This window comes from Melanaphis sacchari, unplaced genomic scaffold (assembly GCF_002803265.2).
Source record: "Melanaphis sacchari strain LSU unplaced genomic scaffold, SCAv2.0 Contig51_pilon_pilon, whole genome shotgun sequence".
Classification (NCBI taxonomy): Eukaryota; Metazoa; Arthropoda; class Insecta; order Hemiptera; family Aphididae; genus Melanaphis; species Melanaphis sacchari.
This window is the reverse complement of record NW_020271353.1, coordinates 387,746-446,151: the sequence shown is the minus strand read 5'-3', so window position 1 is coordinate 446,151 and position 58,406 is coordinate 387,746. Positions and strand designations below refer to the sequence as shown.

Below are 58,406 nucleotides of genomic sequence, written 5' to 3'. Positions count from 1 at the left end.
GTTCGATGTCATTTTTTAGATACTTATGAAATGAAAATTTAAAGCCAACAATAACGTTTATACGCTTGCCTTTTTCACTAAACATAATATTTTGAGTTTTATCCATTATGTAGGTATGAAATGTGAACACGTACTGACTAGTGTGGTATAATCAGTGATTAGTTCATCGATTATTATTTCAACGGCAGAAAATACCTAATCTAAAATATTATTTTCGTACTGTATATTACTACGATAAGATATCATTTTATTGCCAGAAAATACGTCCTTAATCTATATTCGTACTTTATAATAATTATATAATATAATTATTTTATATAATTGTATAAATACGTGAACCGTGGACCCAATTCAAACGCATAATTTACGCCCGGACCCAATTCAGACAAAACATTTTATTCACACGGACTCAATTCGTACATAATTTAAAACTAGTATTATTTTCGGACCCAACTCGGATACAGCCATTCTGATATCAGATAATCGAGACGAAATTAATTTACTTATGTATAAAAACCGGGATGTAATTTGTATGTAGCTGTAGTCTATGTGGTCCACCGGGAAAACTCCGGTTGTCCTGGTGGGCCAATATGGATCTAGTGAGCTGTCAAATACTCGTAATACAAAAATTAACGAAATATTCACCGAGTATAGAACTAATCGCGGAATAGATTGATTTATTATATTAAAAATATAACAGTAATAAAAATAAAAAATATATAAGTATATAAGCAAAATACACTACTATAAATGTCTAAAAAAAAAAAAAAAAATGTTTATTATTTTAAATGAAAATGAATGTTTCAAAATATATTTTTAGGACATTATTCTTTATGATGGACTAAAAATGTATCGTAAAAATAATCGATACACACAACTACTACGAGTATATCAAGGTATATAAATAATTGTACGTAATATTCGTATTTATGATGGGTACTTAATAATATAAAAATAGGTACTATCCAATAGTTCAACCCAATAAAATAACTAATTTTTATGATTACGGTTATTTGAAATATATGTGATATTATTATACTATAATATATTTAAGATAAGATTTTTCTTTATTCTTTTTCTTATTCTCATAAAAAATATATAAAATTCATCATTTACTTTTTAAATTATACCTGAATCCTCCTCTAACTTCTAACAACATTTACGGATATACATTTATATTATAGTAAATATTTTAAAAATTTCATAGTTTATTTAAACAAAATGATTATTTACATAATAGTGGAATATTCTTGCAGGTTACTACGATTTATATTAATTGAAAAAAAGAAATTGTACATGAAGAAATTGCTAATTAATAAGTTAATAACAATATTATATCATATTATTATGCTTTGTGTATATCCGAAGATGATTTTATGAAAAGTGAGTTCAAGATTAATCTATATAGTATTAATGTTACAAAAATAACTTTTAAAATATCCTTAAAAATAAAGGTTGACACACTATTTTTGTTCACTGAAAAGATGCGTTTTTGTTTGCAATAATTGCTTGCCGTTGAATTAAATTTTAATTTTGAAATCGTTTGTTATTGTAACTTACTGAAAAAAGAGGTAGTTGAGCTGCAACAAATACCTAATATAACAGAAAAACTTTCTTTTGGCTTATAAAAAAAAAAAAAATTGACGGGCTAGGTTAGGTTAGGTTAGGCTTAACTAAAAATTGGAGTCTGATGCATAATCTATAAACCGTTCCTTCTTTCAAATAAAACTAAAAATTATTAAAATACAAATTTTCTACAAGACTTTATCATTTTTTTTTTTTTTGTTGTAAAATTAGTTTTTAAATATTTTCATCAAAATGTCTGTATTGTTTGTGTATAAAAAAGGCTGACTATAATGATTTAATTCCAAAGAACCTACTCGGAAAATATGTCAGAGAGCAATTTATTATTGGCGCCTGACTTATTGTACATAGGCAACTCAATGTACTGTGCCTTAAATGTAATATGGGGATCGTTATGCGCACGACAACGATGACATTTGGAAGGACGGGAATTGATGCCACAGTGTCCAACGGGATTAATTATGGTGTAGTTTAGTTATGAGGTAAGGAAAGGGAGTCTTAGTAACCTGTTCGATTTGATGCAATGATTACAGAACGCACATAAAATCGGAACGAATTCTTAAGACTAAAGTTTAAAAAATTTAAACTATTGAAGTTTGGCGATGTGAACAGCAAGCACTACGGGTGGAATAAAACGATAAATATCTATACGAACCGTGTGTGACCTCTCGCACAACTTGCAAGTTGCTGGCGGACTTTTGGCCATCTCTGGACACCGAATTTGACTGCGGAAAAAGAGGTGTGACGACAATGACTAAAATAAATTACAAGAATAATAATGATAAAAAACATACAAAATTGTTAATTACATTATATTGAGCTCACAACAATAAGTAATATATTAAATTCAAATCAATATCACAATAACCTAGTGATAGAGTTTCGTGGAAAAACTAGTATTTTCAATTGTTATATTATATGCATTACCTAAGTATTATATAATTAAAAATCTAACCAGTTAAAAAAAAAAAAAAACTTTAAATTTAACAAATAAAAATTATTTTTATAATTAAATATAGTAATTTTTCATTTTGTTTTAAATGATAATAAAATAAGCAAAACAATTTAAACGATTTAAAATTTAAACAGTATATTCACAATTTAACCATATTATATTTAGTTATTTTAACAGATTACCTACTTACCTAATACTATAGTGTATATAATTTATGTATAATGATGTATAAACTATTAAATATATAATAATATTATGATGTTAAAATTGTATTCAATTTTCAAAATTAAGATGTAAAAATTGAAATTGAAATGCATTTTTAATAACAAATTAGTTGGCGATTTTGGTAGATTATAAAAAAAATTTGAATTTCATACTTTAAATTTAAAAAAATTTGTTATTTGTACTTTCAATATTTTTAATTTCTGTAAAAATACTTGGGTAGATCGTAGTATTTTCAAGATTATAAAATCAATCAAATTTTGTCACATCTACGTTTATGAAAATTATTTGAGTCCATCAAATACATGCCCTTTATGCTTTTTCCTTCAAAATAATCTAATTTTTTTTCTTTTTAATTTTACAAACAATAATATCCATTTTTAACCAAATACACTATTTAAAATTTTTATTAGATAAAAAAATCAATAAACGATGGTATGGATACATACTGGACATCTGCAGTTGTATACTAATTGTAAATACAGATATCATTTAGTATTTTACAATAATCGCTACCTATGTATATCTATCGTCACAACTAGACGTCAAATTGTTATATGGGCTGTCTTATTTTGAAGCTTTTAATGCGTTAGGTTTGGCGTTTAAATGGTTTGAGAGGCAAGACAAATCAAACACCACTCAATTGCCACAATCAAGAAGATTGAGGGAATTAACTGCTCTAAAGTGAAAGTCAACAATGAAGCTGACAAGAATATCGTCATTTTTCAAACTTAGTAATAAATAATGTACATACCAATTCAGTTTTTCTTATTTCATTTTAATGACATTAATAATTTGTTTATTGTGACAAATGTCAAATTAAAGTATAGGTAATAAATAAAATGTATAAGTTTTAATGCACCATATTTAAATTATCTGAATATTTATATATCCGGACCATCATAATTAATTCGGATAAATGGCGTTCTACTGTATTTGATAACAATATGTATAGTTTTATTGTTTTTGAAATTGTTGTATTATGGGTAAGCGTATATGTAAGAGATTCCCAAAACAACGTTTACATAACACTATACTTATACATATTATTATTACATAACAATAAAAAAATAATAGTTTAGTTGCTAATCAGTGACCGTTTTTAATCACAGTTAGATATTTTGATATTTTTTACGTGGTTATTATATAAAATAAAAAAAACATAGTTAATATTAAACTGCCAGAACAGCAAAACACGTGCGGCGCAATACAATAATATTATAAAAATAAAAACAACTTCAAGCGTAGGTACATTGGTCTATGATAAAAAAACATATTATTATTTTACTGATGGCGTGTTAAGGAGTCCGCGTTTTCAGCATGGAAGACAGCGTGGCGTATTCCTTGGGTTGCAGACTTGGTGACTTTTTTAATGACAAATGCGAATAAGACATATTATTACTTGACGGCATCACAGTGTTCGCGCTTCTAGACCTCTTCGATTTCAATAAATGGAACGGCGAATTATCTCGGGATAATATGTGCTGTTTAGCATACAGAGCTATCCCGATTTCCTTGTGTCCTGCCTCCATTGCAATACTGAGTGCCGTACTTCCATCCTGTCAGATATAAATAAATCAAAAATATACATATAAAATAGCCAATCCTATAACTTCGTTCTGTTCACTGTAGAATTGTTGTTCTACAATTATTATTTTTAAAAGAAAAACTACGTATTTCATGATCTGATCAATACTTACGTTATCTGCGATGGACACATCACATTCTGGACAGGCTAATAATATATTGACGATTTCCTGAAGACCGTGTTCGGCCGCACACATTAAGGCAGTACTTCCATCTTCATCCTGTACGTTGAGGTTAGCTCCGCATTCCAGAAGCAATTTTACCACTTCTGATTTTCCGTGTGAAACTGCCAACATTAATGTCGTCTGACCATGCTGTAAATGAAAAAAAAAAATTGGTTAATAGCGCAACAAAAATAACGATATTGTGCGATAATGGTAGTTAAAAAATGAATTTTAATATGTTAGCTTCAATGCACCATATATGTAATATACATATTTTTCAAGTATAGTAAATAGTTATTTCATAAAATTTGAATTACCTACTTAAATAATCACGTTAGATATAATAAGCCTTAGAGGACCATATGCCCGCACCTGTTGCCTCTTTTTTTACAAATGCATAATATGACATAAAATCACGTTTAATTTCGTTAGTTTCGTAATCATTTATAGAGTGTTTTATTCTATTATTATCAAACTCAAAAGTCATGAATAATTATGACTATTTATGAGTCTTATTGATTTTTAACATTTTACATACTTATAACTAGTTTTAAAATAAAAATATAAATATGTAAATATTTTCAACAGAACACAGATAATATAAAAAAAACCTTGGTTTTCTAATTTTTTTTTGTTGAGTTTGTTAATATTTTGAAAATGAACGAAACTAGACTCGAACTGTTTAATTTAAATTTGCTTTGTAACGTGTTTGAAGATAAAGACAACAAATACTAGTGTATTATCCTTTTAATTATGAGTTACAGAATGTCATTTTTGAGAACCTCGATTTATGAGATTTATAACTGGACAGAGATAGTTACTCGAATAGTTGTATAACTGGTTACAAGTTACACTAAAATTGTGCACAAAATATTTTTATTACAAGATAAAAAATACCTATTTTAAACATTTATAACTGGTTACATTTAAAGTTTAAATAAATTTAATTATTTATGGTTTTTCAAGAAAATAATCCCTATGACATTTTATTCTATTCCCATCACTATTCATCATCAAACTTAACCCAACTGAATGAATCATACAATGTATAGAAACACAGTACGCAATTATGTCTCATTATTTATTAAGACTTCAAATGGGTCAAGGAAAAAGTGATTGGTTTTAACGTAATCTAAATAATCCAATTAATTATGTCAGTTATTGGAAATATTTTTATTTTATATAATACATATCTTGTTGTCAGGTTAGAGACCAATATGGCAGTATACATACTATTTTATATTAAAATACGATATAATTACTACTAAAATACAACTATAATATTAGATCGTCCACCAGTTTTAATTTGCATAGGTATAAGAGTATCTTGTACATGTGTTTTGAAATACTAACTTTTTTAGCTTGCAAGTTTACATCGCCACATTTGAACAATCTCGTGATGATTTTCATTTCGTCGTCATTTTTTATGTCAGCCAACGAGACGAGCATGACACTTGAATATCCCGCGTCATTAGTCAAGTTGACATTGCAAACGCCCGTATCCAGTATGGTGGAAACGACGTCAAAATTTCCGTGGGAAATCGAATAATGCAATACGGTGTTGCCCTGATAAAACAAAAACAGACCAATAAACGTTACGGATAGTATTAAGACGTAACATAACATAAATATTGTATGTAACGTATGGTAATTTATTATTATTTGTCTATATGAATTCAGAACGCTGGAAATAACGAAACGCTTAGTGGTTTGTGGTTATATACATATATAAATAATCAAAATATTATGTTAAAATATGCAAACAACATTTTTTTCTACGTACATTTTCCCAAACGCGAAAAAAATTAATTGGTAAAGCAGTTCACGTCACCGCGTCGTGACTCGTGATCGACTGCGATAACAGTTATATACATATGTTTGTGTCTTTATTGTTCGTATATAAAGTAGAAATAATATCTATGTTTATTAGATACATGTAAACATTTTACACACTTTATTGAACTGGAAATAATTATCTCTACATCTGTTACATTTACATATTGCTGCCGGACATTACAGTTTATTTTTATACACCGTATTACTGTAACAATAAGCGAAAAATTCAAAAATCTATATTTCCTTTGTGAAAAAAAAAGTAGAAATCCGTTATAACATGATTTCTGCGTGCTTTGGACATTTAGGTAAATCTATAAAAATATCTTATTTTTAAAATCTTTTTATACAAACTGTATACTTAACTTGTATTATGAAATAATTTACATAGTTAAATGTCTGTACGTATTAATACGTCATATATAATGTAAAAAGGTGCAAAAATAAATTTTATAGGTATTTTGAGAAAATACACACAAAATGCATAAACACATTATGTAACAATTAACACATATAATAATTAGGACTGTACGTTTTAAGTCCTACAAAATAAATACATTTAAAATAGTTTTAAAAAAAATACCATGACCTTCAATATAGATTTTTAGTGGAAAAAAAATATTATTAAAAATTAAAAAAATAACATTTTTAGTATTAAAACATTGCGATCGGTTGTAATAATAAGGTTATAGAATATTTTAATGGCCCAATCAAAACAATTATTTTTGAGATATTGATTGAACATTTATTGAATGGTATAAAACGTAATTGGTTATTTATAAATATTTATAAATAATCTATTAAACGTTTTAGGTAGATAGAATTGAATCTAACATTAGTGCAAATTTATTTCTTCAGATAATATAAATTTATATATCTGCAGAAAAAAAATATTAGTTATCATAAAAAATAGATTTATTTATTTCAAATATCTCACAGAAAATAATGTTAAAGGAGCAATTCACATAACAAAAATATAGTTGACTAATGCCTATAATCTAAAATCTAAAATCTAAATACATAATATATTTATACGTAATAAATTCTAAAACTTAAAAACAGTAGAACAATTTTATCCATTAAAAACCAGTTATATTATGTACTTAGTCACAGATATGCAAAATAAATTTTTGTTTTATTCAGAACAGTCACGCGAGAGTCGCAACGTGATTAAATCAGATATTTATATCACTGATAATGTGATTTCGAAACAAAATTTATCGATAGATAGATAGAAAAAAGATCATTAAATCCACGTCTCTGTTTTAAATTTACACTCCTATCACAGGTTTATTTTCGATCGCCAGCAGCTTTATTTAGCAGTTAAACATATCTGCTAAATCAATCGGATTTCAATCGATTTCTTTGATGCGAGTATTTAATATATAAGCAGATATCTAAATAATTTTATAATAATATGTTTACCGCAGCATCTGTCATATTGATTATGAATTCTAGTAAAACTGGCGAGTATGAAGTGAACCAGTTGACATAATTCTTTACGAGTTGACCACTACAATCGCTCGAGCTCGTCACCTGTAAGAAATTTTATTATTTTTTTTTTTTTTTCTATGAACATTAGTATAATCGAATAGCTCAAACCTTGAACCATTCTTCCCGGACTATGTCGATGGCTTGTTTCAATTGGTTCCTGGGCAATAACGTAGCAGACGTTTTCTTCAGAGAATCGTTGAGTACTTTCAACGCGCCTTTCATTTCTTTGCTGGGATTATCCCTGTATAATATGATATCCGATTATATTTTAATTTGAATCGCGAAATTGCGAAATTGCTTGTTTTCTAATAGTACACATTGTTTGTTCTTATTATTATTGCTGTGCTGGCGGTTATTACGTACAGTCGGACATTCTGTGCGCGACAATCGTATCAAATTATGTTACAATCACTTACGCAGACTAAATTATATTTATAAAAATAGTTACAAAATGTCGGTAAAATGTTCGGAAACGTTTTTTTTTTTTAATTAAAACCTATCCCAAATCTTTCATGTTGAATGAGTCTTCCTACATAAATTATTAGTTTTAATTTGTATAATAATTTTGACAAACGGACTTGAGATGAACAAAATATTAATATATTAATAAAATAAAAATAAATATGCAAATAAAAAATAATTGAATTCCTTCCATTTAATTTAATTTATGACATTACATTTTTAATAATTTTCTTTCTAGAAAACAATAAAATATAGTTAACATTAAAATTAAATATTGAAAATTTTTAGCTTCAAGTTTTTCATTCGAATAATACGCGTTATTATTATTTTTTTATTAGATTACTTTCATATGAGGCGTCCCGTTAAAAATGTATAATACCTATTTTTAGGTATTACTTATATGCAAATATCTTACAACTAAGTACTATTAAAACATTATTAATTACTTGTATAATTCGTCTTGGATGGGTTGGAAGTTCATATCAGATTCTGGGAGTCTATTTTTAAGTTCTGGTGTCGACGACATTGATTCTTTAGCACTGAAATAAAAAAAAAAATTATGATAATATTTAAATGAATTTTTAACAGTTACACAGTACTAAAAGTAAAATAATAACTACTGCAGATATCATATTTCAGTTTGGGTAAGTTTAAATATAAAAACAGTCTTTTGTTAGATATTTGGTTTATAATAATAAATAATGGATTTGAAGATTTAAATAACGTCGGGAAAAAAAACATCACTATTTTATATTATTACGTTATTCCTTGAACAAAAAAAAATCGTGTCATGATTAAAACATGTAGAATATATATGTATAAATTATATAGATTATACAGGTACAAATATTATATTTTTTATGGTCATATTATATGATTATGTGAAATTGAATTCGTACTTAACCAAAAATTGGTAATTTCATATGGATATAAAAAATTATCCTGACATGAGTTATGGACGCAAATTAAAACTTTAAAAATATTAAATATATTTATACATTTTTTATCTTAAAAGAATTGTAGTTTATGTGTTATATAATGTATAAGGAGCCTTCAATAACGTAATGTGATAAAATTGTTCCATGGTTGGCACATAAATAATTCTTGTGAGCTTAATACGGAGAACGAACCAAGCAATAAAAAAGAAAAGATAATTTAAAAAATCTATTAAAATTTAAAACCAAATAAAAATATACAAATAAATTTTATAATAATTTAAGTTTTGAATAGATTTTTTTCTTTTTAATCAGGACACGCCTATTAACAAATTGATTACTTTTGCAATAATGTTTTACTGAGTCATAAAAGGGTTAAATAGATGGTAAAAATGAGTAGTTTTTGGTATATATTTTTATATGTATGACATATCGAGATTTTATTTTCAAAAATGAAAATATATACCTATTCCAACCTTACCCTGACACAAGTAAGGGCTTGTATGTACAATGCAATACCTAATGAACATAAAAGACAATAATTTGATATAATTTGATGGCAGTAAAAATTCTTGAGTATTATTCCGAATTAAAAAAAAAAAAAATTGTTAAATTAATAAACTAATGTTGTATTATAATGTATAAAATTACAATATTCAGCGAGTAATTTTATAACAAGACACTTATTTCTTAATACAAGCATTTACTGCTATTACTTACCTACGCGACAAAATATGTTACAAAATTATTTTACACAATGTAGAATTTTCCCGTTTTACTACCATCTTTGTAAATATAAAACAACATCAATAATTATATTATATTTTATAGCAATTGATTCAATTAAGAACACTGTTTTTCCTCTCTTATAGTTACTATGAATATTAAAATAATTATTCCGTGACGCACGCCGATCATGCATTTATATTTTTTAGTCTATCATATGCAAATGTGATATACATTATAAACTTTCGAAATATTAGGAAATTATCATACAAACAACATTTACTAAGTTAAATAATAACTATTTTTTATTTAATATTTTACTATACAAAAATATGATCGGTAAAAAATTAAAAACCAAAGTAAAAATAATTAAAACGAAAAAATGTATTCGTCGACTTTCGCGGTATTCTTATTACAACATATCATTCTTGGAGGTCCTGTCATTTCTCTGTGAAAATATCTTCTAGTAAGCTTTGGTGTATTTTATAAATATTATAATTGCAAATAAATAACGAATGGAACATAAAAAGTGACCTCAATTTTACATTCAAATAAATAATTTTACGGATATATTAAATGATTGGGTACAGCCAATTTAAATTATTTTATGACTGCAAGTATCTACTTAAAAAGGCAAGGTTTACAGTGGTAGTTTCTATATAAATAACATGGTTACGTTTAATGCATTGTGAATCGAGTGCATTAAACAATGTATAATATGATATTACTGTGTACACATATGGGTTTTCACAATTAAACAAATCAAATTTTATTTACTCGATATAGGTATTACACTTATTGCTTAGGTACATTAAGATGATATTAGATAGACTGAATAATTAAATTTTTTTTTTTTATATACATATATAAGTGATAGCACATATCAGTAGCTAACTTAAATGAAACTCAACGTTTATCTATTGCATAAGACTATGACTTTTACATAACTAAAGTATTATATTTACAACAGGATAAGTTGTACTAAATACATTTATACAGAGAATAGATTTAACAGAAAATGTCCAGAGCTTGTCTTAATATATGGCTCATTGATATGAAAAAAAAAGATTATAATAAAAATATAAGTAATACACTTGAGATTTATTGAAAAATGTGTTATCTGATTAGTTATTACTTATTAATATCTAATATTACTTTATTTTATAGTAAGATTAAAATATTATTAAATTAGTCATAGTGCTGGCAAATAAAAGTTTGTATGCCTAATAGAATTTTGAAATTGTAATATGTTCCATACTCATAGCTTGTGTCATAGCACAATCATAGCAAATACCTATCATGAAAATTCAACATACATATATAGATAATATTCTTAACTTTAAAGTTTGAAAGGCAAGATTACACTAATATTAAAACTAACAATACACGTTTGATTCTTCACAACGTTACAAGTTTGTTATATTTCACGGAGTCGGAAAAAAACAAATATGCAGTGCATTGACATTCTCTTAGTTCTAAATAAACATCATTCAAATTTTTATTATATCATGAATACTAACCTAAAATGCATTTTTGGAGGCAATTAACCTTAATATCCAAATCTTAATTATGATGTAAAAACAACAAAATAATAATTTAAACATAAAATAAACATAATAATATTGTATCTCTCTTGATATAAATATTTTAATGACATAAGTAATAAACATGTATTTAAATCTTCAGCACGAACAGAATAAATGATTTATTTATATAAAAAGGTTAACTTTATGTGTTTATGAATATTTTAGAAATATTTTCACTTTTTAATTATATTTATACGATATAAGTTATTTTAATAGTTTTTTATAGTTAGGAAAGATATAAATACAGAAAAATATAACCAAGATGTTTGGTCATTAAACATTTAAAAAAATAATTATTTAGTTAAATTTCTAATTATTTTTAATTTTATCAAACAAAATCAGTAACTTTAATAAGCATAAATATTTAAATATGTAAAGAAATCAGAAAAATGTTATAATATATTAGTTGAAAAGAAAGTTAATAATAAAGATTAAGTTTTATATCTAATTCTAAATTATCACTCGATTTATTAAAAAAATTTAGTTGTATTAAGGTTTAAGATGTAATATGATAATAAGTAGATAAAAATAAAATTCTTTGAACTGTTTTTAATAAATTATGAGTATTTTTATAATTATTTTTAGTGTACTTATTTTAATTTCTTAAATAGGTATTACACAATATACTTTTATGTACCTATTTGTATAAGCTATATACATAATAGCCAAACATAAAATATTAAACTGGATGATTACTCGTTAAAATAGGTTAAGTCTTATAATATAGGTCTATTAAATAAAATAGCTATGCTCAGTACGAATTAGCGTTATTATAATTGATAATTATTCTCTTGTTCTTCAAATTAATAATTATCATCATGTATAATGTAGATTGTACATTTTTTAAATGTTGTAAGGCTTATGAGTTATGACTTATGTAAAATGATAAAAAATATATTTTTTGTGCAATGTCAACTGTTATGAAATATTATAAATGTTTACATTGATTTTACGAGTATACCTACATGCGAATACATAAGAAAATGTAAAAATCTCGACAAACCCTATTTATCATGAAAGTGAAAAAAGTAATAATGTCACTATATAAAATTATTTGTATCTACCTACGTTGGTAGATATACATTGTACATGTTTAGACTTAATAAACGAATAAAAAAGTGATTTTCTGGTTTCCTGTTTTACCTATATCCTATTTATTTATTTGGCATTTATATTTCTTAGCTGGTTTTAAATGTCGGTGATAGTAGCTGGATAGTAAGCATATTATACATTAATACAAAAAAAAAAAAAAAAACAAAAAATTATTAGTTGATTAACTATTAACTATTAAAAATGAAATAACTTGTATTAAACATGAATATAAAATAAAAACCGAAATAAATGCAAATTTCGGTTAGATAGAAAATATTATTGTATTTCATCAACATTTAAAGTTGTATAATAGAATCATTAAATTTAAAATAAAAATAATATATTGTTGTTTACTGCATAATGTCACCCGAGTAAAACTGTAACAAACAAAAGTAAGTAAAAACCATATAGATATACCTAACCATGTTACGATAGTCATAAATCAATATTCATCATCATAAACCATAATATATAATTATATATATAATATATTGTACCAAGCGCGTTCTAGGAACTTTTTATGAGGAAAAGGGTTCAAAAAAACTTTAAATTTATTTACTATCAGAGAACCGCTCTTTACTTTGTGCATAGGATAATTATTTTTATAAATAAATCAAGAAATATCCGGAATATCTTTTTCTGTCATTGGAAACAAAAATTAAAGCTCTCCGATAATGCTTTATGTTTTGATAAACAACCAATTATTATTGATAAAAAATTATAAAAATACAGTAAAATAGTGTCTCCTAACTTTACACAATATCGTGCTTGTTAAGTAAAATAAAGTATAAACTTAGAATATAAACGGTACTACCAGAACCTAATGACTGATTCGGCGAATCGATTTAAAATCATCATAGTGTGACTAATGAGGTCGCGAGAATCTGAATACGTTTGAGGTGAAAATTATCTAAGTAATATGATTATATATTATGCATAATGCATGCGTGTGTGTGTGGGCGTGTGGTTTGTCTATAATACATTTATACAAAATGAGTATAATTTCCAATTTAAAATTTTCTAAACAAAAATGTTTAAGAAAAATTTTATTTCATATAAAAATTAATTCGCTATCATAGGTCTATAAGGGGGGGGGGGGGGGGAATTCTGATCAATAACCTCACCAGGGATACACCATTATACTACATAGTATATACCTACAATTCTTATATTTAGGTATAGGAAAATAATAATATTATAATTATTAATTTTACACCTAATAATATTAATTTATGTGAATTTAGGTCGTTACTAAAACGTCTACACAAAACGATGTGTTCAAAAATCAATTCATGTGTGTGCGGTGATCTTCGGAATCGTCAATTTTATGAATAAACACAATACGAGATAAATTACTTTATTGATACGAATTTTTGAGTATTTCACATTTTATAGAGCATTTTTCATTACATATAAGAAAGCGAAAATAATTTGGAAATTATTATGGTATTTATGACAAAGAACAAAAATAATTTAGGTACCTAGGTAATATAAAATAATAAAAAAAAAAAAAAAACATTTCGTGTACTTGACTACCCGAGATAATTGTATATCAATTAGAAAAATAAATAAATAAATTCTTAAGTAATTTAGAGTTATTGTGGTATCATGTAGTAAGCATATTGTTATTGGAGTGAAACAAATTCTGAAGGTTATTCCGCAATAACCAATACAAAAGAAACTAAATTAATAATTACGTATAACAAACATGATAACATAAAACACTGTGTATATACTGTATGTAACAATAAGAAGGAAGGCTGAATTCTCAATAGAAATTTGAAAAAATAAAAACTATGAAATATTAACATAAAATATATTATGAAAAATTAATGTTTGACTATTGACTATTAAAATCTGACTAAAAATCACCATATGCCAATCAATTGAGTCGATTAACAGCTAACTCTATAATAAATTAAAAATATTATTCTAAATTACCCTAAAAATAAGCTTTAAACAATAATTTATTTAAAATACAATGGAAATTATAAAAATGTCATGATAAACCGTCATTTATTTTTAATATAGTTTATAATTAACTAAACAGTGACTGGTATAACGATAAATCATATTGTATCAGGATGGAATTTAATATAGGTATTATGGGAAAATATTACAATAGTTATTATGACATAATATTACTATATAAGTATTTTTTCTAGTATTAAAAATCATTTAATTAAACAGTAAATAAAATGTATTTATTATGTGTATTATGTTACCTTTAGTAACTCGAGTATTTAAGAATGGAATTATTTTACTATTATTACATAAATAATTATTATATATATATATAAGTAATAGTATTTTCTATTTGCATTTCCCGTGAGGACACTTGTCACGGTGTCAAGGTAAAATCGTGATGTCCATGTTGATATATTTATAATGCATTTATTTATCTAATATTTTAATACCTTGTTTGATTGTTGATAACAAATTAAATTATTTGTCACGTTTATATACAAAGTTTTGTCGAGGGGACTGTAAACTGTAGTCTTTATGTATAAAAGTAAAAAAAGGTGGAATAAGAGCATGTGTTAATCAAAAAACTAAAATATAGTAAGATTGTCAATAACTTTTGTTATTCTTACTCTTGAGTAAATCTTTAATATTTTTAATAAATTTCAAATTTATTTGTTAAAGACGAAATCATTGTATTTTTAAACCAAGATTAATAGCGTATTATATGATGTAACATTTATTCTTTACAATACTTTCGTTTAAAATATAACCTAAAACATGCATTTTCGTGTTAGTAAAGAAAATTTACGATAAGATTCCAAATGAAAAAATAAAAATAATTGATTTGTATCAATATGAGGCGATTCGTAAACATTACTTTAGTCTTCTTTAGGGGGAAGGGAGGTAGACTAATATGACTTAGACAATGCATCTCTTTACTGAAATTTAAAGCAGCCTCGTGTTCAAAGAAACAATAGGAAAATTGGTTTCAAAAATTGTTTTATTTTATGATGTTTATAATTATAGTATTTATAGCACATCCGCTCTAGAGAAGCAAGCAGTACCCACTGACCAATTTTTTGATCAAAGTAAAAGTTACTTTTAACTAAGAAATTATTTAGTATTTAAGACAATAATATGATGTTTATTGTTGAAATAATATTACAGAATTTTTGATTTTCAGCTAAACACTCGTACTTGTATGTGTTAAGTCTCATGTGACTATCTTCGTTTGTTGTTGTCTGTCAAATTGTATTAAAAATTGATAATCAATTACGCAATAAATATCGTCATCTTAAGCGGTATTAAAAAATGTAATATTTAGTTTGAATTTGTTGTCTAGATTTTTAAATAAAACTAAAATTCTTTTAAACAAATCGTCATAATAAGCGTAAAAATAATGATCATGGTTATAATTTTAGACAATCATAGAAAAAAAGTAAATAAGTAATACGCTAAGTATATTGATATTGAGATTTGTAAATTGTATTTGAATATTGAATGTCACAGTAGCAGATCAAGTGTTAAATTTAAGTGGTGGGAGGGCTACTAAAAAATTACTTCTGAGCCGTATAAATAAATTTCTAAAATACGTATGACAGAAATGGTTAAGAGAACGTTATTAATTTTATTATGGTTGGATTAATAATTGTTTATGTTAATTAAGTTCTATAATTAATTATACTATTATAAATTTTAATTATTTTATTGTGAAATAACTTCCCTAATCTAATCTGCACTTGTTAAATTAATTTTATCAACTATAATGCGTTATTATACAATACATTTTTTAATTCACAGTGAATTTTAGCTTTATAGCACTTTCAATAATCATAACTTTAGAAAATAGATCTAAGATTGATAGCACGCGTGCAATAGCTATTTTTGAATTAATATTAGGAAAAGTATTGTTGATAATAATTATTAGGAAAATGACAGATATTGTAAAAAGAAAATTCATACTTTAACTATAAAAAAAAATCTAGCTTTTAATGTTTTTAGTTAAAACAAAAACATGATGATTGACAAATATGTTTCATCGATTTAGAGTTATTAACTTCATTATTACACGCATCAAATATACACCAATTACGTTAATTATAATGTGGAATATTCGTTTAGTTGTTTTAAACATATTTTGAGACTAAATAGGCTACATTTAACGTTCGAGTATTTTAAAGAACTCACAATTTAATGCTATAAAGAAATTAAGGATTCAAATAAGAAACGACTAAAATGAATGTTTTTAGGTTGTAATATTATTTCGTATTTATATAAATATATTTTTTTGATATATATATTGAATGTACGATTATTTTCCATAATTTTTATTTTACTTACACTAAAATTACGTTTTTTTCTACAAATATCGTAAATATTTTATTAATAATTATACTTTTATATGTATTTTCTTGTATATTTTTGTATTTTAATTACCTACATAGTTCCTGTTCTTTAATTATTATAAAATATAATACCTAAGGATTTTGGAAAAAAATTAGTTCAGTATACTAGCTGTCTTATTATTAAATATTAAGCAACAGTAAATATTAATATTAATATAATTTAAAATATTCTTAGAAATAGAAGTAGGTAGGATTTTTAGACGTATAATAGAAAATAAAAAGCTTAACAAATTGTATACCTTTTAAACTTATTTCTAGATGTTTTGTTATAATGTATAGTTGCTTTGTTCGTATTTCTTGTTTTGGAGCAGGAAAAATGCTTAATTTTTCAACTTATAAGGATAGTTTCTGATATCAAATTAGTTCTAAGATAAAGATTTCAATATGATCATAATAGGAAAACCGTATATTTAAGTTATAACTTATAATATTTCGTTATAGACTATAGAGAATATTACGTCATACATAAAGTATGTAACGCTGACAGTACATATAATAAAACTCATTATTTTTTTTTTTATAAAAATACTCGCGGGTAAATGGGACTTTTACACTTCGTATTCATATTTTATTTTAAATAAGTATCTAGCTATAACTACTCCTTTAAGCAAATATAATACTATAATATTATTATAAATTATAAATAATTATATTTATCAACACTAAATGAAGTGTCTATGTTATTGTCTAAGTTTTATTGGTGTCGTCCAATTATATACCAATGCCTTGAAAAAAAATAAATATTTTTGACACGTTGGTGCCTATGATATATTATACTAAGTGTTACGGTACCTATGCGGCTATATCATGACTTTTATTTGTAAATTGTTATAGCCATAAATTATTATTAATGTCAAATATAATTGTATAATTTATCTCTCTCGTCCTGCGGCATATGCAAGGAAGTTCTTGTTTGTGACGGTCTAACAATACAGATAATATTACTTACTTATATTGATATAATACGTTTGGAGAGGTAAAATAAACATGTGAATAATATGCGCGACTCGCATGACTAAGCCAACATAATAGTATAGCTTCCAAGAAATACGACTATTTCAAGTGTCCGAAAACAACGAACAAAATAAACTCAATGAGATGCGCGTATAATATTTATGCGGTTTGTAGTTTCACGGACAATTTGCGACGAGATAGGTTTTTGAAGTCATATTTATCAATACGACATATTGTCTAATATCGTGGGATACTAATGATGGAAAACGAACAATATTGTCGTTGGATCCGGGAAAATAAATTTCGTAAATTAGCCAACGTACCTCGACAATGTCGACAATGCTTAAAAATGTCACCATTTAGTTTGATCCAACCAACCTACCGATCGCCGGGGTCCCCGATTTTATATTTTTATTTGTGGGAGTTACCCAACGACAAAACAAAAACAAAAATTAAACATCATTAGTTCTATCTTACAACTGTGATTGTATTATTATTAATAAATATATTAGATACATAATAATATATTATATACCTAGGTACTACAATGAAACCTGACCTAACGGACATCTCTCATAACGGACGAAATTATAAGATTCCGGAAATAGATAAGTACCTATTCCAATATAATTCATCTATTACGGACACGGAAAGAATATTTCTCCCCAATACCTTCATTAGAGACAACTATCTTGGTCTTTAGTTTAAAATCAAATTAAATTGCATATTAAGTATAATATGTAAATATTATATTATGCAACAACGTCGACGGCCGAGACATCGCACATGTGCGCGACGTCAAAGCACGATAACGAAAAATACATGCTGTGTCGCCACTCGCCAACAACGATAAGGTTAATTGCGTAAACTGATAATTATATATGTGTGTATAATTAATTATTATATATGTATATATAAATGTATGTGTGAACCTATATTTAGTATAAAATATATTAATAGGTACTATCGGGTTTTTTTTATAATTTTTATAATATTTTCATTAAAATAAGTGGGTTTTATTAAAATAGTATACTAAAGCTCTTCAAAAAATAAAGGACATTTTTTATGTTATCGTGAATGTCCGTTATAATATACTGGTTCACTACACCTATACTTAGCATAAAAGTTTTATTGGCTTCATAAATCAAAATAATACTATGTTTTTGAAATTACTTCTAAAAACTAGTTATGATTAGAGCCCAGAATTTAAGTTGAACTTAATTTTAACTTTTATATTCATATTATTTAATACATAATATGGGTTAAGAGAGACAAAAATCAATTTTTTAGAAAATATTAAATATACATAAAATGTATAATACACATTGTGTAGTGTGTATGGAAATCAATGAAATGTGCAGTTTCTTCGTATAATTAACAAAATATGCATTTTTAATTCTATACTTTTAAACTAGCCATTGTATAATTCGATATCTAGCTTTATGTGTTATAAATCGAGAGCATATAGGATAATACGCAACTCCTAGAACTTACGAGCCTTAATTTTAATACACGTAAAAGTTTCAAGTCCCTACGAATAATATTTTCAAATTACAATCAAATAGTTAAAATTATTATTCTTTGTTTCTAATTTCGTCCAAATTTATACTTCAAATGTCTATAAAAAAAATTGTGCTTATATATATTCTTAAAATTTTTTGATTTTTGAATAAACTATGTATGAGAAACTTTTACTACATTTTCAAGATTTTTAATCTGATGACATTTTTTTTATTGATTTGTGTAGGAAAAAAATTGAAAAATTGAATATTTTTTAATATCTATAAATAATACTAAATAGCTTAAATGAGACAAGATATTTTAAAATTATACCATGTTAAACCAAAATTAAAAATTTGCTGTTAATTTATTTCTGAATTAGAATAAAACAATAGAAATCAGTTTTGCATAAGCATTTCATTTTTTCTCTAATTTTTATTTTTATTTTTCCCGGCCAATTATAAAGTAAAGTAATTGGAATTTTTTAATTTTGACTCTCCAAATCAACAATTAGATTCGCTTACGTATAAGTTATCAAAATAGATATTAAGCTGTAAATTTATTTATTTTTATAGTAATAAAAAGTACTTTTAACCAAAAATAAAAACACATCATTGTAAATATAGTTAAGCTTAGAATCTAAAACCATGCGTAATATTATTTCCGTTTGTCACGGGTACACGCAAACCGTAGCCAAGGAATAAACAAAAAAAAAAAAAAAACATGAATTAATAATTTCGACGCGTATTATTATCCTCCCGCAGTTAGTCCCACATCGTGTCGCATGTTCTATGTATATAATGTAATCGGAGGCTCCGATTCGGAGCGAAACAACGAGATTTGTCCGAAACGAAAGAGGAGTATAAACACGATAAACACAATTTTATTATTCATAGTAATATTATGTAAATCCGTCGTCCGAGTTCTCGATATATAGGCATAGTCATTGTATAATTTGTACAATATAATATTATACTCGTATATCGGACGACATCACAAATATTAGGATATGCGCCATACGGTGCCGGTGAATACCGTTTTAATCGAAAATCTACGATGTTTGTTTTAAGCCCAAGCTATAATTTTGAATGTCAAGTTATGACCGCATTATATATATTCGTATAATAAGTACCTATATGTGTATAATATAACATACTTAAACGCCAAGCGTTCGTATTATCATCTAAGGAAATGTTCTAATGTTGAAAATAAAAAAAAAGCCGGTAAATTATATGTTCCAAGCACAGATTAATAATGATGATAAATACATACTCAAATTACGACCTCTATGATCAGCCCTGTAATACAAGTATAAATGGCGGTCATCTAAAAAATCTAAATTGATTACGTGATCCGTATATAGGTCCTGTTTGCGACAGGATAAGATTAATCAACATTTTAAGATTTGTTAATCATTATTTTATATTTTATTATAATACGACACTAATATTTTGTTGTTATTATTTAAAAAGCTATATATCTGTAATATTGTAGGCAAGTTTCCATTAAGAACATTGTTAATACAACGTTCCCATGTACCATGTATAATAATCTTTATTAGGAACAAAAATGTATACAAATTCTAGTTACATACACAATAATAATCTTAAGGAAAAATAAAATCTAAATATTTAAACGATCAAAAATCGAATTTACTGGGGAAAGAATTCAATTAGTTATACGATTAACTTAAAAATACATTTTAAAATACTCAAACATTTGTGATAAATTATAATTAATAATCTATAAAAGTAACAACCTCTAAAAATGAGCTTTTTAAATTCTAGTCCAAACCTTCCCGCATAGTCTTTATCTTTCAAATAAAAAGTAGATTATCAAAATTTGACTATTTCATAAAGTATGCAAGTTTTTCCCGCGAAGTGAATTCTTATATAAAAAATAATAACGCGTTGGTTCTGATAGGGAATGCCGCAAAATCGATTTTTAAGCATGTGATATGGCAATATTTTAATGTTTTTAAAATATTATGTCTTAAACACGATTGCAATCAATATCGTTGTTGGTCATTACGCAATCACGAGATTTTATAAATACAAAATTTGTTTGATCAAACAGTTAATAGAATTGTGCTCAGATATTAGTTTTTTAAAGTTTGATTATATTTTTCGATTCATCTGGTTTATTGATTAATATTTGGATTACTATTAATGCGTAAAAATAGAAATTGTTTTCCGAAAATGTAAAAAATGTACCTACACTTTGTTTTGTTCCAAACCAATGTACAGAAGGAAACTTAAATTTCGGGTAACGACAAAGAATGAAAATCGGTTATTTACAGTCCAAGTGGTCCATGTATATTTGTATTCAACTGGTTAGCTGTGTCAACATTACTGCATTTGTACGGGGACTTAACCAAGTAAATTACTGTCGAAAGATTTTGGCAAACAAATATTGTTGTACACTTTAATAACGCAATATGTTTTTTAGAGAATATTTTATAAAGACCGTTTTTTTAATTACGCATACTATTGTATGCGTTTGTTTTCAACTACGCGTATCTAAATAGATTATATATATTTATATATTATTATTTCAACTGATTGCTGTATAGACTAGATCAGTGGTCTTCAACCTTTTTGGACTCGCGACCCACTCTTTTAGGCCTATGTTTTTCGCGACCCACGTAAGCCTGATAAAAAAGAACAAATTGCTTATATAGAATCATACCAGTGTAATATGAAACATTTTACTTGATATCCATTATGATTATAATATAATAATATTATTATTATTTTTATACCTTATATAATTTTATAAATCTAATTTTTATTAAAAAAAAAGACTTGTCACGACCCACCGGTTGAAGACCACTGGACTAGATAATGCAATATAAACAGATTTCGTGATGAAAAATGTAATCTAATTTCGACACTGTACTTAGTTGCCATTGAAATATTTATATTTTTTTTTCATTTTGTTGTTTTAAGTTGAAATTAACAAAAATATTTAATTAAAAGTTCGTTTTTATTTGAAAACATGTATATAGTACATTCTGCTAATTTTTTCACCGTGAAAACTACAAATTATATAAGTATAGGAATAATCTTCACTTTGGTTTTTGATTTTATTAATTCCGGTAAAATCAATAAAAACTATAATTTATATAATAAACATTGCTCGTGTCCCACACATTTTTGAGAGCCAATTTAGATCTTGCGAAAATTTAATGACGACATTAAGGTTATTCGTTTCCACCAAATGTGTATCGTTAACCTTTTATACCAGTACATGTTTTTGTTTTCGTTGTAAATATATCTTGTTTTTTTCTACAAATAACTATTTTTAGAATTCTACCAAATGAGATATTAGCTGATCTTATGTTTCCAACAAAACAATTTCTATACTATTACTCGTAAAACTTAAAAGCTTATACTTAGTTATACAGTTATATGTAACAAGTTTATTTAAAATACTTGTTATCTAAAATATACTGAATTATTGTATAATATTATCTAGTTTAATAAATACTATACATTTTTTTATACTTAATAAGCTTATGGGATATATAATTAAAATTAGTTTTTCATACTAAACGAATAATTTATTAAGCAATAATAAGTATACCCTGGACCGGTACTGTAGTATCGAATTTGAAATCGTAAATCAGTCAAATACATGTATGTATTACTAACCAGTTAGTTGTATATATTATATAACTATTTTTTATTGTCTTTATTTATTTGACTGATTCACGACTTCGGTACTAGTGAAAAGTTGCCTAATATTCTTACTTATTATGTAAAAACAATTTTATTAAAATGTTTAGTAAACTGTTTTTTAAATATTTTATTGTATTTTAAATTAACTTTCTTTGTAACAGCTTTTAAATGTATAGCTTTTTATTTTATGTATTTTACAATATGGATATTGTTTCCTCGAAAAATGAAATCAGTCAATACCTTTTTTGGTGGAAACATGTTACGCTCATAACGACGGCAGGTGCACACAATATAACTGTCTAGGTTTGGGCTTTATGACCTAAATCTCAATGATTGTATTGTGTAGTGTTAGCAGTAGTATAAATATTAACGTTCGGTACAATTGCACAAACATAAATCTTGCAAAGATAAATCTATTTTGAAGCATCGAATAACGACACCAAAAAGCAATACAAATTTAAACTGGATAATTACTATTAAGGTCACAAGGTTACCGAGTACCAAAAATATACATCTCAATAATTTTTAGATTGCCAATACTTCTAAGCCACTGTTAACTTTCAAAATAAATTATACTGGAATGATTTAAAATTAATAATATTGTTATACAGCGATGGACTCGTGTATACATCATCAATCATGTGTATCGGTTATTGATTCTAAATAATATTATGATCAATAACAAATTCTTTTAGATTTAATTTGAAATTATTGATTTTAGAATTATGAAAATTATATGTACTTGTGGCTAATACCAACCGACAACTTAGTAAAATGTACAGTGATATAATAATTATAACTGTTTTAACACTTTATTTTTGTTTTAAAATAAATCTTTTACCGGTAGTTCATAAAGTCACACTCCATTATTTAATTTTCTGTTTTTATATACATGTACTACACTATACAAACTATGAGTACGGAAATGAAAAATAGTTTTAATTTTTTTCAGGCAACGCGTACGGCGTGCCTACCTAGGTATGTAACGATTAACCAATAAAATTTCTTTTTTTTTTGGAGTGTCTGATAGTACCTAGCTTAATAGGAATAGTTACTGCAGGTTAGTGGTTTCGTGGAAGCTGTTGCTGTGACGGTGATTGTTTCAAGTTACAATAAAATCGAGTAATTTGCGCAGGTTTGCGGCTATATTGCACACTGTTGAATTAGGAATCTGGCCAGAGCGCAGTCATCGTCCAGTCTTCGCACCGGACTATTTTATTATTATTATTATTCCTTAGACACCATAATAATAATATTATCATACCGACAGCATGCAACAGCAGTTGTCAACGACCCGTAGTGTGCGTCGTCTCAGTATATATGTATAAACGAGTGTAGTGTGTGACGGTTTTGTGGTGTTACTGGTTACGCCGCATGGACGTTTTAGACAAAATTCTATGGTTAATATTTATCAGAATTATATTATTATATATAGATTTAATGATTATTAATTATTAAATACTATATACATTTTTTGAATTTTTTTTTTTTTTTGGTAAAATATGATTGAATAGAAATGTTTTTATCAATTTGAATTGTTATTTAAATTAACAATACAATTGCGGACGTAGTTGAACTGTACAAAAAATATCAGCAATCACGTTACAGATGCACTTGCACAATTAAAAAGGTAGTTTTAAAAACAAGACGCATTCGAGCATAGTCCGGTGCGCGCATAGTTATACATATCATAATAACATTAATAACACATTGATAAAAAAATCTTTATCTCCTATGTTAGTTGTATATAAACTAAGATAATAATGATAATGTTATTTCGTAATAAAAACTATCATACAAATTTATTTTATCGTAAACTGAGGTAACTAACGACGGACGTGCAACGTATGAGTCGTATGACTAAAAAATATGAGTATGAAGTTTTAAATATAATGTAATTATTCGTATACTCTTAACATGCATTTTATACACGCGTACCTATTATTGCGTTATATACACAACAGTTGCACCGAGAAGTGCATTCAAAATTGTTTTGGAGTAATCGGTAAATACGCTTAAATTTTGTTCTCACCGCCCGCGAACATGACCAAATTATGCCACTGATATTATACAATAATCATGTCAATCCTTAACTATAGGTATCTACTTCGAATAGGTGCGTATATTATATTATTATAAGTATAACTAATCCTACGAGATTTATGCGCATATTGAAGTTTATTAATTTAAATCGTATACGTAACATTATAAACTCTGAGTCTTATTATGTGTGTCTAATAATGTGTGACAACAACGCATTATTCTTTGGATTCCCTTACCTGACGTCGTCGGTTACGCGTGCAGCCGGCGGCGGCAGCAGCGGCGGCGGCGACAACTGTTGCTGTTGCTGATCGTCTGTGCAGATCTCGGCCGCGGTCTTGGTGTACGTGTCCTGTCTGTTCAGCACTTTCCGGTTGAATTCCGGCGTGGCGGGCTTGAGGCGCGGTATCTTGGACGTGACCGGCGGCGACGTCGTGTCCGCGACACCGGCCGCCGTGTAATGATGGAACGAATTGCTTCGTCGGCCGATCGTCGCGTAATTAGCCCGGGCGGCCGCGGCTTCCGTCGGATTGACCCGGACGGCCGCCGCGACTTCCGTCGGATTGACTCGAACGGCCGCCGCGGCCTCAGTCGGATTGACCCGGACGGCCGCGACTTCCGTTTGCGTGGTGCGATCGCGGCCGCTGCAATCGTCTCTGGCGTCCGTCTGAGTGGCGCGCGGCACCGCGGCAGGTTTCGCGTCCGTTGTCGCGTCGACCGAACACCCGACGTGCTTGAGAGTCGGTTTTGCGACCACGCTGGCGTCGTACATCCGCGGCCTAGCCGTCACGCCTACCGCGACCGTCCTGACGGCCGTCGGTCTGGAAGACTGCGTGCCGACGTTTACCGTCGTTGGCGCCGGCGTCGCGGCCACCGCCACGGCGGCCGGCCGGACGTCGGCGACCGCTGCGGTTTGAGTGCACGTCACCGAGGTGGCTGGCTTTACGGCGTCCTTGGTCTGGGTGTACGCCGCCGTTGTGGTCGGCTTGGTGGCCGGGTCCGTCTGGGTGTGCACGGCCGCCCCGGACGGAGGCCGTTCCGTCATCGTGGACGTGTTCACGGACGTGGCCGACGGTGTCGTCACTCCCACGTCCCGGCACATGGGCACACAGTTGACGCCCACCTCTTTGGTGGAAACGGCTGTGCGCCTGTTGGTCGGAAACGCCGACAGGGACCATCCGCCACCGACTGGAAACGAATAATCATGTAAATTAAGTATAAAATAATATTAATATTCTGGATTAGTTATTAGGCCGGAGTCCGGTCTAGAGATCCGTCATAATATTAAGTGCCGGGGAGGAGGTACCACGAATCTTTTTTTTTTTTAGTTTTTGCTTTATCATATTCCACTCAAACTTTAAATAGATATCGAATATTTATGATTTAATCGAAATTTTATCAACATTTTGAGTCGAACTAAAGTCATTGAGCAAAACCATAGAGTGTCGAAAAAAATCTAATTTAAAGTATGCCACACACGCAAGTGTTGATGCTGTATTGCTGTTCAATAAACGCACAATAAAGTGAATTTTTCTTCAGCAATTTTATGTAGTTAAATCTTTTTTTCAATATAGAGGGAATTGACCTATTATCAAATTTAATGGTCAGAAAACTATTCGTGACTGTCGTGGAGTTTTTAAAATATTTTAATTTTTAAGTGAGTTACAAATAGGTAAAACTTAACATAAAAACTCTTATGACTTGTTGCTTAGAAATTTAATGATGTAAAAAACTATAGAAAAAATGTGGATAATGTTGTTATTAACGTTACGTTAAATTTTGATAATAGATAAAATTTTCTATAATGGTTAAAATTTACTGTACAAAACTATTTTACGCAAAATATAAATGTGCTATGTTTTACATTTGTAGGACAAAAACAACACATACAAGTGTGACGATCAACAATTAAAGCGATTAACATTAAGTGATATTATCCGATTAAAATATTAATTATGTATTTTGTTGAAATTTATTTTACATATGTAGCGAAAAAATAATAATTTATTTATATACTATATTACATTTAACAAAAAAACTTCAATACGTATTTATGGGTGATAAAAAGTTCTGAATTTGTATGTATAGGTAAATATAATTATGTATAACTTCGACATTTGTAGTATTTTAAAACAATAAAACATAATAAGAAATGATTTTAATTTTAAATTTTAGTTAATATCTGTTTACATATATGCACTATGAACACCATATTGTTTATGATATGAGAATTTCTTTAGAATTGGTACTTATAGTTTTTATTTTAGACATATATTCAAAGGCATGCGAAATATATAGTCTACGCATAAAAAGAAAAGTTTTCCAAGGACTCGATACATTATATATTGTACAATATTTTACGGTGAGATCGTACGGTGAGTTATTGTCCTGTATACGTCAAATTTTTTTAATTGTTTTAAAATGTAATAACGCATCATACACACACATGCCCCTGCCATCTACTCGTTTGTCTGCAAACAGCTAATACGATTTTATGTGTTTACATGTGTATAATGAAAAATTGAAAAAAAAATATGTACCATACTCGGAGTGTAGTCCCGAGACACGTTATTCTTTGTTCCGTGTTAATTATTTATAGTCATCTTGCCTATACCACCATCATGACGTTATACTCTGCGACGTTCGTGCTCTGAGGACGCGTGTGATCCGTATGCGTGCAGCTTCCCCCCACACCTTCTCATTGTACCTACCTACTTATTTTGAGATATATAGTATACAGTCATTCCGTTCTTTTTCGAAAACTACTAATCCAACAACCGTCGCGCCAATTTACATATCATACAATAATTACATAGTACATATTATTACTTACATATTTAAACTTTTTTAAATTGGTATGTATACTAGTGTAACCCTCTGGCCTATACTATCTTGGGTTTTGTACATTGTACTACATGCCTATAAGCAACCACTAAATTTATAAGTATAAAAATGTAGTAAAATTCGTCAAAATCGATAAAAAATTTAAATTAATTCATAGAAAATTTTTATTTTAATGTAAACATAGTATAAAACTGTTAGTTTCAAAAATTTCAATTTAGAAATGCCTACATAAAAATCAATGCAATACATTATAGTACTGTAAAATTGAAAAACAAATAGTTTTTTTATATTTTGAATTCTAGATCTTTATGGAATAGTTTGAAAGTTGAAAAAATGGCAAAATAAGAATTATAGAAAAAGATAAATTGAAGGTTAGTAAGGAATAGGGATACAAATTAAAATTCATAGTTTTTAGTTTTAAAACCATTTGCTTGAAAATTTAATACGAGACTCTGAAAACTTTGAAATAAAATCGTAGTCTTGAGTATAATAAATCAAGTGTTTACAAATAGTTTTAAAGAATTTAGTATATATGATTTATAATTTACGACTTTAAACTAAACTTTTCGTTATTTTTTAAATAATGCAATATATTCATCTTTTATTATTTAAGAATACTAATTTATACATTTTTTTTTAACTATAAATTTAAATATATTACACTAGTTTTTACCATTTTATAGAAACTTTGAATTTTAGAATTTCAAAAATAATTAGAAATTATTATTTTCCCTAGCTTTTTTACGAAACTCAACACTATTTAATTTTATGCTTTTTTTCTTACTCATATTGATTGAAAAAGGAACTTTATAAGTAAATATTAAGTCCGTTTAATTTATTTTTAGTCAATCTGATTTGACGAGACTACGACTACGAGGCGAAACATTGCTTGGTAGCATACAAATAAATCATTTTAAGCTATTTATACTATTTAATAATCCGAAGATTAGAATACAGGGAATACAAAAAACATGATAATTTGTCAATGTATGTACTGCTGTAATATATTGTATACAACTTATACTCGAAAATAATACGAATGAAAATAAAAGTGTGTCGGTCCGAGTGCTATTATATATTTATATGGTCATTTCAATAATACACTAAACACTCACTGGCGTAATAACTTTGCGGTAGGCGATATTTATTGACTAAATTATACTATTATTATTATTTTTATTTAAATTTTTCAATAATTAACAATTCTTCCTAAATATTAAAAGCTCGTAAGTTTGAAAACTTAAAAAATTTTTTTTTGTCGTCAAACAATTTTGCCGCTCAGGGCAGCTAACCCTTTATCTTCTCTTAACCCCCGGCACAGTAAATAATATATAAAGGCTGAGTGTCTAAGTTATCAAATATTTCGCTCCCAGTTCTTAAATAATTTTGTTATATTTCAACCAATCAAACAAAAAACTTAATAAAGGTACGTAATATAAAGTTTTTTATTATTCATTTATTTTTCTGTAAGAACAAAAATTTAGTTATAAAATAATATTAATAATCATAAGATATTATGATCTTTTATTGGAAATGAATTTATTAATATATAATATATATTGTTAGCATTAATCTTGTGTGGGGAGCGTAATTACATTCGGTAATGTTTTATTATATTAGGATGACCTTCAAAATCTAAAATCCTATTCAAATTGCGTAGGTATAGTAATTTCGGCAAGCATACAACATTGCCATGCAAATCCAAACCAAGCCCATCTAGGTACTAAAAATGTATATTTGTGCTAAAACACTTACTCGTTGCATATTTATTTGTGCTCTCCGATTTCTTGTATTTGTCTAATTCTGAGGATAAGCGTTGTTTCTCCAAATTCAACGAGGAAACCTGCGCCTGTTTTATACATACAATACAAATTTAATATTTTATTATGCATATTGTATTTCTTTAAGGTATCACCTACACAGAAATGTAAAATATGTATACCTCTTAAAATCCCAAAGCAAAATAACTTATAACGTACGTGTAAAAAATAAAAATAATAAGCAGTTATAACTGTAATGAATCTCACACATACATGAATTTATATTTTAGTTTAATTAAATGTCATATTACTATTATTATATTTTAAACTCGACACGTTAGAAATATAATATTGGACGTTGTTTACGTAAGAAATTTACTGAAAATACTTTGCAGCACGAAATATCCAATTACTTTAATTAACATGTTAAAAAACAGATTCGAGTATTTTTTTTCTTTAATAAATGTGTTAATTAAAAATAATTTTGTTTGACAGTGTGGAATCGTTTTAAAATGTATTTCACTCATAAAGTATATCAGGCTAGAAATACGCTAGATTTGAAATTGTATCCCTGAATGCAATCGGAGACCTTTGTTTTCCAACGACACGCAACAAAACCGTCATCGATTTGTATTACTTGTTAACACGTTCACAATGCTCACGACAATTAATTTTAGTACTAACATGTAATTTAAGTGTATTGATAGTAATTATGGATTAAATAATATAAGTATTACCTTAAGCATAGGCACCAGTTTAACTTGTTCTTCTAAATCTTTGATAATCTCCAAACTCTTCACCATTTGTTCCCTGATGAGCTGTGAAGACCGTGGTGTTTAATACATTAATGTTATTCTATACAAATGCATAATTTATGAGTACAAACTTACTTGGAGTTCGTTATAAGTGTTTGGAGACCGATGCATGGACTGATCAGGCTTGGTCGAATAACCACTACTGCCAGTTGTATTGCTCTCAAAGCTACTATCGAGCTTATTGAAATTCGATTCATCACCTTCAACTAAAATTCAAATTTCCAATAACAAATTGCTTCACAGAAATTTGATCTTGTTTTCTCACATACCTAAGTTTTGATTGGAAAATCCTCTAGGTGGCGGAACGATAGAGTTTGATTGAAATGCCAACTCGAGCGTCTCTTCAAAGTCCATTAAAGCTCTATCTAAAGAGTCTTGTACGTCCGGGGACGCTCTCGTAACAGCCTCGGAATTCTTAACAAAACAGTTTTTTATAAATATTTATTTATTAAAAGCAAATGTAAAATATATGTCGTATCTGCTTAAAACAAAATTCAAGTGAAAACAAATAAATTGTTTACATCTATAAAAATAATGATAGCATTAATAATTACAATTGATTAACTATTGACAAGCTATAAACTGTATACAGATTTAAATACAATTTAAATTATTAAAAATGATAACTTCAGCTAAAACGGAATAGATAAAATTTTAATCAGTTATTATTTATAAAATTATATGTAAATCCTTATTAAACGTTTTGAAAATAATTGTTTCAGCAGAATAAATTTAAAAAAAATTATCATATTTGCTAAACTATATTATAATTATAACTATTTATTTTAAACTAAATGTTAGATAGCTAAATATTAATTATTAAGCCTTTTATAATTCAAATGCTACTTTTTAAATACCATAGATTTTCAATGAATATAGTCTTAACATTGAAAACTTAATGATAATAATGTTTCAAGTAGAGTGTAATTATATTATGCTACATTAATATCAACTTATCGAGTAGAGATTCATTGTATTTTATCACCTTGTTTACATTTATGTTTTCTTTTAACTTCACATCTTAATCATCTTTTTTTTTTTAACAAGAACTTATTATTATACTTTAGTGAATTTATTGGCCATAATATTATAAATAAAATATATAAAGTATTAATGTAATAGGTGAAACTGATGTAGAAACTTAAAACATGAATTACACAAATCATACTCGTAAATTATACAAACTTAAAGAATCTGATCGAAAAATGACTGTTCAAAATAAATGCTCCAAGCACTAAAGTTTCAATCAATTGAAAATATGATCTATATTATATTTCATGATAAGTATTTTATAAATATGTTATTTTTTTTCAATTGTTTACCAGTTACTCACATAAAAATGACATAATATTTACGCAGAAGTAAAATTATTAAAAATATACTTAACATTTTATAATTGACCATTACTCTCTATTTTATGATAATAAAGTTATCAGCTTAAAATAGCTTATTATTTAATAACCGTTTAGCTTTAAACAACAGTTAATAAAATATAATAATTAATTATATCTTCAAATTTATCTATTCAATTTTGTAAAATTAAATAATTTTTCAAATTTAATTTATTCCTACTTTAAAAAATGAAGATTTGATATTTTAAAATAAAGAAAATAAAGTTTTACTTATATATATAATATACGAGTACAATATAATATAATCTATATAGGCGTATAGGTATAATGTATTATGTTTAAACATTTAATCGTTCAGTTATGTGTAAATACTCGTATAATCATATTTGTATGTGCAAAAACTGAAATTTTTAAAAATATGACGTTCCACTTCCACAAATTTCATAAATTTATAATAAACCGATTTCAACTTAATATTTGAATATAATACGTTTATTTACCATCATTGCGCTTAAATGTTTAAAATAATTTATCCATAATGAGTACCTAATATTGAGTTAGATTAGTAAAATGAGAAAAATGCTCAACAGTCATAGTATCTGTAATCGACCTACCTTTTTTTTTCACAAATGTGTAACAATATTTCAATACAGTATTCTCATAAGTAATTCTAAGTTTATATTTTAGTAGTATACGCTATGTACATTTATTGTATCTATAGCCGCAGCCATTTTAACGGAATCTCTATGTTATCATATTTGTTCTATTCTTTGAATTATTATTGCATACACTATCCGGTACTGTACTTATATGTCACGTACCAGATGTTTGCCGTTTAAGTTTTCATCGCTCAAACCCAACAGTGATTCCATTGACTTGAGCTGTCTTCGGCGGTCCGGTACTCTCCCGTCGGTAATAGTGGAAATCCGGTGCCTCTTAACTGGTGAAAGAGGGCGGATCCTATGGTGGTAATCAAACTCCGAGTAACCTCGGTCATGGTTACCGTTTGACCGCAGCCAGTCTTGTATTTGAAAAGTATCGTCTGCGTGGGGGCAAAAACAATTAAAACCGGTTAAAAAAAATATATATAAAGGAAAATAAAAAAGAATGAACGCCGAGATGACTCGACGGGAGAGAGAGTAACAATAATAATAATGGTCACGGATTGCTGGGCACTTCAACTTCAAAACGGATGGACGCTAAGACATACGGAATGCGTCTTATGTACTCACGTAAAACTGGTCTTCACAACGTCGAATTCCTTTACGATGTTACGTTATGCTCGTGTAAATGCTATTTCTAACTAGATCCAATGATATTATATAAAAAAACCTAATAATCAAATTGCACTTCCCTACACACAGTTTTTCTCAAATTATTTGAGCAATTTATAACATGCCTTGTATGTTTTTGTATTACGCTAGGCATTTTTAACTCTTTAGTATAATTTTTATGATATTTTGACATTTGCATATTATAGTTATGAGATTTATCCTATTGATTTTTGTTTTTACACAAAGCAATAATGTAGATTTTCTCAAGATATAAGAGTTATGTATGTATATTGTATATATCTATATTCTATATAATACATATTGAATACCTAAATTTTAAAACTAAAAATGCTAGTAATAATTGATTTAACCTAAAAACTTTACGACTTAAATAGCATAAAAATATAGCCGAAAGTAATAGACCATAAAAAACGAAATGTCGAGTAGTTGTCATAAATTTATATTATTGAACTGTGATATCGTAAAAATGAGTAATTTGAATCGTTCAATTAGTCGAATGTTTGTGTATTTCAAATTACCTATACATTTGCACTTCCAAAAAATTATATTAAGATAAATTAGACCTATATTAGATAGGTACTTACTATACATTACGTCATATTTTAACCAAGGGCATATAGACATATATAGTAAATATATTGTGATTAATTCGATTAACTTCGTCTCCACAATATACGTTATTGGATGGTTGAGATGAGAAACAACAATAAGGATCGATGGCTTTCTTTCCTGTCGTAGAGACGTAGAGTCAAGGACAATTATTATTGGACTAATTTGACAATAAATTCTCGCCAAGCAAAATCGATATTATAGGCAAGTAGGTACCTGTTAGGACATTGTATATTTGTATGAACTATTTTCGATAACTCAATGATATTTGTTACGTATTATGGTTTGTTATGAATTTTGTATTGTTAAATAATATTAGGACAAATTTAAAAGTTATGATAAAAAACTAGAGCAATCACTTAGCTCTTTAGTAGGCTTCTAGTGTAGGTACCAAGTTATTTAATTATTTTAACTGATCACTATAATGATTAATGGATATGTTAAACTCGAATAAAATTATTTATTTTATCAATGTATATGAAAAGCGATTCTGAGCGCAGACCGTCTCTATATTTTTATAATTTATTTATATTACTATAAGGAATTTATTTTTCTATAATTAATACGGCAGATTGAACCAAATTACTAAATTTTGCAATATTTTTAAAGAAAAAAATATTTATTATTGCTATTAACCTATAAGTAAATATCAACGTACCACATATGTATAACGATGTGAAAAATTTAATTCGTGATATATTACAAATAGTTTAAATATTTTGTAAATTTAATTAATTAATAAAATAAAATAATATGGTAATGAAAAAAAGTGTACTTTTAATTAAAACAAAATAACTATAATCGTTTTAAAAAAAATTATATTATATATTATACAAGGTTTAAATAATGTTAAAGATGTTATGTTATGGTTATTAACTACAAAATACTTTTCAAATTTTGTCCAAAATTGAGTTTCAAAAACAAAAGAGGAATTTTGAAATCAAGATTTTAATTTAGAAAATAAAATATATTAAGCATAAATAAAAAAAAAACTAAAATTCTAATATTTTTCAAATGTTTAAAAATAACAAGAACACAAAAATATTTTTATCAAGTTTACAAAATAATTAATATATCAAAATGTTTGTTAAGTATTCTACTATTTTTATTGATTTTTTCCTGATAATTTTTGAGATTACTGAAAATATTTTAATCTTTGCTGAAAGTTCTACCTATATCAACTTTCTACTAAAAAGTATTCTCAAAGTTGATTTTTATCTTGCTTCAACATTATGATAAAATCAAAAGTATTAATAATTTAATAAAAAAAAGAACAATAATGTAAACTATTATATTCAACACAAATCTAAACATAATCATATTTGTCATTATAATATAATCTAAAAGTTAAGGATTTAAAAAAATAGCATTAGCCACATATTTATACAAGAATACGAAAATATCTTTAAAAAAACTTAAATATAATTAATACATATTTTTCATAAAAAATAAAATATTTTTTAATGTGTTTTTATAATGAATTTAATGATACTTTCTCGTACATAGTAATCACTCATTATTTCTCTCTATGTATAAATTGATAGATATATATTAACGTTTTTGAAATATTTTTCTTTTTTTTGAACGATTGTACATTTTTAATTTCATACTCTGAAATAGAATATTTTATAGTAATTTTGATTTTAAAAATCTAATTTAGTATGAGTAATACATTTGATGTAAAAGTTTTATCAAAACCTTTGATAAGCGTTAAGTGGAATCAAAATATCAGTTTCCACATGCCTAGATTTTAAGGAGCTTCAATAATTTTTTTCCACTTATTTAAAAATGTCATCTTTCAGAATTTACAAACAAGTTATTTGATAATAAACAATAAAAAAAAAACAAATTGTACTATAATACTTTGGTAGGTACATTATATAATTTATACAATCATCCAAATTATGGTTCATATTAAGTTAGGTTTTAGTACACATGGTATGTGCTACACATTTATTAAGTTTTAACGACATTGATTAATAGCACTTAATAACATTTAGTGTAATTGTATAATAAACCTATTGGTAAGAAACGAATTAATCTGATATAGACAATTAAATTTTATAAAATAATAATAAAAATAAATATTATGTCAAACGTGTGTAAGATATAATTATTATCAAAGATCAATAATGTTATTATTACGTATAGCTAAACATCTGTTCGAGAGATACTTATCACAACTATACCATTTTACAAGTTATAGGTAATTTAAGAAAAAATTTAAAGGATGCAGTCAATTAATTTTGCATTTTATTATGATTTGTTTATTAAATAATTAAATTAAAACAATTTTATATTTTATGTAATTTTACTTAACGTCGTACTTTATAAAGTAATATGTAATTACTGAATTGGTTAAAAATATAACTTCTAATAATCAGACCTAAATAAATTATTACTGTACTATTGATGTCAACCGCAGTTTTTTTATGAGGGTGTCATTTATTAAAAAACAAATTATTGTTTATCTGATAATAATTAATATCATCTTCATAGATCGATTCAAAACATTTTTACGTGGGTAGAGAATTCATTTTTTTTGTTAAATATTTTATAATTAAAAATATATTACATGTTTGTATTAAGAAATGAAAACCAAGCAATAAATTATGGATTAACAATACAACGTGTTATCAATTCATTATTTCCTACTCAAACAACTGATTTCAAGCTACAGTTATTACATTAATATTTTGACGTGTAGGATAATGTATAAATTATACATAACAAAGATTTTATGTATCAGAATGAAGTGTTACATTCTTATAAAACACGGTTATTTTATACATGTAGCTCATGACTAATATATGTGATTATTTTTTAGACTTAGACAAATGTGATTTATATTTATATTTATTCCTATTATAACATTACTATAATTTATGAATACAAAAAACGATCAGATATTGAAATATGTATTGTATAATATTGAAATAATTAGATTGAATAACAATAATAAAGAAATAACAACATTTCATGTTCGATAATAAATACTAAATGCGTATAAAATATTTAAATATATATTTAACAATACTTTTATAATATTGCTATATTAATTTAATTAATTTATATTTTATACATTTATTTATAATTAAAAATGGACAAATATTTTCTGAAATTTTAATAAAGACTTATTAAAACTTTTTATCAGTTATAAATTTATAGCAATAATTAATATTACTTTTAATATATAATATACATTTTATACGTCTATACTTTAAAATCCGATTTATACAGTGTTTTTTAAAAACCTTTATGTACATAAAAGGATATAGTTAGTTTTTTTTTTAATTTTAAAATAGGTAATTAAATATAATAAGACATTATTTACAATAACCAAATCACAATACAAGTATAATTTATTTAGTTTAAGATATCATTTTTTCATCATATAACAGTTTATAACTTTTTATACTGTTGCGTCAATTGTCAATTTTACGACACTGTAGTCGTTGTTTAATAAATCCACTGAATAGTGGCCACTGGCCAACTTGAATGATAATTATTTATCTTCGTGAGAAGTAAATTTATTTTGCACTAAATTCTTACTTAATATTAATATTTAAACTTATTGTATTAATGTTTAGAAAATTCAAGCTTAAATGTTATTAAACATTTTTAAAAATAAATGCAATACTAACTCTTTGAACCAAAAAAAAACGTAATTACCAAATCTATAAAATGTATAGGTTTTCCACTATTTTCTAATTCTAAAATAATTATTGATTTCTATAAATTAATTAAATGAAATTAATCAGTTCCTTCACAAAATTAATGTCGAAACACAATGTAGATAATGGCTTTTAAATGTTCTACAAACGATTGATATAGACTCATATCTCAATACTGTAGTACAAATATTAGGTATCTGTGTTAATATTTCACATCTTTGAAAATTAAAAGTTAAAATTATTTGATAGAATCAATGTACAAATATAATATTATTTTTACTAAAATAAAATATACCTGCACCAATCCCACAAATTAAAAAATTTAAACACATTCTACTGCAATTAATTTGTAGATATTTTAGCCCATATATCATAATAGTTTATGCTTATAATCTAAATGTTCACAAGAGCAGTCATTGAACCGAAATCGAAATGATTAAAAAAATTATTCACTAGCAGGACATACAACAACATTGATTTCAAGTGTATTTTACACAAGTTTATTTATGTCAATTACAATGAGAAAGATTAAATACCACGCCTATTTTCACCGTGTATTCAAATTAGTTTCAACAACATAGCGTTTATAAGGGCCTAAAGAGGATGAATTTATTACTTTTATATTAAATTAATCACTGTAATTGCATAAATGAGAAAAAATCTTTAGTTGGGTATTTAGGTACACTGATTTAAATATTTATTTTCTTGGAGTGATACAAAAAAATGCGCTTAAAATAAACAGGTTACTTTAAAGTTAACTGCATTAATATAATAAACTAATAAATATACAGTTGTAACTAACTTTAAAAACGTTAAGGATTACGACGGTAGGTACACGTAAAAATAAATGAAATTAATTAATACAAAATGTAGCTTTTAAATATATTTTATATAATGATTCTGAAAGTAAATATAATATTTTTTAAAACGTAGTTAGGTATAATTTATTGATTTCTAAATTCATGTCAATAACTAATTTTTATTTAAATTAAAGAAATTTGTTAATTTTAACAAAAAACAATGTTATCATAAAACTGAAATAGCTTAGTCAGTAATAGAATAAACAACTTGTAATGTTATATTTATAAACATTATAAGTATATAAATATATAATGATATTTTATATTACATTTAATTTTCCAAATAATATTTAGTAATTTACTGACTTAATTAAGATATGCTCATAAGATATGAGTCATGTAGTAGTGTCTCAATATCAGTGTTTATATTTTATGTTTACGAAATATATAATTTTTTTTTTTTCATATCCAATAATGTATAAATATTTAATAATTGAGGCATATCTAAAGTAGTAAAATGTATTATATTAACATCTGTATTTAAGAGTTATTAAAATCTATGATCTAATAAATAATAATAAAATACTTTTCCTTTGGTAAACTGCATATTTTACAAAATCATTTAAAATATGTTTTTGTCATTATATTAATATTTAATTATATAATTATTATTATTAGGTAATTAGTATCATTTACGAGTACGATTGATGATATATGTTGCAATAGTTTTAAAACTATTTTTAATATAATAATAATTCGTAATTGTGGATTATTATTTTTTGTAATTTATAATTTCACTTTGCCCATCTGTTTAACACAATTACCAGTAGAAAATATAACACAAAAAAAATCAAACAAGTCCATAAAATATTTAAGGGGTTAATTATTAATTTAATCATATTAATTAATAATTATACCGACAATTTACCATAAATGTAACTTATTATACATTCAGGTAAGATACAATCTAACATTTAATAGTCATAAACTATGAGCTCGATCACATAATATTTTATGAAAAAATTAGTTAATGTTAAAAGTTTTAATTATAAATAAATTGTATAAAAAATAATGAAATTGTAATACACAATATGGTGTTGTTACTTAGTTAAATATTCAATACATTTCTTTATAAAATATGTGAGTGGAAGCGATTGGATACCGTAATGGGTACCTAGGTGGCAGGTGCATAGATATTGATAAATAATGATTGCAAATATAATATTATTCAAATTTATTAGATCCAGCTGTTATTAAATCATTTTTATTTACAGCCAATTATAGCAAAAGATAAGTTAATATAGACATATACAAGCTGTACATAGCCCATGATTATAATATAGTCTTTACATGAATAATTATAAAATTATACGTTTTAATGGTATACGCGTATTTCAATGTAAAATAATATCACGGTGTCTTCATTGTGTCATTTGTTTACAAAACTACAGTGTAATCGGTATGATATACACAACATATTATTTACGAACTTGTAGAAACACATGTAGGATACTATTACATCCAAACGTTAAGTTAAATTAGATATAAAAATTATAACAAATTAATTTTTAAACGTATGCGAAACCACGCGAATGTATAATCTGATACAAGAAAACAATAATGATTGCGAAATGAAAACCAAAACAAAAAATATACGTATTTTATTAAAATATTACTTATCTACATACGTTCCATAGACATATATAAAACGAACACTAAAGTTTTAACTGCAGTATGTCGACCATCGTGATGTATATCGGATAAGTACAATAAGAAATATCTAGTTTGACCTACATAGTTATTTCATTTTCCATGAATGAGAAACAAGTACTGAATTTTTCAAAATAAACTTCCATAAAATGTTACAAAGCAGTTGACAGTACAGGTTCAATAAATTGTAGCATTTTTTTTTAGCACAATATTATTTATTGCCCATTATACATCGGAGGGAAAAAAAGGTAATAAGATAAATGTTATTGTTTAGGCGCTATATGGCATGTTACGGTGTGCCAGCATGTTAAGTCTAAACAAATCGTGAGCGAAAAATAATAATATTATTATCTATAATCGATTCTAAAAATTTAAATAATTATCTAATTGTAATACTGCATTGAATAATGACATTGTACGACTCATAGCTACTGTCATTATTTATTATCCACATTTTTTATCATGTATAAAAAATAAAACACAAATGAGAATAGTTGTTGTCGTGGCTAGTAATATTGCATGCCCGCGATGATGTGTTACCGAATACTTTTAAAAACGTCTTTATTGATATATTATATTTGAATTGAATTTTTTTTTTACTTCATGATAATAACGATTTTTTGATTACTAATTACAAACCAACTATGAATAAATACGGCAGTCGACAGTAATTTATTGTATTTAATTTTATGTTATATTAGTGTTTACTACCTACTTGTCAACCCTTCTACCCACAGAATTTCTGTTATTACTAACAACTAATAAGTAATGACTAATTTATAAAACATGTATATCAATAAATATTATTTCTATATTGTTACGTTCGATTTTCGTATCAAACACCTATTAATTCACTCAAGTTTAGTTCCACTCGAATACCTATAATATTATTAAATTAATATACAAACCATTTTAAATATAATGACATAATTTAGTTCATTAAAATATTTTCGACGATTACAATTAAATGTCAATGTCAAATGAAATTTTTACAATCATAAAAAATATTATATCAATACATTTTTAACTGCAATACACTAGCAAAGGTGCATACAACTAAAAAAAAAGTAAATTTTAATATAAACTCGTTTGTCATAGGTATTTTATAACAGATTTATATATTTTACTCGGCAGAAAATTAGATAGGCAATAGAAAGTTGAAAATGCCACAATAATTCTACATAATCTGAAACTTATCAACTGGCTATAACTTTAATCCAGTTAAACGTAATGATTGCATTTGAGGCAATTTCGTATGCTTTAAAATCGGCCATAGTAGTTTTTAAGTGTATTCACAGTAATCGTTGGTTAAACAGCGTTCACCTTCAAAATAAATAAAACATCATAACTAGTAACTACACCGGAGATAACATATGTTATGCGTACGGTTTACGTACCTATTCAATATCGTTTCACGACGGTGAAGATAATCGTGTTTTCCTATTGCAACTTATATTACTGCGTTTCGGCGCAAACAGTATTATATCAAGGACGTATTTATCTATGTATAATATACTGGATGATTCTTTTAAAATTATTTATACATTATTGGTATCAAAAAATATTGACGTTTTTGAAAATTATTTTTTTACTCTACCCATTTAAACTTTAAATATTTATAAGTTATAAGTTATAACTAATTAACTACTTGTTCGAAATTTGATTTTTATGTATCGAAATAATTCAAAAAATATTCCGTTTCGGAATCAGAAACTAAAAATATATATACTGAAATTCAAAAATGAAAAAATAAAAAAACTGATGGCGATAAAAAGTGTAAGAAAAATATTAATACCTAATTATTCAGAAATGTTTTTAATATTTAGAATTATACAAAAAAAAAAAAAAAAAAAATAATAATTCCAAAATATTTCAATGATTCCATATTATATGGGATAATAAACGGTAAATATAGTATATATTTACTGTTAAAAGAACCGTCTGATAGAGTCGTAACGTTTAATACCAAAAACTAGTGTTTTGAATTATCCATACATAATATTTAAAATATATTTATTTATCTATATATAATATATCTATAGTGTCGATGTTTGGTACAATACAGTGACAAGAGATAAGTAATAATAAACGGAGAAAGTATTACCTTGTAGTGACAACGTTACCTTGACGGTCGAAAATAATTACAGATAATAATTTTATAAATTACCGTATAGAGGTATAATAACATAATTTAGGTAGATGGTACCTTATTCAAACTATTGCACTCCTGCCTAGACGTAATATGCATGCAGCCACGCAAGTATTATAATATTATATTATGTAGTAGGAACCCACTTCCGCCGTCCAGTTCCTAAGTAGTACTAATGCGTTTTCGACGTTCGTGTCATGTTCGTTTCGATTTAGTCGTAAATTTAACCGCGTGACCGAGTCGGATGAGAAAAAAAAAACAAATCAACCAGATGACAATACCGCATTTATAATGCACGTCACTTACTCGTCCCACACGGCCAAACACGCACTGCACTGTCTGCACTGCACGGGATCACAATATGTCCGATGCTGCGCAATTTATACAAAAGAGCTTTGCGCGAGTTTCTAAAAAGTGAAAACAATCGTACGCCGACTTGTCCATACACATATGTACGTATTTATACATCGAAATCAGTTCCATTTTCGGAAATTTCGAGCAGAAAGTGCGATGACGAGACCACGACGGCATTCGATTGCGCAGCAACCACACTGTTGCACGTCGGATACCACCTGCTCCTATTTTACATCACTACGTCCTATACCGAATATCCGCGCGATCTTTGCGTACACAACATTAACAATAGTAATAAAAATAATAACAATAATAAAGCAAGCGATGGGTTTTCGATAACAATAACCCAAACGGACGTTTAAAAAGGACAAGACGAACGTCTGTGCATTCAGTCGTCGCCGTATGGTCGCAACTCCGCTATAACAAATGTATAATATAATATTATTATATTGGACCGGCACCGGCTGGTCCGAAAAGGTTCCGAGGAGGAGAAACACGATAAATAAAAACAGACTACAGATTTTTTTTTCTAAAGAAATTGATTCGATTACGTGCGCCGCGGGCGCACACAGGTATATAGGCGTACCATGTACAATAATAATAATGTACGGGCACGTTCCGCGGTAGGTATCTATATATGTTATACACACAATGATATCGCATTTTATATTATTGGTACGGACGGGGTTGTGTTCCACCTAGAGGGTAGGATAAAAAAAAATACAAATTACAAAATGTGCGGCGGTGAAGGGGATTAACCAGGTCAAGGGAGTGGGAAAGGGGTGTCAAAAAACGGAGCGAAACTCGTCGCAGCCCGCGCGTTTCCTGGAAAGCGTGGCGATGAAATATTATTACCGGGAGACGTCGGCGGCGGCGGCGGTCACGCCGGCCTGTCGTCGTCGCGGTGCCAACCACACACGAATCCCACGCGCGGACGACACCTACCCACCGGTACACGCACGTCGTATATCCTGTCGCGCGTATTAAACCGATATTATATTATTACAATTATTATTATTATTATTATTAATATCATTAAACCGTAGCTAGTTGTTGCAGTAGGTAAGTGTAACGGTGACGGTCTGCGACACCAAGATTTATGTAACACCGGTTTTGCCTACACCATCCGGTCGCGGTTGTCGTCCCGCGCGCCACCGACGGAAATTTAACGCCGATAACAATATAATAATAATAATAATAATAACAATAAGACCTTAATGCGCTTTTCATATGACCGCAAAAATCATAATGATATCTGCTCTGCAAAAAATATTATAGGTAAAAATATCAGCTGCTGCGGTCATTTTCGACAAAGGTACCTTTGGCGTGTTGGTATGAGGGCGGGTTAAATGTCGTGGGTTGAAGGATTCGAACTTTTACTCTCGCATCATCGATCGAAATCGGTTTATTTTCAGCACCCACCCTTCAACCGCGGTTATGAGTAAATGTACCTACATATTATTAATACATTCTGTGTTGAACTCACCTGTGATCATGGCGTTCCGATTTCGCGCCGAGTACATGGTAGCTGGGGCGACAATGGATTCGGCGGGTCACGTCGTCACGTCTCCGGACTTTTCCATGGTTTTTTGACGAACAGATGGCCCGGCGGCGGCGGAGTTACACGCACTCTGTGACCTTTCGGACGACGTAGTAAACCTCTCGACCAAAACTTTCACGGAACACGGGGTGGAAACCGAAGAAAATCGGAAAATCCAGGACACCCGCGACGAAAGGGTGGTCGAAGGAAAAACGTTTTTTATTTTCACAAGACGCGAGAAGCAGCGCGAAGACCGGCGAAACAGGTACCGACCGCGGTGGACCGGCGAACGGTTGTGACGGCGGGGAAACCGCTTTGCCGGACCGATTCCGCCGCGGCCGTTCGTCTTTGGCGGTCGTACCGCGGATCGTGGTGGGGAACGTCGGCGGCGGCGTGCGGTACAACAACATTGCCGCCGACGACGTCTCAAAACCTCTTCTCCGTTCTAAATGACGGACACGAGAACACCGCAGGGTTTAATCTTCCCGAAATGAGCCTAATCGTATACCTGTTGTAAAAGTGCTTAAAAAAATGTATAATAATATTGTGAATGAAATGTTAATTAATTTATTAATTTATAACTGTTGAAAAAAATACTCACTACCAAGGAAAATCGCACGTACACGCTTATTCACCCACACACGTATTATTATTGTACGCGTATAATATAATAAATTACATATTTTTATGCTAATAAGTACAATAATTTGTTTTACGAAAAAAAATATTTTTTTTTTTATGATTGAGTAATACAATTTTTACTATTAAAATTTTAAATTTTAAACATTTAAACGACATTTTTATAATTACTTTATAAAAATCATTTTATGCACAAAATCACCATATACGATGATAACAATGACAAATTTCGTAGTATACGTGGTACTGCCACTAGATGACAAGTTATAAGTTGATAAGGCTTTAACCCGTATTATCTATTAAATGCACAATTATTTTAATTTGAATTTCAGTTGAATTAAATACTTATTTTACGCTTTAATACACTGTTTATTATTATTACTATTATTATTTAAATTTTAATATAATTTTGTTAATTTGGTAATTTGATATATGGCAACAAATTTACCGACATCTAAATAATAACACTGTCCGCCACACCACCGGACAAATTCATTTATAAAACAATTTGACTTAACCTTTTTATTTAAAAAAAAAAAAAAAATCTTTTTTTCATATAACATATTATGTAACACTACAAAAAACATACACTTGATGACATTTTAATCCATTTAATTTTTACTATTGAAATGAATTATTCATTGACCTACAAGCATATATTTTATACAACAGATATGACGTATACATACCCGTCGAATTCTATTCGTAAATACTTCCAAGCCAAAGAATAATATTATATGATTATACAATGTCCCGCGGCGTACCTATGTAGTATATTACAATATTATGATTACTATAATAGAGGAATGTACACATGTACACAATAACGTCGCACACCTCTGTCGTCTTTTGTTTTCCTGTTTAGCAAACACCGCACTAGATCGTTAATCGTTGTTAATGGTGTCTAGTATGGTTTCTCGGAAAAACTTCACAGACCGCCATCCGACGCCACGCTACACCACCATATGGGAGACTGTGGAATATGATGAGGCAATAATACTCTACGAATGCTGAAAACAATTTAAAACTCTTCCGAAGACCATTAACACCTCTTACACCTATACATATGCGTCATTGTATACAGTGTGCGTTATTGCCGAGTAACCAAAGGACTCAAAGTAGTTTAAATCCTGAGTAAATAAAACTCAAAACAGTGAACTCAAACCTATGAACGACCTGCACTAATTGCCAATCGATATAACAATAATTTATTATCACTTCGATTTAGAACTCGTGACCGAGAGGCATCCACGTGGAGGATGAAACGTACCACCAATCAGACTATACTTAAAAGCAATCAATTAAAAATTATCATAAACAAAACGGCTCGTGTGTCTTTTTTACTTTTACTGGACAGATGGTGTAGTCCACTCTCCCGAATGCCGACCTGTAAGTAGGCCAATTAGTACACATTCGCTTGAATATTTACTCGTACAATTGTACAAACTTAATACATATACACAGTGGCGTATTTTCAATTTTCTTGTGGGGGGGGGTCTTAATATTAAATACAGGTGTATAACATTATAATAAAATACATACGAGTTATGATTTAATAATGATATTATTTATATTATATTATATTTCACTATTATTATGAAAATAAATGTCAATTAATAGTTTTAATAGTTTTTATAGTAAAAAAGGTAAACGTCTTTTTTTTTCGCCAGTTCTTCAATAACTTCCTCAATAACCTAACTAAAATCTGTTTTATTTTGTATATCATCAACTTTTTCTTGTATAGGTAAAACATTTATAGTAGATTTGAAAAAGACTGAATATTGGGTTGCTTTTTAGAAGTCATAATTGTGATCTGTTTAGAATAATATCATATAAAATATATTAATATAAGTATTAGTATTATGTATACCTAATGTATTTTTATTTTACACTTTACATTAAACAATACTGTTTGTAAATTAAATCAATTAAAAATTAGAAATTAATAGTTACCTTACGTCCTTATTTTCTTGTTAAGTGTTCGTCGTTCGTATATTCGAAAAACGTGATTATATTATGTCGATGCCGTCAATAACAAATTGCAAATGCCAAATATTTGAAATATTATTAATACCAAACAATCGCAGACTGTCTACTATAGTTTATAAATTATAATAGACAGCATACTAATATAATTATATATAGGTATATTACGTCGTTATCGTCGTCGGATTGTGACGACGCGATAAAAAAATAACCAAAAGTTATTTTTAAGAATATTGTAATACAAACATTAAAAACACATAATATAAATTAATATTATTTTTCTCGTTACCACGTAGCAAGCTATTTATGATTTTTTTAATTATTTTTTTCTGGGGGGGGTCGAGACCCGGGACCCCCCCCCCCCGTAAATACGCCACTGCATATACAGATATACTCGTACATACTTAAAATAGTATATAACAAAACTATAACCCAAAATGAAAAAAGGTGCCTTGTAAACGTATCCCATTTATAAGATTTAGACGTTTAAATTTTAGAAATGTTTGTTAAAATGACTATTTAATTATCGATATATCCCGTAAAACTAGGGATCAATTATTAAATAATTACAATATTTTACTGGCTAATAATATTTTTTAATTTTAACTGATTTTTTGTATTTAATTATATTTAAACAAAAATGTATACGTGGATATAAAGTGTACATGAGGATAAAATATACATAACCATGCAAACAACTTTGATTATTTTTTTAATTAACCTTGCCAGGAATTTAAATTTTCTGTAAATCGCCACCAGCCCAATGATCAGTTTATAATATATATATTATATTATACACGATAAGTAAATTATTTAAATTTTTGCATCGATCGCTTTTAATAATAAGAGTGCATCATCTATTTAAAACATTTAAATGATAATTTTTTTAAATGTGTACTCTTGAAACGTTTAATGTAATAATAATTGAGCAGGTTCGACGAGTATACACACGTAGAGCACGTTTGATAAATCTTAGGTATTAATTATTATTATAGCACAGTGCGATTATACCTAATATAATAATATACATACCTATATATATAGTATACTATATATACTCAATGCTAATATACATGTTACATGTATATGTCGTATAATAAAATACACTAAGTAGTACCTGACTATACCGTTTAATAACAAGCTCTGAATAACAAGTAATCATTAATTACAAATATGATAATAGACATACTCGTATATTTGACATTAAATGAGTATTATGGTGAATGTGTATTGTGAATATATATGATATTATATGTAATATGTTTACATACTGAAATAAAATAGATATTAGGTATATAATTTGTTATAGTACGAATTGTTAATATTTTTTTTAACTTTTTCGTCCTACATTTTATTTATACATATATATTATAAAAACTCGTTTATAAAAAATAATTTATGGTTAATAAATATAAAAATAATAATTATAAATTATAATATAATGATTCGTTGACAAGATTATTCACGAATTATGTGTTTATACTCTCGTTAATAAATGATAATTTTGATATTTATGAGTGTAAAATTATTATTGACGTACAAACCAATTCTGTTCTTATTAGTTCGTATAATTACTGTAATTTAACGAAATAATTATGTATATCTTAACCGGTTATGATGGTATTACCATAATAAATAGGATTGCATAATGGTGCGCTACACTGCAGGTGGATTTAAGAAAAAAAATAGTAAATATAATAATAATAATAACAATAAATCAATAAAGTATCTCAAAAATAAAAATATGATGTATTTTAGTATGATAAACAATAATGTACAAGTTGTTAGGTAAATGAACTTCAGTTAAAATAGTTATGAATTATGATTGATTATAATAATTATCAATTTAATACAAAATTAGATCATACTAAAATATTTTTTGAATACCGATGTAGTATTACTTACAAGTTATAAAGATATTTAATAATTTGTTATTATATAGTTTATTATAGCATAAACTCATGTTACTTAATTGCTTATTATTTGGCGTAGTATACATAAATAAAAAATCGTATTCGTATTAATTCACAAAAAAAAAATTAATTAAAAATAATGACTGATTAACTAAAATAACTTGATGTATATATGTAGCACAATCTTTGATTTTTTAATATATAATATGTATTTTATTTGTATCATGGTATCAAATATTTTTTAAAAAATTCTGATATTCCGAAACATTTATAGAATTTAATTTTGTTATGTACCCATTAGTCCATAGTATAAAGTTTTCTGATTCTATTGTCTCATATAAGTCGTGTGAAACTAAAACTTATGAAAATCTAGTGTAACTCTCTTCTCTTTAGAAATTAAATGATTAACTGAATATTGATATTATTACAAGCATTTTATCATAAAATTTTATTAAATTACCACCTATTAATTATAGTTCTATATTAAATTAAATAAATAAATAAATAACAGCAAGAAACTCACTTTATTGTATTATAGGTGTCATACGTACTTTGTTATTAAATAATTTATTATTATTATTATTGATGTACTAGTTGAATTTAAATTAATGATCAATCATAGTATAAACGTTGAAAATCGTTTCTGAGCGAAGACAGATCGTCTGTATATTAATATACAAATATTTTACTATGTATTTTTATTGTTATTAGTAATTTATTTTACTATTGATACTAATGTGGTGGAACTTACCTATACCGGGCAAGTTGGATTAATTTTTTCCGAAAATATCGCATTTATTATACATTATTAATCATCAAAATAGTGAACATTATACGTATATTACTGTTGTTGACTTTTAAATAAAAAAGACTTAAGTACTGTAAAATTGTGTGAAAGTGTTCGTAGTATTAAAGGCTATCTGATTAATCTAAATATTTTTAAATTTCATTGTGTATAGTAAAATGTAATAATAAACATGAAAATTGAATGTCCTACAAATGATATTTATTGAATTATTACAATTTACAACATAATATCTAAAATAGTTATTTTTCGTATCAATATTAAATTCAATTTCATACAACTTACACTTGAAATGATTATAAAAAATTGTTTTTATGCATTATTGATATCTTTAGATTTATGTAAAAACAATTAATGAAGAACCTTGTATTAAATTTTTAAATATTAAATATAAAAATTGAAAATTGTGTTCATTTTTATATGACTTTTAAAGTACTAGTTCTATTAACATTTAAAATTCAAGCGCTTACTATAAAATAATTGTAGCTATGTATTTTCAATACTTTTAAGTTATTATAAGAACAACTTATCTTAAATTTTGTATTACTTTTTCTAATTTTTTGATCAAGTCTAAAAATTAGTATCGAAATATTTTAAAAAATATTTGAAATTTCAAGTACTCTATAAGTAGATTATTATATGTTGTGTATGGAAAATGATAATTTTCGTCATATTTTTACAATTATAAATTTTACTTTTTATTTTTTTAATGATAATTTAATTTTATAGATGAAAAATTTATATTGTAAACGTGTTATAATTTTTTTTTTTTTTTTGAAATGTTAAATTTAAAATATGTCCTATTTCTAGGCCATGGCAAATATTTCTAAATATAAGGAAGGAATCTGTAAAATAAATTAAATTGATGATAAATATTTTTACTTAAAAAAAAATTATCCCATTACTTTTTCTGAAATTTTGCATCGAGCAGTGATCAAACAATAATGATGTACTCAATGGTATACTCACAGATTTTTGTCACTATATTATTTTACACGAGAGATGTTTATGTGCAGTACTTAATATACATTTATTAAAAAAAAAACTACTTTTCTTAAAATGTTTAAAATATTAATATAAAGCTTTTATTTATTTAAATAAATTAACGCATTAACATAATGGTTATTCAAGATTTAAGGTTTATATTTACTATAGTACCTATACGTGCTTAGAATTAAATAATAAATTCCTTTACTATCTAATTTTTTAATTTTTTAAAATGTAGAACTGTAGAACTAATATATATATATATATATAAAATTAATAATTAATTATAAAATTATTATTAATAAGAAATTTTTAGAACTCTATACATTTAAAAAAAATGTAATTTGATGAGAAGCTATATTCTTAAAGATACCAAGGATATATTGAATATTTTTATAGTTTTTGAATTATTTCCTTTTTTGTATACTGCGGATTTCCGCATGTTTTCTCACCACACAGTATTTTTTATTTAATTTTGACATATATTTGCATCTACCGGTATGCTTAGAAATTTGATTTTGTCCTTCGACTTCCTTTTTATTAACCTTGTCAGAAGCGCCGAAAGTTGGTTTTATCAACGAAAAATGTTATAGGAAAATAAGTGGGTGGATGGGTGAATGGGTAAGTATAATTTGAAGAAAATAGGTATCTCAGTTTTACTGTCTATAAATTTTACTACATTAAATTAAAAGTAAAACGTACACAGGTTGCTACTGGCTAAATACTAGATACTCATTAGTCATACTACGCTATACTATACACTGATGTCTAGTACACACTACACTGTACACATTAGTACACTACTGTATTTAATATTTATATTTTATTATAAAATATATAGCGATTTAATTATATCATCAATGTTTAGTGATTATGACCCATGGGTAATGAAAAGTTGTTTACTTTCACGCAACATGTAAGACTTGATTATGAAGATAATATGTTTAGGTATTATTAAATATTTAAAATATTAAAACTTTAAAATAAATGGTATATAATATGTAGTGAATTCCCGGCTTTCTATAATGTGCTTGTCGTACACAGTTAAGGAATCACTGCTCTATATTGTTTTGAAGAGGAATATTTTTGTTAGTGGATGGGTGGTGCTCAAAATAACATTGTCATAAATGTTTCAAAATATATCAGCGCCTTGTTATTATGATCTAAATACTATTGCAATATTAAAAAACTCATATAATGATCTTTATATTTTAAGTAAATACATTTAGGTGAATGTTTTAGCCATAAATTAATGAAATCATTCTTTGTTTTTCATTATTTATGTCAAAAAAACTTTAAAATTAGATCAAATTTTTTTTGTAAAAATACGATTTTTTTTTGTCGTCGTCTTGAGGATACAATATTTAATGTTTTTAAGGAGTTCAATATAGGCAATTTTCTTAGCACTTTAGCGCGTGTTGTGTAAATGTGTGTAATAATCGATATTATATTAGTGTACGTGACTGTAGTGAAAATGAATTAATGCAGCGCTCCCACACACGTATGCATAATATAATGATTAATGTTAATAACGCATAATACGAATAATAACTAATAAAGTTATCACATAAAATAAGCTTTTGATGTTTTTATTCAAATAATTTTGACCTATTAAAAGGGCCCCTAAGCTCCTGGTGACCATGCGCCGTTGCATAGCCTAAGACGGTCCTGACGGAGTGCATACCTCATGAAATCAAGTGTAGCTCCTGCGTTACGCGCCGTGCATAACGTGCATTTCTGTGTAGATGTTACCTGTGCGCCGTCAACTATAGATAACGCGGTTGGAAAGTTTGTTACCGTTTTGGTGGGCGAGGAATTCGTATTAGCTTTTTTTGATTATCATCATATCGACATTACATACTTTTGTTGTTATACCATATATTGGGTGTCATTATTATTGATATTCTTATTATTTTATTATTATTGTTTGACAAGCCAGAGAGGACGTCTTTGGTAGTCAATAGACATTTATTGTGTTTTATAGTCTAAAATAAATTAAATCGTTGTACCGGCTACACAGAATTTATCTACCACCCACACATCCCTCGATTCGTCCAGCAAACTGCCCGAGCAAATGCCGGCGGCGCAAACATTACAGTTAGTATAAAGTTTTAAAAATGTCATAATAATTGCCTATATTAAACTCCTTATTCTTTATTCAACGATTTACAATGACTGAAGTTTATTTCTTTCAAACCAAGTGACTATCGATATTTAATTCTAATCCTATCCAGTTAAGGAGTAATTGATTAACTATTTCTAGTTTCTACTACACGTATCCGATATTGAGAACCGGGCTGTAGGAGTGATACAATTGAGGTTTATCAAGTTAAATTTTACAGGCCATAGAAACTTATGATCTGCGTTAATAAACTAAAACACAGTTGAAAACGATACAGTAACGTATACACATTTTACATAATTACAATTTGGGATCGTCCCAAAGATTAAGTAAAATTTTACTTATACAAAAACTTTTAACTTGTAAAATTAATTCACTCAACACTCTATTACGTATTAAATTTACCATTTATTATTAAACATACAGTTAGATGTCGGTATTAATATTGCCCCTTTTATTCGTATAAACGTTTTTGTACAGAAAGAATATGTATTTCGTATTTTAGTTAATGAACAGATATTACCGATTTTGATGTACCTACATTTGAATAATAAACAAAAATTTACTATTATTTTATTTTATTTTTTACATAAATTGGTTGGGTCACTACTTTAACTTTATCATATGTTAGGTAAAAACAATTTTTATGCAAATCTTTTCTATAAAATACCTTTCCAACGATATACTTCTTTTCCCCTACCGTTTATATGGGCGAGGAGTAATTAGTACAAAAAACAAATTTCAACTACATCAACAACTAATACATAGATTTTTGTTATTATTACTATAAATATGAATACATTTATTATTGTATTAGATCTAGAAATAAAAAGCTTAAAATAGTTTTGTATAGGCGCTTACTTAACAAAAAATTTAAATATCTATAATGGTTATCACTTATTAGTTTGTGTAACAATTTACTACATCAACAGGAAATAGCTTTTAGCGATTTAGCCAATTCAATTAATCATAATTTGTTTGTAGTAAACATATTTAATTTAATTAAAATGTTCAGTAGTTTAGATGTACGCATACCGAGTAATTGGTGGTTTCAAAATAATTAACTCTATACTTACCAATTACAATAGTGTTCCACAATCCACACAGTAATTTAGTATCTAATTAATAATAATATTACTAATTTTTTTTTATTAAAGTTAATAACATTTGAAAATAAATGCAATTACAGTAGAAACTCGATTAACTGTCACTTAATTTACCACCACTCTCTGTTATTCGTCATCGGTCATCGTCGAAAAACAATCTTAAAATCACCAACTAGCCACTTCGAAGCAAAAGCAATGTTATAAAAATGCATTGATTGATTTGAAGTGCAAGAGGAGGCAAATGCAACGGAAGTATTACTTCGTGAAATGCGATACATGTCCACTCAAAAAATTCGTGCCTTAAAAAAATTACATATTACCAATTTATTATTAGTATTTATTATTTATTACTGAGGAACGACGACCATCGACTACCAGCTGAAATAGTAAATATATTTTTATATTTATAATCCATCCCTTTCGTTAATGTAGGCTGGATCCGCGCCTGTTTTAATAATAATAATAATAAAATAATTTTTATATAAAAATGTGTTTCATTTAATAAGTAAGACAATGGATGTATATTTTTTTTGCCTTTTTTACTTAAAAATGTATTTTTAATTTATAAATGCCTTTTTTGTGTTTAATTATCAATATACCTGATAGTTTTATACACAACGTACGTCTTAACGGTAAGTTCTTCTGAAGACTGTGCATTTTCTTCTGTAAATTATTTTTAATGGGTTTTATTATCTGTGATATTTATTGATATCGCTAAATACTTTATCGAGTATTTGATATTGTCAGTTAGTTTAACGTTTATAAAAATACCCATACTACGTATCTATAGATTAAAATATGTTTATAATGCATAGATTCAAAATTGTTCGTCAGTACACAATTTTTTTTAATACAAACTAGTTAAAAGATACAATATACAAACTATTTAATTTTTTATTAAATTTAGTAACTGCTTTTTTCATAAATCTTTATAAATGCTTGTTTTTGACATTTTAAATACCTTTTTTATTAATTATATTGCCTTTAAATCCGAATCCTAATTATGATTATATTTTAATTTGTACATTTTTACAGTAATACAGTATTCAAAATTTAATATTAATTTAAAAAAAAATTATATTTATATTTATGTAATAATACCTATAACAATAATAATTTATAGTAACACATTAAAAAGTCAACATGTTATATAGGTTAGGTTTAGACATTTTAATACAAGAAGATATTGTAAATATTTAAAGTAAAATTTTAATTACATCACTTAAATTTTAAAATCGCAACTAATTTTAGTCTGACATAAAATGGAATAGAATTATGTTTTATATACATCATACTACATAATTCCTAGAAATTGGACCAAGTTTTCTAGCCTTTTACTAGTTACTACTGAAATTCAAGTTTATTAAGTATTATTATTGTTATTATTTTTAAATTGCCTGAACTGCATTTATAGTTTTTTTTTTTTAACAAACACTGTAGTAATCTGTTGAATTGTAATTTACATTGTATAAAAATTTAATTAGTCTGAAGATCTGCATTTCATTAACTAATCTTATAACTTAGGAAATTGTTACTCGTTCCTACAGCATACGTGAAACACGTTAAAGGATAAGTTCTATTATGTATTAATGAATCTATACAATAAAAATTAAAAAAGTTTTTCATTGAATTATATAAAATATTTTAATTTGATTTTTCAAAACAATATAATAAATCATTATATTTTAATAAATAAAAATCACAAGTATAAAATATCACCTTAAAAACATACAAATAACAATGATAAAAAATTTAAAACAATTAGGAACTATGAAATTTCGATGTATTACATTACCTATGAGTAACCTAACCTATTAGTAACTAACTTATAATAACTTATCGTAATGTAAAATTATAAAAATACTTGGAATAGGTAAATACTTAGTTGTAGTTATACCGTGTGCTTAGCAATAGTGAAACTTAACATTAAAAGTATAATAATAGGATAAATCATAGAGAATCAACAAAGAGATTACTCAAATATATGAAATAAAAAAAAACAATAGTTGGTATACGCGCGACACAGTGATAGCAAACAAAAATAATAAAAATAAATCGTAATTCAGCGGCGCGAGGCAAAAAACGACACTCGTCAAACAGTCTCTGCGAGTCGTGAGACGTTGACGAGTTTCAACTTACAGTAACAGTATACCAATAGGAACAACAAAAATACCGACCCGCTGAAAAACTGTCCGACTAACGTTGACTGATCGCGGCTGACGTGTCTGACGTCGACCGCGCGGGCGAAATGGTCGCCGATAGTGACGACCAGCACGGGGACGCGGTTCAGGTCGACCGGCGAGGCGGACTCGCACACGACGTGGCGCCGGGTGACGGCGGTCACGTTGCAGGCGGCCGGGATCGGGTTCTCCGTGAGCCCGACCACCGCCACGTCGGCGGCCCCGTAACCGCGGCCCAAGTCCAGTCCGCCGATCCACGCGGACCGACCGGCGGCCGACACGTAGAATCCCTCGAACACGGGATCGGCGTGCGCCACGTACCCGTCGGTGTCCGGATGCGGCGGCAGGTCGCGTACGCGGCCGTCGGAGTGTCGAACGCGAAACCCAAAATATATATATTTTGTGTGTTTACTAATGTATATTTTAATTGAATAACTATATTTTATAATTAATCTTTACATATAATTCAGATTAAATAGAGGTAATAATATTTTATTTTGTTAGAAAATTTATATTTTACGTTATCTCTGAACAGTTAAACAGCTATGAAAAGTATTTTTAGATTGTAATCTAATAAATTTAACTATTTATATATTTAAAAATCATTATTTTTCCTATAATGTAATTCTTTATGTGCATTCTCCGATTTTAAAGGATTAATAATTGTACCTAATATCATAATAAAAATATAATTGTGAAATTAACAAACTATTTAATAATAAAGATTATAGCCATCAATAATTGGTTTCAACACTGAAATTGTAATGTGAATAATATACGCCTACAGTAATTGTACTAATTTTATAATAAAATTTGCATAGTAGTTTATTTACTGGCATCACAATAGTTTGCTTGTTTCAAATATATTTTCTAATAATCATATTAGACATTATTATTCTAAAATCGAAATGCACCTTAAAGGATACATTAAAATAATGTCATATATAGTAAAAATAATGATTTTTAAATATATAAATAGTTAAATTTATTATACAATTCAAATACTTTTCATATGTTTAACTGTTCAAATACTACGTATAAAATATAAAACTAAAATCAAATAAATATTATTTGCAATATTTAATCTGAATTTATATTAAAAAGATATTATAAACTTTATAATTAATTATAAATTAATAATACACAAAAATATATATATAAAAATAAATAATTATTAAAAAGTAAAATTTGATTTCTTCATAATTTTTATTAAAACAATAATCTTTACAATTTTATGTTTCTAACTTTTATAGAAATTAATGGTATTGATCATACAAAAATTTCTATTGAAAAATAAGTTGTTTATTTGATCTATCAATCAAATAATCACACAACATATTATTATTTGATCTCCATAAAATAATTAATTTTATCATTATGTCTTAATGTAAAAATATTTGACTTATTATTTTAGTAAATTTTCAAACATACTTATCAATACCATAAAGTATAATATACCTAATATAACATAAATTTATCGTATTTATTTTTAATTTGAATATAATACAGAAAATATTTTATTATAAAACGTATTATGACTAATAATAAATCATTATGTAAAAAGCCTTAGATCTTTCATAAAATAGAATCATTATACTTCTCTATTTCTTCTTACTTAATATTTATTAAAAATATGTTTAAATTTTCATTTCTTGACATTTAATGCCATTATTTTCAAAGAATCATTACTCCTAAAGAATAATTAATAATTAGTTGTTAGCCCAAAATGTTTTTAGTAAGAAGCAAAGCAGTGAATAAACTCTATCCAGCAACAATCATGAAGCATCAAAGTTGCCTCACATGAATGATTAATGAATCTTGTGAAATACTCATAATAAATGTACTATCAAGGACATAAATCTTTGTTTTGGTCTGAACGCTAATTCAACAATCAATAGATGATCTAATTTTAAGAACGCTGATATTATTTCGCTGTGCACCAACAAATATTCCAACAAACTGACTTTATTGATTTTTATGAGATAACTATACATACCCGAAAACAGTTTTATAAATACAAACATTCACTTTGCTACAAATTGAACAGTCATACTACAGGATGACGAACATTCATTTCTCATTCATTCAATACAGACTCCGGGGTTTATTACATTTTATTGCTATATACAAGCTTAATATTACAATTTGCAACGATGTATTACGATCATTTACAGAACGGCAATAAGTTGTCTGGAGACGATGATTTCATCAAAGCTGGTACAGTCTATTCAGGCTTTCTGCTGACCAACGGCACTGTAATATTCACATTATCTCTATTTTAGCTGCGTACCTCTAAAAATCGAACATGTTGACAATTTGTCTTCAACTCCATTTTCGCTAACAACGAACATCACAAGAATATAGATATCTTCAGTAGTGATGAAGACCATCGAATGAGTGCTGAATAGTGCCAATATTTAAGCGATAATTTGTCTGCGTGTGATGAATGCATTATATTCCCGAATATCAAATTTTTGGCTAATCAGTAACTCCCAATACATTTCTATAAAATCACTCGGACAGTATTTTCACTTAACAAATAAGAGGCTGTTGTTTTCAACCATCTAACACTCGGCGACTCA

At 27.1% G+C, this 58,406-nt stretch overlaps 1 protein-coding gene across 1 annotated transcript; it reads right to left on the bottom strand.

Moving 5' to 3' along the window:
- Nucleotides 1–3,838: 3,838 nt before the first annotated feature.
- Nucleotides 3,839–44,366, bottom strand: LOC112599471 (KN motif and ankyrin repeat domain-containing protein 2). Its single transcript, XM_025346389.1, has 13 exons — nucleotides 44,033–44,366; nucleotides 32,777–32,997; nucleotides 30,873–31,017; nucleotides 30,679–30,809; nucleotides 30,526–30,606; nucleotides 29,784–29,877; nucleotides 25,424–26,372; nucleotides 8,748–8,840; nucleotides 7,948–8,080; nucleotides 7,771–7,881; nucleotides 5,866–6,078; nucleotides 4,462–4,662; nucleotides 3,839–4,320 (listed from the first exon to the last, which is right to left on the bottom strand). The coding sequence occupies exons 1-13, from the start codon at nucleotides 44,067–44,069 to the stop codon at nucleotides 4,060–4,062; spliced, it is 2,670 nt and encodes an 889-aa protein (XP_025202174.1). The 5' UTR covers nucleotides 44,070–44,366; the 3' UTR covers nucleotides 3,839–4,059.
- Nucleotides 44,367–58,406: the final 14,040 nt, after the last annotated feature.

Coding starts and splice junctions, on each gene's coding strand:
- LOC112599471 (XM_025346389.1), bottom strand. CDS start 44,069: ATGTACTCGGCGCGAAATCGGAACGCCATGATCACAG. Junction 31,018..32,776: donor ACTTAAACGGCAAACATCTG/GTACGTGACATA, acceptor TGTTTTGTTAAG/AATTCCGAGGCTGTTACGAG. Junction 26,373..29,783: donor CACAAATAAATATGCAACGA/GTAAGTGTTTTA, acceptor ATTCGTTTCCAG/TCGGTGGCGGATGGTCCCTG.